General features: G+C 48.8%; 1 protein-coding gene and 1 pseudogene across 1 annotated transcript; one reads left to right on the top strand and one right to left on the bottom strand.

The window, feature by feature from the left end:
- Window positions 1-4,838: 4,838 nt before the first annotated feature.
- LOC147971270 (uncharacterized) lies at window positions 4,839-5,477 on the top strand. The gene has a single exon (XM_087523897.1). It carries the CDS (start codon window positions 4,839-4,841, stop codon window positions 5,475-5,477), a length of 639 nt encoding a protein of 212 aa, XP_087380023.1.
- A 508-nt stretch (window positions 5,478-5,985) lies between these two features.
- LOC147971269 (uncharacterized) lies at window positions 5,986-46,865 on the bottom strand (annotated as a pseudogene).
- Window positions 46,866-60,033: the final 13,168 nt, after the last annotated feature.

The following is a 60,033-nucleotide window of genomic DNA, read 5'->3' as shown; positions in this document are numbered from 1 at the left end:
TGCACGCCGGCGGATCTTACCCAGCTTCGAGGCTCTCCGTGGAGATAACACCCCTACTGCTGCTCTGCGGGGTCTCCGCATGGTCACTAGATCGACAAGTAGCTACAAGAGGCTCCTTGAGCTGTTCGGTGAGAGGGAGAAGAAGGGCAAGGCTAGCTTACTTCTCCTCTCGATGTGGTGTCTAAAACTCCTCGAAAAAGATCTCCCCTTGCATGGGTGCCCTGGGGGGTTTATATAGGCCTACCCCTAGGGGTACAATGGTAATCCAGCCGGGCGTGGGCCCTAGCTGTCTGCGTCTACGCCCGCCGGCTTCTTCGCCGGCCGATGGGGCCCGCCGACTGGTGGACCCCGCCGGCTGCCAGCCTTCTGGTCGACAGGCCGGTCCCACTGCTTGGGGGTCTTATCGGGGGCTGGTTACTGTTGCCTCGCCTCTGGTGACGAGGGCTCTGTCGTGGTAAGCATGGCTAAGGTGCCGCCGCCGGGCGGCTTATCGCTGTAGCCTTACCTCGTCTTGTCTTCTTAATGAGGCGCCTCCCTCGAGGGAGGGAACTAGCCGACTATTGGGAGTCGGCCACACCCCAGGCCGACTGTGGGAGGCCTGGCCGCCTTTGGGTGTCTCCTAGACGGATGGTGCCCGCCACCCACGGGTCGTACTGACAGCTCACCGTGGGTGACGTCATGGTCAATATGGCAACAGTGCCGTGTCGGACGGGTGATGGCCGCCCCGTACGACGCACTGTGGCCATGCGCGTCCCGGGATTCGGGGGTGGCAGGCTTCACTGTAGCCACGCCCTGTCTCATCGCCGTTATGTGGGTGCAGACTCTGAGGGCACGATCTTGGCCGCCTGCTGGGGGCGGCTTCTTGGAGTCGGCCTTCTCGTGGCCGGCTTCTTGGAGCCGACCCTCTCGTGGTTTTCTTCACAAGGATTTTAGGGCCGGGCCGCCTTCGTGTAGCCGGTTTGAGAGGTAGCCAGCTGGGGGAAGGTGGCCCCACGCCTTGGGTGCTTGGAGGCTTGCTCGGCCTATAATTTTTCAGGAGAGCCAAGGGGAGCTGGCTAGGCTACCCGTGGTCATTTACTCCGACAGTAGTCCCCGAAACTGGTTGGGCTCCGAGGCTGAAAAAAGACGAGAAGCTCAATCAGCTTCCTATCTTGAGGGGCCGGCAGTTGGGAGCCGGCTTTGATTTGGTGCGCTGTCTTCTGGAGGTTTTGAAGCTTGAAGGCGGGAATCAGGGGGCGCGCAAGTCAGGCTGCGAGCTGACCGCTCGCCGCCTACGCGCCACATGGCACCCTACAGCTGGAAGAGCCTGCCAGCCCACGCGCGCGACGGGACGTCGCCGTAGTCCGGGGCCCGCCACTACCGGGCCTTGGCCAACGCACGGATCTTCTGTGGCCCGGGTGGACCGCGCGCCTCCCAGCGGCGGTTTCCGCACGCTGTTAAGGCGCAATAAACGCGGGACGTGGGGGAATGGGCGCAGTTAATCCCACATCCCCCCACGCCTCGCCTCCTCGGCTTCACCGCACGAGGCTATAAGTAGGGGGAGGAGGGGGAGCGGCAAACGCTCGCACGCTCGCCCTCGCCCCGCCCCTTCCTTCTTCTTCTTCCTCTCCGTCGCCATAGCTTCCTGCCGCCGCCCGGCTCTTCCGCCAGTCTTCTTGGCTCGCTGTTGCTCTGTCGTGACAGGGTCGCGCGCCTCTCCGCCACCGCACCTTTCTCATTGCCGCACCGTCCCCATGGCACCGTCGAGCTCCTGGGATGGCTCCAACGTCCATGACGACCACGTCGACTTCCTCCGCCAGACGCGGCGGCTGCCAGGCGCGAACTACGTGCAGGTCCGTCTCGCGCCGGAGAGGAAGATCTCGCCGGCACCGGAGGAGGACGAGCGGGTAATCTTCTGCTCGCACTGCCTGCGCGGCTTCAGCCTGCCGGCGAGCGGGTTCTTCCGCTCCTTCCTCGAGTTTGATCGTCTCCAGCCGCATCACCTCACTCCAAACGCGGTGATGCCGCCGTCGGCCTTCGTCTCCTTGTGCGAGGGCTTTCTTGGCGTCCTCCCCACCCTCGAACTCTGGGGGGAATTCTTCCGGTGCAAGCTTGGCACCGTCGTCGTGGGCGTGCCCGCCCCATGCGGTGCCTTCATCGCCATGCGGCGGACGAGTGACAACAATCCGTTTCCGCCCATCCCGCTGATCCAGTCGGTGAAGCTCTGGTAGAACGTGAAGAACATCGCTCCGCAAGGCGACTTCGTCAATCTGCCGGCTTACGTAGCCGGCCCGCCGGCTGGGAGGCAGCCCTCATGGTCCTACCGGGCCAGGTCGCTGTCTCAAGGTGGGGCCACCTCCGTTGCACGGCTCCGGGTGATGATCTAGTCGGAGGGCCTGACCGGGGTCGACCTGGTGGCCGCCTTCGTGGAGCGCCGGGTGCTCCCGCTCCAGGGCCGACCTCACATGATTTGTCAGATGAGCGGCCGCTTCGACCCATGCCGGCTAAGCACCAAGGAGATGCCCCACGACGAGGTGTCTTATATGGTGAACTATGTATCCAACTACAAGCTCGTCGAGGGGTGGCGGTACGGCAAGGAGCCGTATTCTCGCGCCAATCCTCCGCCTGTGGTAAGTTTCTCTTCTTTTCTTCTTTTCTTGTCGCTGGGTTCATGATGGCCGACTCATGATCAGTCGGCTTGTTTTCAGCAGAACCCCCTTCTTCCGCCGGTAACCGGGGCTGCGGGGGTGGAATGCCAGTTTCTCCCTGACCGCACGATGGACGACGTTGATGACTCGGACTTGGGGGCGGCCGCCATGGAAGACGACGTCGTAGGGGAAGGCGGCGAGGCAGGTGGCCCTGGGCTCGGGGCCGCCTTCCAGGACTGGCCGGATGACGATGAGGCCGAAGTTGTTCCGCACCGTCAGCCGGCGCCCGATCATCAAGGCACAGGCCCATCTGCCACGCCGGCTGCTCGTGGTGGCGCGCAGAAATGCCGGGCCGCATCGACCCACTTTGGCAGTTGGCCAAAGAAGCCCAAGGGTACCACGGCGGCGACCAAGCGGGACGAAGCGGCCGCGAAGGCGGCCCGCTTCCACAAGGTGGTGAAGCAGCCGCAGGCGGTTTCGGCGTAAGGGTCGCTTTTCTCACGCCTTTCTTTTTCCTCTTCGGTTGATATTCTTCTAAGCCCTCTTCTTGTCTTATCAAACAGGACCCCGCTTTCTCTCGAGCAAGCCTCTGCTGCCTCCATAGTCGGAGCCGTGGGAGGGTCTTCAAGCTCTCGCCGTGTGGATCCCTGTGCCGATCTCCTAGAGGCGACGGAGCGGAACGCACGGGAGGCGCGGGAGGAGCGGGAGGCGGAGGAGCGGAGGGCGGTTCCGGAGGTGAGGGAGAAGTCGGCGGAGGCGCGAGCTGACGCGGCTGCCAAGGCCCAGGCGGAGGCCGCGGTTGCGGAGAGGGGGGCGGAGGCCCTGCAGAACCAGCCTCCGCAGCCCGTCATCCCCCTTCGTGCCGCAGCTCCCGACATCCCAGTGCCCCCTACGGAGGAGGCCGGCCGCGGCCGGCCGGTGATGGAGAGGGAGGCGATGCCGTCGCCGCCGACTGGAACGGGCCAAGGAGGCCGGCCTGATGCACCGCTCGTGCAGCCGGCTAGAGGCGAGCCGACTGTGGGGGCGGATCTTGTGGTCTTGTCGCCGTCTCGTCGGCGCACGGGGAAGGTGACTTCGGCGCTGGAGCCGCAAAAAACTGCGGGCGCCAGCTCGTCGGCCCAGGACCTGGAAGCGGCCAGCGATAGCTCGTCCGTGTGGACGTCGGGCGGCGGGACGGCCGTGCTGAACGTGGCGGCGCAGGACGTCTGGAACCGGCTTCAGGCCCAAGCTGCCGCGCTGAAGCAGTACACTCAAGAGTTTCTCACGACGCGAACGGTTATTAGGGTGAGTCCTCCTGCTCTTCGTCGATTGCTCCTGATTTCTTCCGTGGGGGCGCGTCAGCGCACGCACTGGATGTAGTCCCCGAGTTCCGAGTCGGCTGCCGAGCAGGCGGCTTGGAACTTCTTGGTAGACTTCGATTGCCGTCTTGTTCTTACTCGCATCTCTTATCTTATCTGCAGGAGTATCATAACCTCCGCGTAGCTGCTTTCAACTCCCAGGCCCAGGAGTTGAATCAGAAAGCCACTGATCTGGCCGGGAGCCGGAGTAAGTGCTTCATCTTTTATCTCAAGTGGGGGGCGCGTTAGCGCACCCACTGGGTGTAGTCCTCGAGATCCGGGCCAACCGCTGAGCAGTCGGGTCGGATATTTTCCTGACGACTTCTTTCTTATTGCCTTTTTTCTTCTTCTTCATATCTGCAGGGGCCAATGTCGACTTGAGGGAGCAGCTCGGTGGGGCCCAGTCCACCCTTCACGCCAAGGAAACTGAGTGCAACGCCCTGGCTCAGGAGCACGATCGCCTGGCCAAGAAACTGGCCGACCAGGAAGAGAGCCACAAGGCGGCCCTAAAGGCAGCGTAGGACAGCGAGGCCCCCCTCAAAGCCGAATATGAGACCGAGGCGACGAGCTAGGCCGAGGTGAGGCAGGCGCTGAGTCAAGGCTACAGCCAGGTTGAAGATTTAATTGATGGTAAGACGCCTTCTTCTTCGTTTCTTTGCCTGCCTCCTGTCATCTGACTCGTCTTTTGATTTTGAACTACTGCTTTCTTCTTTGTGCAGATTACTTTCCCGGTTACTCCGTTGCCGCTACCCAAGCCATCGAGGCCTACCGCGGTGCGCGACGGCAGGCAGGGGTCGAGATCGCGCCGGGTGCCGGCCGGTCACTTAAGGAGCAGCTTCTGGCGATTCAAGCCCGCCTGCAGCCAGCTCACCGCATGCTCCGCCATCTTCAGCGCGCCGGGGTGCAAGTGCTGGCCGCCCTCTGGCCCGGCGAGGTGGTTCCGCGCACCCCAAGTCAGACTGCCGACTGGCTGGAGGTTGCAGTTGGCCGCTTCGAGGCTTGGAAGGCGTCACCGGCCCGGTCCGGTGCTGGGCGGGCGCTGGAGTTCGTCCGAGCTTGGTATCCTGGGCTGAACTTGGACCGGCTGAGCACCTTGCGGCAGGAGGCCGACAAGGAGCTGGAGGCGGCGCGGCCGACTATCGCCCGGCGTGCCTCGGCGATCGCCGAGTACACCGACACCAGTGCCTTTGCCCCTGAGGTGAATGATGATGGCGTTGCTCAGCCGGAGGAGTGGTTCGGGTTGAACCTAGCAGAAGGTGAGGACTCGGCAGAGGAGATTGCTTCCAGCGACGAGGGTGAAGAGGAACAGGGAGAGGATGGTGAATACGTCGTGCCAGACGGCGAAGCGACCAGCCAGCCTCAGCCTGATCGTGCCTCCAGCAACGAGGCGTGTGCAAACGCGCCGTCTGCAAGAGGTGATGATCATGCCGAGACTCGCCAGCCGGCCACTCCTCCAGCCGGCACTACCGTCTCTACCAACCTGCCCGACTCGCCCGTCGCTCCCTTGGCCTGATCCGCCGTCCTTGCTTTTCCTGCTCGTTACTCTTTTGAACAACTTTTATTAAATTTGCGCAGTTCCACCCACTGGGGGTGTATTCAAATTATGTTGAATACTGGCCTTTCGAAGGTCTTTTGTGTAAATATAATCATGCATGTGTTTGGCTTCCGTTCATGTTTTCTTTTCATCTTTTTGGCTTTTTCCTTTGCCGTCTTCCCCTGGTCGCCGCCTTCCCAGCCGGACAGCTGCTCTGTAGTCTGTGGCTGGAGAAGGACTTGACTGTTTTTTTGGGAAGACAAGTACTCGAGTTTTCTTAGATTGTAGCAAGGTGAACGGGAAGCCAGCCAGCCGGCTGCTCTGGTAGCCGGTTGGCGGGACGGGAGGCCGGCTTGTGTTATATAAGTTCGTTAGTCCTTAGCCGTTTTTCGTGTGGGCATCCTTTCCTGCCTTCGGCTCTTGCCAGCCGGACAGTCGATTCTTCGAGTTGCGACTTTTGACAAGAGGGGGCTTGGGTGCAGGCACACTACTTGTCTGACTGCAGGCAGAACTTAGATATAACTTAAGGCGGCGAGTCCCCGGGCCGACTGGTCGAACCCGGTGCCAGACAAAAAAAAACAAATGTAGTAACATAATCATAGGCATGATACTCATCATTCATAGATAAAAGAGGGTAGTCCCCGAGTGCTCCTCGGGGGACCCTTTGTCTCGTACTTAGTACAAAAGGTAGCGTGGTACATACTGCTTTTTAACTGTAAAATCTTTGGAGGAGATTGGCGTTCCATGGTCGTTCCAACTCCTTGCCGGAATCATCTCTCTTGCGTGCCTTCGACTTCTGCGCGTCGATTAGGTAGTAGGAGTCGTTGCCTAAAGCTCTGCTGATGACGAAGGGACCCTCCCAAGGGGCCGAGAGCTTGTGCTGGTCGGCTGTTCGCTGGATCAGCCGGAGCACAAGATCGCCCTCTTGGAACGATCTTGGCTTGACCTTCCGGCTGTGGTAGCGGCGTAGACCCTGCTGATAGATGGCGGACCGGCTGAGGGCTAACAACCGGCCCTCTTCCAGCAGGTCGACGCTGTCTTCTCGTGCTTCCTTGGCCTCCGCCTCCGTCTACATGGTAACCCGAGGTGAGTCGAACTCGATGTCAGTTGGGATGACAGCCTCGGCACCATATACAAGGAAGAAGGGGGTGAAGCCGGTTGACTTGTTTGGGGTAGTGCGCAAACTCCAGAGGACGGCCGGCAGCTCGTCGAGCCAACAGCCGGCCGAACGCTCTAGTGGCACGACCAGTCGGGGCTTGATGCCGGAGAGGATGAGGCCGTTTGCTCGCTCGACCTGGCCGTTTGACTGTGGGTGGGAAACGGACGCTAGGTCCAGCCGGATGCCTTGTGTTGCGCAAAAGCGTGCCAGTGCTCCCTTTGCAAAATTTGTTCCATTGTCGGTGATGATGCTGTGCGGTGCGCCGTACCGGGTTGTGATATCTGCGATGAACGTCACGGCCGCCGGCCCATTCAACTTCTTGATCGGCTTTGCTTCAATCCACTTGGTAAATTTGTCCACAGCGACGAGCAGATGTGTCATGCCGCCGCGTGCCGACTTGAATGGGCCCACCATGTCCAGCCCCCAGACGGCAAAAGGCCAGGTGAGGGGGATGGTCTTGAGTGCAGAAGCCGGTAGGTGTTGCTTGGAACTGAAAACTTGGCACCCTTTGCAGTGTTTGACTAGCTCCTTGGCGTCATCCAAAGCAGTCGGACAGAAGAATCCATGGCGGAAAGCTTTGGCGACGAGTGATCTTGAGGCCGTGTGGTGGCCGCATTCACCTTGGTGGATGTCCTTGAGGATTGCTATGCCCTTCTCTGGCTCGACACAGTGCTGGAAGACTCCAGTGACGCTGCGCCTAACAAGCTCTCGGTTTACTATTGTGTATGCTCTGGCTCGGCGTTGGACTTGTCTTGCCGAGATCTCGTCAGTTGGCAACTCTCTGTTTACTAAGAAGTTGAGGATGGGCTGGGCCCATGATGGAGCTGTTGAAGGAAATATGCCCTAGAGGCAATAATAAAGTTATTATTTATTTCCTTATATCATGATAAATGTTTATTATTCATGCTAGAATTGTATTAACCGGAAACATAATACATGTGTGAATACATAGACAAACAGAGTGTCACTAGTATGTCTCTACTTGACTAGCTCGTTGATCAAAGATGGTTATGTTTCCTAACCATAGACATGAGTTGTCATTTGATTAACGGGATCACATCATTAGGAGAATGATGTGATTGACTTGACCCATTCTGTTATCTTAGCACTTGATCGTTTAGTTTGTTGCTATTGCTTTCTTCATAACTTATACATGTTCCTATGACTATGAGATTATGCAACTCTGTTTACCGGAGGAACACTTTGTGTGCTACCAAACGTCACAACGTAACTTGGTGATTATAAAGGTGCTCTACAGGTGTCTTCGAAGGTACTTGTTGGGTTGGCGTATTTCAAGATTAGGATTTGTCACTCCGATTGTCGGAGAGGTATCTCTGGGCCCTCTCGGTAATGCACATCACTCAAGCCTTGCAAGCATTGCAACTAATAAGTTAGTTGTGGGATGATGTATTACGGAACGAGTAAAGAGACTTGCCAGTAACGAGATTGAACTAGATATTAAGATACCGACGATCGAATCTCGGGCAAGTAACATACCGACGGCAAAGGCAACAACGTATGTTGTTATGCGGTCTGACCGGTAAAGATCTTCGTAGAATATGTAGGAGCCAATATGAGCATCCAGGTTCCGCTATTGGTTATTGACCGGAGACGTCTCTCGGTCATGTCTACATAGTTCTCAAACCCGTAGGGTCCGCACGCTTAAAGTTCGGTGACGATCGTAATTAGGGTTTCTATGTTTTGATGTACCGAAGGTTTTTCAGAGTCCCGGATGTGATCACGGACATGACGAGGAGTCTCGAAATGGTCGAGACATAAAGATTGATATATTGGAAGCCTATATTTGGATATCGGAAACGTTCCTGGTGAAATCGGGATTTTACCAGAGTACCGGGGGGTTACCGGAACCCCCCGGGGGTTATTGGGCATACATGGGCCATAAGGGAGAAGAGGAGGGCCGGCCAGGGCAGCCGCGCCCCCCCTCCCCCCCTTATCTGAATAGGACAAGGAAGGGGGGGGGCACCCCCCCTTTCCTCTTTCTCCCTTCCCCCTTCCTTTTCCAACAAGGCAAGAGGGGGGAGTCCTACTCCCGGTGGGAGTAGGACTCCTCCAGGCGCACCCATAGGGCCGGCCGCACCTCCCCCTTTCCCTCCTTTATATACGGGGGCAAGGGGGCACCCCATGACACACAGAAGTTGATCTTCGTGATCGTTCCTTAGCCGTCCGCGGTGCCCCCTTCCACCATATTCCACCTCGGTCATATTATAGCGGTGCTTAGGCGAAGCCCTGCATCGGTAGAACATCATCACCGTCATCACGCCGTCATGCTGACGAAACTCTCCCTCAATGTTTTGCTGGCTCGGAGCTCGAGGGACGTCACCGAGTTGAACGTGTGCAGAACTCGGAGGTGTCGTACGTTCAGTACTTGGATCGGTCGGATCGGGAAGACATACGACTACTTCCTCTACGTTGTGTCAACGCTTCCGTTGCCGGTCTATGAGGGTACATAGACAACACTCTCCCCTCTTGTTGCTATGCATCACCATGATCTTGTATGTGCGTAGGAATTTTTTTGAAATTACTACGTTCCCCAACGGTGGCATCAGAGCCAGGTTTTATGCGTTGATGTTATATGCACGAGTAGAACACAAGTGAGTTGTGGGCGATATAAGTCATACTGCTTACCAGCATGTCATACTTTGGTTCGGCGGTATTGTTGGATGAAACGGCCCAGACCGACATTACGCGTACGCTTACGCGAGACTGGTTCTACCGACGTGCTTTGCACACAGGTGGCTGGCGGGTGTCAGTTTCTCCAATTTTAGTTGAACCAAGTGTGGCTACGCCCGGTCCTTGCAAAGGTTAAAACAACACCAACTTGACAAACTATCGTTGTGGTTTTGATGCGTAGGTAAGAACGGTTCTTGCTAAGCCCGTAGCAGCCACGTAAAACTTGCAACAACAAAGTAGAGGACATCTAACTTGTTTTTGCAGGGCATGTTGTGATGTGATATGGTCAAGACATGATGCTAAATTTTATTGTATGAGATGATCATGTTTTGTAACCGAGTTATCGGCAACTGGCAGGAGCCATATGGTTTTCGCTTTATTGTATGCAATGCAATTGCGTTGTAATGCTTTACTTTATCACTAAGCGGTAGCGATAGTCGTGGAAGCATAAGATTGGCGAGACGACAACGATGCTACGATGATGATCAAGGTGTCGTGCCGGTGACGATGGTGATCATGACGGTGCTTCGAAGATGGAGTTCACAAGCACAAGATGATGATGGCCATATCATATCACTTATATTGATTGCATGTGATGTTTATCGTTTATGCATCTTATCTTGCTTTGATTGACGGTAGCATTATAAGATGATCTCTCACTAAATTTCAAGATAAAAGTGTTCTCCCTAAGTATGCACCGTTGCCAAAGTTTGTCGTGCCCAGACACCATGTGATGATCGGGTGTGATAAGCTCTACGTCCATCTACAACGGGTGCAAGTCAGTTTTGCACACGCAGAATACTCAGGTTAAACTTGACGAGCCTAGCATATGCAGATATGGCCTCGGAACACTGAGACCGAAAGCTCGAGCGTGAATCATATAGTAGATATGATCAACATATTGATGTTCACCATTGAAAGCTACTCCATTTCACGTGATGATTGGTTATGGTTTAGTTGATTTGGATCACGTGATCACTTAGAAGATTAGAGGGATGTCTTTCTAAGTGGGAGTTCTTAAGTAATATGATTAATTAAACTTAAATTTATCATGAACTTAGTACCTGATAGTATCTTTCTTGTCTATGTTTGATTGTAGATAGATGGCCCGTGCTGTTGTTCCGTTGAATTTTAATGTGTTCCTTGAGAAAGCAAAGTTGAAAGATGATGGTAGCAATTACACGGACTGGGTCCGTAACTTGAGGATTATCCTCATTGCTGCACAGAAGAATTACGTCCTGGAAGCACCGCTAGGTGCCAGGCCTGTTGCTGGAGCAACACCAGATGTTATGAACGTCTGGCAGAGCAAAGCTGATGACTACTCGATAGTTCAGTGTGCCATGCTTTACGGCTTAGAATCGGGACTTCAACGACGTTTTGAACGTCATGGAGCAGATGAGATGTTCCAGGAGTTGAAGTTAATATTTCAAGCAAATGCCCGGATTGAGAGATACGAAGTCTCCAATAAATTCTATAGCTGCAAGATGGAGGAGAATAGTTCTGTCAGTGAACATATACTCAAAATGTCTGGGTATCATAATCACTTGACTCAACTTGGAGTTAATCTTCCTATTGATATTATCATTGACAGAGTTCTTCAATCACTGCCACCTAGCTACAAGAGCTTCGTGATGAACTATAATATGCAAGGGATGAATAAGACTATTCCCGAGCTCTTCGCAATGCTGAAAGCTGCAGAGGTAGAAATCAAGAAGGAGCATCAAGTGTTGATGGTCAACAAGACCACTAGTTTCAAGAAAAAGGGCAAAGGGAAGAAGAAGGGGAACTTCAAAAAGAACAGCAAGCAAGTTGCTACTCAAGAGAAGAAACCCAAACCTGGACCTAAGCCTGAAACTGAGTGCTTCTACTGCAAGCAGACTGGTCACTGGAAGCGGAACTGCCCCAAGTATTTGGCAGATAAGAAGGATGGCAAGGTGAACAAAGGTATATGTGATATACATGTTATTGATGTGTACCTTACTAATGCTCGCAGTAGCACCTGGGTATTTGATACTGGTTCTGTTGCTAACATTTGCAACTCGAAACAGGGACTATGGATTAAGCAACACTGGCAAAGGACGAGGTCACGATGCGCGTGGGAAATGGTTCCAAAGTCGATGTGATCGCGGTCGGCACGCTATCTCTACATCTACCTTCGGGATTAGTTTTAGACCTAAATAATTGTTATTTGGTGCCAGCATTGAGCATGAACATTATATCTGGATCTTGTTTGATGCGAGACGGTTATTCATTTAAATCAGAGAATAATGGTTGTTCTATTTATATGAGTAATATCTTTTATGGTCATGCACCTTTGAAGAGTGGTCTATTTTTGATGAATCTCGATAGTAGTGATACACATATTCATAATGTTGAAACCAAAAGATGCAGAGTTGATAATGATAGTGCAACTTATTTGTGGCACTGCCGTTTAGGTCATATCGGTGTAAAGCGCATGAAGAAACTCCATACTGATGGACTTTTGGAATCACTTGATTATGAATCAATTGGTACTTGCGAACCGTGCCTCATGGGCAAGATGACCAAAACGCCGTTCTCCGGTACTATGGAGATAGCAACGGATTTGTTGGAAATCATACATACAGATGTATGTGGTCCGATGAATATTGAGGCTCGTGGCAGATATCGTTATTTTCTCAACTTCACAGATGATTTAAGAAGATATGGGTATATCTACTTAATGAAACATAAGTCTGAAACATTTGAAAAGTTCAAAGAATTTTAGAGTGAAGTTGAAAATCATCGTAACAAGAAAATAAAGTTTCTACGATCTGATCGTGGAGGAGAATATTTGAGTTACGAGTTTGATCTACATTTGAAACAATGCGGAATAGTTTCGCAACTCACGCCACCTGGAACACCACAGCGTAATGGTGTGTCCGAACATCGTAATCATACTTTACTAGATATGGTGCGATCTATGATGTCTCTTACAGATTTACCGCTATCGTTTTGGGGTTATGCTTTAGAGACGGCTGCATTCACGTTAAATAGGGCACCATCGAAATCCGTTGAGACGACGCCTTATGAACTGTGGTTTGGCAAGAAACCAAAGTTGTCATTTCTGAAAGTTTGGGGCTGCGATGCTTATGTGAAAAAGCTTCAACCTGATAAGCTCGAACCCAAATCGGAGAAATGTGTCTTCATAGGATACCCAAAGGAAATTGTTGGGTACACCTTCTATCACAGATCCGAAGGCAAGACTTTCGTTGCTAAGAATGGATCCTTTCTAGAGAAGGAGTTTCTCTCGAAAGAAGTTAGTGGGAGGAAAGTGTTGGAGAACGTTGCAGAAAACAAAATTTTCCTACGGTTTCACCAAGATCTATCTATGAGTTCATCTAGCAACGAGTGATTAGATGCATCTACGTACCTTGTAGATCGCGAGCGGAAGCGTTCAAAGAACGGGGATGATGTAGTCGAACACGGCGTGATCCAAATCACCGAAGATCTTAGCACCGAACGGACGATGCCTCCGCGTTCAACACACGTACGGAACGGATGACGTCTCCTCCTTTCTTGATCCAGCAAGGGGGGAGGAGAGGTTGATGAAGATCCAGCAGCACGACGGCGTGGTGGTGGATGCAGGGCGTCACAGTAGCAGGGCTTCGCCTATACTGCGAGAGAGAGACGTAACGGGGAGAGAGGAAGCACCAAAGGCTGAGGTATGAAATCCTCCCTCTCCTCAACTATATATAGGAGGTCCAAGGGGGGGGTGCGCAGCCTAGGAGATCCAATCTCCTAGGTGCGGCGGCCAGGGGAGGGTTTCCCTCCCCCCCAAGGCACCTCGGGGTGCCTTCCACCACTTGGACTTCTCCGTGGTGGAAACCCTAGGCGCATGGGCCTAGTAGGGCTGGTGCCCTTGGCCCATGAAGGCCAAGGCGCACCCCCTACAGCCCATGTGCCCCCCGAGGACAGGTGGCACCACCCGGTGGGCCCCCGGGACCCCTCCGGTGGTCCCGGTACAATACCGATAACCCCGAAACTTGCCCCGATGGCCGAAACAGTACTTCCTATATATAATTCTTTACCTCCGGACTATTTTGGAACTCCTCGTGACGTCCGGGATCTCATCCGGGACTCCGAACAACATTCGGATTACTGCATATACATATCTTCATAACCCTAGCGTCACCGAACCTTAAGTGTGTAGACCCTACGGGTTCGGGAGACAAGCAGACATGACCGAGACGACTCTCCGGTCAATAACCAACAGCGGGATCTGGATACCCATGATGGCTCCCACATGCTCCACGATGATCTCATCGGATGAACCACGATGTCGAGGATTAATCAACCCCGTATACAATTCCCTTTGTCAATCGGTATGTTACTTGCCCGAGACTCGATCGTCGGTATCCCAATACCTTGTTCAGTCTCGTTACCGGCAAGTCACTTTACTCGTACCGTAATGCATGATCCCGTGATCAACCACTTGGTCACCTTGAGCTCATAATGATGATGCATTACCGAGTGGGCCCAGTGATACCTCTCCGTTATCCGGAGTGACAAATCCCAGTCTCGATCCGTGTCAACCCAACAGACACTTTCGGAGATACCTGTAATGCACCTTTATAGTCACCCAGTTACGTTGTGACGTTTGATACACCCAAAGCACTCCTGCGGTATCCGGGAGTTACACGATCTCATGGTCAAAGGAAAAGATACTTGACATTGGAAAAGCTCTAGCAAACGAACTACACGATCTTTGTGCTATGCTTAGGATTGGGTCTTGTCCATCACATCATTCTCCTAATGATGTGATCCCGTTATCAATGACATCCAATGTCCATAGCCAGGAAACCATGACTATCTATTGATCAACGAGCTAGTCAACTAGAGGCTTACTAGGGACATATTATGGTCTATGTATTCACACGTGTATTACGATTTCCGGATAATACAGTTATAGCATGAATAAAGACAATTATCATGAACAAAGAAATATAATAATAATACTTTTATTATTGCCTCTAGGGCATATTTCCAACAGTCTCCCACTTTGCACTAGAGTCAATAATCTAGTTACATTGTGATGAATCGAACACCCATGGAATTCTGGTGTTGATCATGTTTTGCCCTAGGGAGAGGTTTAGTCAACGGATCTGCTACATTCAGGTCCGTATGTACTTTACAAATCTCTATGTCTCCATTTTGAACATTTTCACGAATGGAGTTGAAGCGACGCTTGATGTGCCTTGTCTTCTTGTGAAACCTGGGCTCCTTGGCAAGTGCAATAGCTCCAGTGTTGTCACAAAAGAGTTTGATTGGCCCCGACGCATTGGGTATGACTCCTAGGTCGGTGATGAACTCCTTCATCCATATTGCTTCATGTGCTGCCTCCGAGGCTGCCATGTACTCCGCTTCACATGTAGATCCCGCCACGACACTCTGTTTGCAGCTGCACCAGCTCACTGCTCCACCATTCAACATATACACGTATCCGGTTTGTGACTTAGAGTCATCCAGATCTGTGTCGAAGCTAGCGTCGACGTAACCCTTTACGACGAGCTCTTCGTCACCTCCATAAACGAGAAACATGTCCTTTGTCCTTTTCAGGTACTTCAGGATATTCTTGACCGCTGTCCAGTGTTCCTTGCCGGGATTACTTTGGTACCTTCCTACCAAACTTACGGCAAGGTTTACATCAGGTCTGGTACACAGCATGGCATACATAATAGAACCTATGGCTGAGGCATAGGGGATGATACTCATCTCTTCTATATCTTCTGCCGTGGTCGGACATTGAGCTGAGCTCAATTTCATACCTTGTAGCACAGGCAAGAACCCCTTCTTGGACTGATCCATTTTGAACTTCTTCAAAATCTTATCAAGGTATGTGCTTTGTGAAAGACCTATGAGGCGTCTTGATCTATCTCTATAGATCTTGATGCCTAATATATAAGCAGCTTCTCCAAGGTCCTTCATTGAAAAACTCTTATTCAAGTAGGCCTTGATGCTGTCCAAGAGTTCTATATCATTTCCCATCAAAAGTATGTCATCTACATATAGTATGAGAAATGCTACAGAGCTCCCACTCACTTTCTTGTAAACGCAGGCTTCTCCATAAGTCTGCGTAAACCCAAACGCTTTGATCATCTCATCAAAGCGAATGTTCCAACTCCGAGATGCTTGCACCAGCCCATAAATCGAGCGTTGGAGCTTGCACACCTTGTCAGCATTCTTAGGATCGACAAAACCTTCCGGCTGCATCATATACAACTCTTCCTTAAGGAAACCATTAAGGAATGCCGTTTTGACGTCCATTTGCCATATCTCATAATCGTAGAATGCGGCAATTGCTAACATGATTCGGACGGACTTTAGCTTCGCTACCGGTGAGAAAGTCTCATCGTAGTCAATTCCTTGAACTTGTCGATAACCCTTAGCGACAAGCCGAGCTTTATAGATGGTCACATTACCATCCGCGTCTGTCTTCTTCTTGAAGATCCATTTATTTTCTATGGCTCGCCATTCAACGGGCAAGTCAGTCAAAGTCCATACTTCGTTTTCATACATGGATCTTATCTCGGATTTCATGGCTTCTAGCCATTTGTCGGAATCCGGGCCTGCCATCGCTTCTTCATAGTTCGAAGGTTCACTGTTGTCTAACAACATGATTTCCAAGACAGGGTTGCCGTACCACTCTGGTGCGGAACGTGTCCTTGTGGACCTTCGAATTTCAGTAGGAGCTTGATCAGAAGTATCTTGATCATCATCAATAACTTCCTCTCTAGTCGGTGCAGGCGCCTCAGGAACATTTTCTTGAGTTGCGCCATTTTCCGGTTCAAGAGGTAATACTTCATCAAGTTCTACTTTCCTCCCACTTACTTCTTTCGAGAGAAACTCTTTCTCCAGAAAGGATCCATTCTTGGCAACAAAGATCTTGCCTTCGGATCTGAGGTAGAAGTATACCCAATGGTTTCTTTAGGGTATCCTATGAAGACACATTTTTCCGATTTGGGTTCGAGCTTTTCAGGTTGAAGTTTCCTGACATAAGCATCGCATCCCCAAACTTTTAGAAACGACAGCTTAGGTTTCTTCCCAAACCATAATTCAAACGGCGTCGTCTCAACGGATTTTGACGGTGCCCTATTTAAAGTGAATGCGGCAGTCTCTAAAGCATAGCCCCAAAAGGATAGTGGTAAATCGGTAAGAGACATCATAGATCGCACCATATCTAATAGAGTGCGATTACGACGTTCGGACACACCATTACGCTGAGGTGTTCCAGGCGGCGTGAGTTGTGAAACTATTCCACATTTTCTTAAGTGTGTGCCAAATTCGTGACTCAAGTATTCTCCTCCACGATCTGATCGTAGAAACTTGATTTTCCTGTCACGTTGATTCTCAACTTCACTCTGAAATTCTTTGAACTTTTCAAAGGTTTCAGACTTGTGTTTCATTAAGTAGACATACCCATATCTACTTAAGTCATCAGTGAGGGTGAGAACATAGCGATAGCCACCGCGAGCCTCAACACTCATTGGACCGCACACATCAGTATGTATGATTTCCAATAAGTTGGTTGCTCGCTCCATTGTTCCTGAGAACGGAGTCTTGGTCATTTTACCCATGAGGCATGGTTCGCACATGTCAAATGATTCATAATCAAGAGACTCTAAAAGTCCATCTGCATGGAGCTTCTTCATGCGTTTGACACCTATGTGACCAAGGCGGCAGTGCCACAAGTATGTGGGACTATCGTTATCAACTTTACATCTTTTGGTATTCACACTATGAATATGTGTAATATTACGTTCGAGATTCATTAAGAATAAACCATTGACCATTGGAGCATGACCATAAAACATATCTCTCATATAAATAGAACAACCATTATTCTCAGATTTAAATGAGTAGCCATCTCGTATTAAACGAGATCCCGATACAATGTTCATGCTCAAACTTGGCACAAAATAACAATTATTGAGGTTTATAACTAATCCCGTAGGTAAATGTAGAGGTAGCGTGCCGACGGCGATCACATCGACCTTGGAACCATTCCCGACGCGCATCGTCACCTCGTCCTTTACCAGTCTCTGTTTATTCTGCAGCTCCTGCTGTGAGTTACAAATATGAGCAATGGCACCGGTATCAAATACCCAGGAGTTACTATGAGTACTGGTAAGGTACACATCAATTACATGTATATCACATATACCTTTTGTTTTGCCGGCCTTCTTGTCCGCTAAGTATTTGGGGCAGTTCCGCTTCCAGTGACCCTTCCCTTTGCAATAAAAGCACTCCGTCTCAGGCTTGGGTCCATACTTTGACTTCTTCTTCCCAGCAGCTTGCTTGCCGGGCGCGGCAACTTCCTTGCCGTCCTTCTCAAAGTTCTTTTTACCCTTGCCCTTCTTGAACTTAGTGGTTTTATTGACCATCAACACTTGATGTTCCTTCTTGACTTCTACCTCTACTGATTTCAGCATTGCAAATACTTCAGGAATGGTCTTTTCCATCCCCTGCATATTGAAGTTCATCACAAAGCTCTTGTAGCTTGGTGGAAGCGACTGGAGGATTCTGTCAATGACCGCATCATCCGGGAGATTAACTCCCAGCTGAGTCAAGCGGTTATGTAACCCAGACATAGTGAGTATGTGCTCACTGACAGAACTATTTTCCTCCATCTTACAGCTGAAGAATTTGTCGGAGACTTCATATCTCTCGACCCGGGCATGAGCTTGGAAAACCATTTTCAGCTCTTCGAACATCTCATATGCTCCATGTCTCTCAAAACGCTTTTGGAGCCCCGGCTCTAGGCTGTAAAGCATGCCGCACTGAACGAGGGAGTAGTCATCAGTACGTGTCTGCCAAGCGTTCATAGAGTCTTGGTTCTGTGGGACGGGTGAATCACCTAGCGGTGCTTGTAGGACATAATCTTTCTTGGCAGCTATGAGGATGATCCTCAGGTTCCGGACCCAGTCCGTATAGTTGCTGCCATCGTCTTTCAGCTTGGTTTTCTCTAGGAACGCGTTGAAATTGAATACAACGTTGGCCATTTGATCTACAAGACATATTGTAAAGATTTTAGACTAAGTTCATGATAATTAAGTTCATCTAATCAATTTATTAATGAACTCCCACTTAGATAGACATCCCTCTTCTAGTCATCTAAGTATAACATGATCCGAGTTGGCTAGGCCGTGTCCGATCATCACGTGACACGGACTAGTCAACGTCGGTGAACATCTTCATGTTGATCGTATCTTCTATACGACTCATGCTCGACCTTTCGGTCTTCTGTGTTCCGAGGCCATGTCTATGCACATGCTAGGCTCGTCAAGTCAACCTAAGTGTATTGCGTGTGTAAATCTGTCTTACACCCGTTGTATGTGAACGTAAGGATCTATCACACCCGATCATCACATGGTGCTTCGAAACGACGAACTGTAGCAACGGTGCACAGTTAGGGGGAACACTTTCTTGAAATTATTATGAGGGATCATCTTATTTACTACCGTCGTTCTAAGCAAACAAGATGCAAAACATGATAAACATCACATGCAATCAAATAATAATAGTGACATGATATGGCCAATATCACATAGCTCCTTTGATCTCCATCTTGGGGCTCCATGATCATCCTGTCACCGTCATACTCATCGACATGTAAGTTGTGATTCCTATTACAATAGCATGAACATCTCATACATCGCATATAGATCATTCATCATTCATCACAACTTTGGCCATATCACATCACATAGCATACCCTGCAAAAACAAGTTAGACGTCCTCTAATTGTTGTTTGCATGTTTTACGTGGCTGCTATGGGTTTCTAGCAAGAACGTTTCTTACCTACGCAATGACCACAACGTGATATGCCAATTGCTATTTACCCTTCATAAGGACCCTTTTCATCGAATCCGATCCGACTAAAGTAGGAGAGACAGACACCCGCTAGCCACCTTATGCAACTAGTGCATGTCAGTCGGTGGAACCTGTCTCACGTAAGAGTACGTGTAAGGTCGGTCCGGGCCGCTTCATCCCACGATGCCGCCAAATCAAGATAAGACTAGTAACGGCAAGCATATTGAACAAAATCAACGCCCACAACTACTTTGTGTTCTACTCGTGCAAGAGAACTACGCATAGACCTAGCTCATGATGCCACTGTTGGAGAACGTTGCAGAAAACAAAATTTTCCTACGGTTTCACCAAGATCTATCTATGAGTTCATCTAGCAACGAGTGATTAGATGCATCTACGTACCTTGTAGATCGCGAGCGGAAGCGTTCAAAGAACGGGGATGATGTAGTCGAACACGGCGTGATCCAAATCACCGAAGATCTTAGCACCGAACGGACGATGCCTCCGCGTTCAACACACGTACGGAACGGATGACGTCTCCTACTTTCTTGATCCAGCAAGGGGGGAGGAGAGGTTGATGAAGATCCAGCAGCACGACGGCGTGGTGGTGGATGCAGGGCGTCACAGTAGCAGGGCTTCGCCTATACTGCGAGAGAGAGACGTAACGGGGAGAGAGGAAGCACCAAAGGCTGAGGTATGAAATCCTCCCTCTCCTCAACTATATATAGGAGGTCCAAGGGGGGGGGGTGCGCAGCCTAGGAGATCCAATCTCCTAGGAGCGGCGGCCAGGGGAGGGTTTCCCTCCCCCCCAAGGCACCTCGGGGTGCCTTCCACCACTTGGACTCCTCCGTGGTGGAAACCCTAGGCGCATGGGCCTAGTAGGGCTGGTGCCCTTGGCCCATGAAGGCCAAGGCGCACCCCCTACAGCCCATGTGGCCCCCCGGGACAGGTGGCCCCACCCGGTGGGCCCCCGGGACCCCTCCGGTGGTCCCGGTACAATACCGATAACCCCGAAACTTGCCCCGATGGCCGAAACAGCACTTCCTATATATAATTCTTTACCTCCGGACTATTCCGGAACTCCTCGTGACGTCTGGGATCTCATCCGGGACTCCGAACAACATTCGGATTACTGCATATACATATCTTCATAACCCTAGCGTCACCGAACCTTAAGTGTGTAGACCCTACGGGTTCGGGAGACAAGCAGACATGACCGAGACGACTCTCCGGTCAATAACCAACAGCGGGATCTGGATACCCATGATGGCTCCCACATGCTCCACGATGATCTCATCGGATGAACCACGATGTCGAGGATTAATCAACCCCGTATACAATTCCCTTTGTCAATCGGTATGTTACTTGCCCGAGACTCGATCGTCGGTATCCCAATACCTTGTTCAGTCTCGTTACCGGCAAGTCACTTTACTCGTACCGTAATGCATGATCCCGTGATCAACCACTTGGTCACCTTGAGCTCATAATGATGATGCATTACCGAGTGGGCCCAGTGATACCTCTCCGTTATCCGGAGTGACAAATCCCAGTCTCGATCCGTGTCAACCCAACAGACACTTTCGGAGATACCTGTAATGCACCTTTATAGTCACCCAGTTACGTTGTGACGTTTGATACACCCAAAGCACTCCTGCGGTATCCGGGAGTTACACGATCTCATGGTTAAAGGAAAAGATACTTGACATTGGAAAAGCTCTAGCAAACGAACTACACGATCTTTGTGCTATGCTTAGGATTGGGTCTTGTCCATCACATCATTCTCCTAATGATGTGATCCCGTTATCAATGACATCCAATGTCCATAGCCAGGAAACCATGACTATCTATTGATCAACAAGCTAGTCAACTAGAGGCTTACTAGGGACATATTATGGTCTATGTATTCACACGTGTATTATGATTTCCGGATAATACAGTTATAGCATGAATAAAGACAATTATCATGAACAAAGAAATATAATAATAATACTTTTATTATTGCCTCTAGGGCATATTTCCAACAGAAAGTAGAACTTGATGAGGTAACTGTACCTGCTCCCTTATTGGAAAGTAGTACATCACAGAAACCGGTTTCTGTGACACCTACACCAATTAGTGAGGAAGCTAATGATGATGATCATGAAACTTCAGATTAAGTTACTACCGAACCTCGTAGATCAACCAGAATAAGATCCGCACCAGAGTGGTACGGTAATCCTGTTCTGGAAGTCATGCTACTAGATCATGATGAACCTACGAACTATGAAGAAGCGATGGTGAGCCCAGATTCCGCAAAATGGCTAGAAGCCATAAAATCTGAGATGGGGTCCATGTATGAGAACAAAGTGTGGACTTTGGTTGACTTGCCCATTGATCGGCAAGCAATTGGGAATAAATGGATCTTCAAGAAGAATACTGACGCTGACGGTAATGTTAATGTCTACAAAGCTCGACTTGTTGCGAAAGGTTTTCAACAAGTTCAAGGGATTGACTACGATGAGACCTTCTCACCCGTAGCAATGCTTAAGTCTGTCCGAATCATGTTAGCAATTGCCGCATTTTATGATTATGAAATTTGGCAAATGGATGTCAAAACTGCATTCCTGAATGGATTTCTGGAAGAAGAGTTGTATATGATGCAACCAGAAGGTTTTGTCGATCCAAAGGGAGCTAACAAAGTGTGCAAGCTCCAGTGATCCATTTATGGACTGGTGCAAGCCTCTCGGAGTTGGAATAAATGCTTTGATAGTGTGATCAAAGAATTTGGTTTTGTACAGACTTTTGGAGAAGGCTGTATTTACAAGAAAGTGAGTGGGAGCTCTGTAGCATTTCTGATATTATATGTGGATGACATATTATTGATTGGAAATGATATAGAATTTCTGGATAGCATAAAGGGATAATTGAATAAGAGTTTTTCAATGAAAGACCTCGGTGAAGCTGCTTACATATTGGGCATTAAGATCTATAGAGATAGATCAAGACGCTTAATTGGACTTTCACAAAGCACATACCTTGACAAAGTTTTGAAGAAGTTCAAAATGGATCAAGCAAAGAAAGGGTTCTTGCTTGTGTTACAAGGTGTGAAGTTGAGTAAGACTCAATGTCCGACCACTGCAGAAGATAGAGAGAAAATGAAAAATGTTCCCTATGCTTCAGCCATAGGCTCTATCATGTATGCAATGCTGTGTACCAGACCTGATGTGTGCCTTGCTATAAGTCTAGCAGGGGGGTACCAAAGTAATCCAGGAGTGGATCACTGGACAGCGGTCAAGAACATCCTGAAATACCTGAAAAGGACTAAGGATATGTTTCTCGTATATGGAGGTGACAATGAGCTCATCGTAAATGGTTACATTGATGCAAGCTTTGACACTGATCCGGACGATTCTAAATCGCAAACCGGATACGTGTTTATACTTAACGGTGGAGCTGTCAGTTGGTGCAGTTCTAAACAAAATGTCGTGGCGGGATCTACATGTGAAGCGGAGTACATAGCTACTTCAGAAGCAGCAAATGAAGGAGTTCATATCTGATCTAGGTGTCATACCTAGTGCATTGGGTCCAATGAAAATCTTTTGTGACAATACTGGTGCAATTGCATTGGCGAAGGAATCCAGATTTCACAAGAGAACCAAGCACATCAAGAGACGCTTCAATTCCATTCGGGATTTAGTCCAAGTGGGAGACATTGAAATTTGCAAGATACATACGGATCTGAATGTTGCAGACCTGCTGACTCAGCCTCTTCCACGAGCAAAACATGATCAGCACCAAGGCTCCATGGGTGTTAGAATCATTACTGTGTAATCTAGATTATTGACTCTAGTGCAAGTGGGAGACTGAAGGAAATATGCCCTAGAGGCAATAATAAAGTTATTATTTATTTCCTTATATCATGATAAATGTTTATTATTCATGCTAGAATTGTATTAACCGGAAACATAATACATGTGTGAATACATATACAAACAGAGTGTCACTAGTATGCCTCTACTTGACTAGCTCATTGATCAAAGATGGTTATATTTCCTAACCATAGACATGAGTTGTCATTTGATTAACGGGATCACATCATTAGGAGAATGATGTGATTGACTTGACCCATTCCGTTAGCTAAGCACTTGATCGTTTAGTTTGTTGCTATTGCTTTCTTCATAACTTATACATGTTCCTATGACTATGAGATTATGCAACTCCCGTTTACCGGAGGAACACTTTGTGTGCTACCAAACGTCACAACCTAACTGGGTGATTATAAAGGTGCTCTAAAGGTGTCTCCGAAGGTACTTGTTGGGTTGGCGTATTTCGAGATTAGGATTTGTCACTACGATTGTCGGAGAGGTATCTCTGGGCCCTCTCGGTAATGCACATCACTCAAGCCATGCAAGCATTGCAACTAATAAGTTAGTTGCGGGATGATGTATTACGGAACGAGTAAAGAGACTTGCCAGTAACAAGATTGAACTAGGTATTAAGATACCGACGATCGAATCTCGGGCAAGTAACATACCGATGACAAAGGCAACAACGTATGTTGTTATGCGGTCTGACCGATAAAGATCTTCGTAGAATATGTAGGAGCCAATATGGGCATCCAGGTTCCGCTATTGGTTATTGACTTGAGACGTGTCTCGGTCATGTCTACATAGTTCTCGAACCCGTAGGGTCCGCACGCTTAAAGTTCGGTGACGATCGTGTAACGCCCCGAGACCGATGCGCGAGGTGTCTTCGAGTTATTCGCTGCCGTTGCCATGTCATTCGCTTGCGTGTTGCATTTTATCATGTCATCATGTGCATTGCATCATCATGTTTTCAAAACTTGCATCCGTCCCGGTTTCCCCAGTTCCGTCCGTTGTCCGTTCTGAGCCCAGACACACTTGCACGCGCCCGCGGCACCTCCGAAATATTATTTTATAAGTGGCCGGTAAATGTTCTCGGAATGGGATGAAAGTTGGCATGTGGTGTTGTTATGTTGTTAGTAGGTCGCTTGCCAACTTCATCGCATTCGGAGCTCGTTTGATAGCCCAACCGTTAAACTATAGCGGCAATATAGCCGGTCTAACGTCGGACGTTTTCGGTCTTCGGAAATAGTCGCCGGGCCTCACTCTCTTCTCCTCTCTCAGCTCGAGACCGTCTACACAGCTCACTACCAACCGCCAGGCCCCGAAACCCTCCCTGCACAGTGCATCGAACTCCCCCTCGCGCGCGTCCGAAAACTGTCCCGGACCCGACCCGGGCAGTCGTCACCGTTGGGTCGGGAACATCCCCAAACATCTTCAATACGTCTCCGTTTTGTTAATTGGACTTCTAAGTCTATTTTTCTCGACCGCCCGATTACGATCGGACGGACCGAATACCCCCCTAACCTAGTCCAATAACGTATATAAGTGGGCAATCCTAAGTTTTAGGCTAGTTGTCCCATTTTTCCCTCACCCGCCGCCGCCACACTCCTGCATCCACCTCGGGATCCTCCCAGATCGGATCGATCCAATCGACCAGCGCCACATCGCCTCCTCCTCCATCCTCTGCTGCTCCCTCGCTCAACCCCCTGCATCCAGTGCCTTCCCACGCCGGCAACCGAGTCCCCCACGCAGAGCCACCTACTGTCGCCGTTCACCTCGACTGCGCCCGAGCCTTCCCCTACCCGAGCCATGCCTCGTCCTTGGCCCCCTCCTCGCCTCGCCGTACGACGACGAACGCCGCCGCTGAAGCTCCTCCGCCATGGACGCCGGTCCCCAAGGCCGTGCCTCTCCTCCTCCTCACCTTCCCCTCCTTCTGTTTTCCCCTGCCATGGACTCTCTCCTCACGTTACTCTCTTTGGAGTAGCAGTACGCCGCCGCCGCCTGGAGTGTCCCCTCCGCCGACTCCCTCCGTCTCTGGTTCTGAGTGGCCTCGCTGCCTCGCCAACAGGAGCAGCAGCAGAGCCGTGGACAGGCCAGCCCCTCGCGCCCCTCTCCTTCCTCCTTCTCCCTGTCATCATCTCCTCCCTTTCTCTCTCCGACTCCCGTCGTGGCCGTCCTCGCAGGTAACCGAGCTCCGAACTGCGCCGCCCGACCATGGATGCTGCCATGGACGCTGAGCTCCTCAAGCCCGGTGGCGTCCAGGCCCGTTTCCAGCTAGATCCGAACGCCCTGTACCTCGCCACCCCTTCGCACGCTCGCCGGAGCTCTGCTCCCAGTCGTTCTCGCCGCCAAGTCTGTCGCTCTGAACCTGTCGCTGCCGTCTTTCTTCAGAGACGAGCAGAGGAGCTCGCCCAGTCGAGTCGCGTTCATTGACCGAGTCCAACTGCTCGATCTGCCAGCGCTTAGCCTCGATTTGGAAAGGCCCAGTGGCCTGCCAGCGCCCGAGGCCCAGCTGTGCGCCTAGCAGCCAGATCCAGCCTGCCCTGCTTCCTCCACAACTGGGCCCGGCCCATGGGTGAGGCACACCCCCAGCGCCCACCTTTTTTTTCCTGATGTTGGGCCAGTTCTTGTTTCGGCCCATAATGGATTTTTTTTCAGATCTAGCGATTTTGTCTTTTTTCAGAGAGTGCAGTTTTTCAGAAAACCCCTTAGCCTTCATGCATTTAATATCTCACAAACTAAGCATCACATGTAAAAACTTTGTATACGAAACTTGCTTATATTTTCATCTAGTTTAATAATTTTCAACTTTCATGAATGTTTGACTTGTTTAAAATGTTGTCTGGTTAAATTTGCTCCTATGCCATGTTAAAATGCTTTATTTCATAACTAAATAACCGTAACTCGGAATTTAACAAACTTTATATGTAAATGGGGTAGAAAAATGCCTAGTTTAACATGATGCACTCATCTAGCATGTTTAACAACTCTAAAATTATGTTTAGGGCAGAACAGTACCAAACCTAATATATGCATATGTGGAGTTTCCGGACTTGCTGTTTTGTTGTTCCGGCCTCATTTAAACTTGCCTAGATTAGATAGTTTCATCATGCTTCACCTCTTGCCATGCTAACAACATTTAACCTTGTTGGGTACATAAACGAGAGAGAACTAAATAAGTCATGTGGTGTTTTCTTCAATATGCAACTCCGTTGCATATTGAGCTCCACTTAATTTGTAGGATTGTTTGTGCATCTTGCCATGCCATGCTTCATTAAACCGGACATGCATCATACTTGATTGTGCATCATGCCATGTTTATGGGGTGGTTGTTTACTATGTTGTTTGCTTTCTTTCCGGTGTATTTCTTCTCGCTAATGCGATAACGTCGCGTTTGTGAGGACCCGTTCGACTACGTCCGTTTGTCTTCTTCATGGACTCGTTCTTCTTCCTTGCGGGATCTCAGGCAAGATGATCATACCCTCGAAATCACTTCTATCTTTGCTTGCTAGTTGCTCGCTCTTTTGCTATGCCTATGCTGTGATACCTACCACTTGCTTTTCATGCCTCCTATATTGTTGAACCAAGCCTCTAACTCACCTTGTCCTAGCAAACCGTTGTTTGGCTATGTTACCGCTTTGCTCAGCCCCTCTTATAGCGTTGTTAGTTGCAGGTGAAGATTGAAGTTTGTTCCTTGTTGGAACATGGAGATGTTGTTCCTGGTTGGAACATGTTTACTTGTTTGGATATCACAATATCTTTTATTTAATTAATGCATCTATATACTTGGTAAAGGGTGGAAGGCTCGGCCTTATGCCTGGTGTTTTGTTCCACTCTTGCCGCCCTAGTTTCCGTCATATCGGTGTTATGTTCCTGGATTTTGCGTTCCTTACGCGGTTGGGTAATAATGGGAACCCCTTGACAGTTAGCCTTGAATAAAACTCCTCCAGCAATGCCCAACCTTGGTTTTACCATTTGCACTAACAACCTACCACCTTCCCTTGGGTTCTGCAGACTCAAGGGTCATCTTTATTCTAACCCCCTCCCCCCCCCCCCCTGGGACAGTGCTCCTCTGAGTGTTGGTCTGAACTGAGCTGCCTGCGGGGCCACCTCGGGGAAACTTGAGGGTTGGTTTTACTCGTAGCTAGTCTCATCTGAGTGTGCCCTGAGAAAGAGATATGTGCAGCTCCTATCGGGATTTGTCGGCACATTCGGGCGGTGTTGCTGGATTTGTTTTAACTTGTCTAAGTGTCTTGTAGAACCGGGATACCGAGTCTGATCGGAATGTCTCGGGAGGAGGTCTATTCCTTCGTTGACCGTGAGAGCTTGTCATGGGCTAAGTTGGGACTCCCCTGCAGGGATTTGAACTTTTGAAAGCCGTGCCCGCGGTTATGGGCAGATGGTAATTTGTTAATGTCCGGTTGTAGAAAACCTGAAGTTGACCTTAATTAAAATACATCAACCGCGTGTGTTACCGTGATGGTCTCTTTCCGGCGGAGTCCGGGAAGTGAACACGGTGTTGGAGTAATGTTTGACGTAGGTTGTTCTAGGATCACTTCTTGATCATAGTTTCACGATTGTGCTTTGCCTTCTCTTCTCGCTCTCATTTGCGTATGTTTAGCCACCATATATGCTAGTCGCTTGCTGCAGCTCCACCTCATACCTTTTACCCTACCTATAAGCTTAAATAGTCTTGATCGCGAGGGTGTGAGATTGCTGAGTCCCTGTGACTCACAGATACTTCCAAAACTAGTTTGCAGGTGCCGATGATACCGTGCAGATGACGCAACCAAGCTCAAGAGGAGCTCGATGAAGATCTTGTCCTTTATGTTGTTTCGTTCTAGTCGATCAGTAGTGGAGCCCAGTTGGGGTCGATCGGGGATCTGTGTAGCATTTGGGGTAGTCTTCTTTTATTTTGGCTCCGTAGTCGGGCCTTGATTGTATCTGGATGATGTAATGCTTTATTCTTGTATTTGTGTGAAGTGGCGATTGTAAGCCAACTATGTATCTCTTTCCCTTATGTATTACATGGGTTGTGTGAAGATTACCTCACTTGCGACATTGCTTTCAATGCGGTTATGCCTCTAAGTCGTGCTTCGACACGTGGGAGATATAGCCGCATCGAGGGCGTTACAAGATGGTAATCAGAGCCTTCCCCGACCTTAGGAGCCCCCACTGCTTGATCGAATTAGCTGTCGTTGTTGAGTCTAGAAAAATGTTTTGAGTCATTTAGGAATTATATATCGGAGAGTTTAGGAATTCTTTTTACTCCCCAATCCCTTCATCGCTCTGGTAAGGCATTCTGACAGAGTTTTGTCTCTTCTCTTCTCAAATTTCACTAATTTTTTTTAGGATCACGTGGGTATCTTGGAATCGTTCCGATGGTTTTGTGACGAGAACATTGTCTTGGTGCCTCCTGTCAGGGGTTTTGTGGAAGTGTCCCGGGGAGTTGAGCTTTGAGGTGTTGTTGTCATAATTTTATCGTTGCAGTTCTGGAATACCTGAGTTTAGTTTCGCCGACATCGAAAATCTCTTTTATGCAGTTCGTTGGTGAGATAACCTCGACGCCACCCAGTACTGGGGCGGGAGTTCGGGAGTATTGCCATAACTCGTATAACGGATGCTTTTCGAAGGTTGAGGTAGACGATTTCCGAAGGTTTCTTGGTTATGTGTTGAAGGATGGATACAGCTGGATGTAGGATTTGCTAGTTTGGGTGAGATATTATGCTTCCCCTGTATCCCCAACACCTGATTGCATAACCGGAAAATTTCGGGAGTTTCATAGGTGGGAATTCAAGTAGCTCTTAGGATATATCTTTCCGACGGATATATGATATGAAATTGGGGTTCGACGTCTAGTGGTCCGCCTATCCACGGTCGGTTTTATAGTGGTCTCGTTGTGTCTTTCATATGTTTGTTCCGGCTTATTTTGCAAGCCAAGCCATTGTTTTGTTTTGAGTTGTGGTATTCGAGTTGCTTCAGAGACAAATGTGGATTCCATCCCTTTTCTAAGCGGTGTTCTCATATTTCTATGTGAATACTAATCCTTCATGAAAATCGAGATTGTCATGTTGATCCTTTTCAACCGGTGTGCTTCTCTTTAAGTGGACCCGATCATTTCAACATCCGCAAGATCAAGTATCAGTTCTTCTCAACGGTGTTTGTTTCATCCGTATCCAAGTTGCCTTTGTTTTTCCCGCCCACCCACCCTTTGTTTCTTCAAGGACTCAGATTTCTTCATTAGGTATCCATTTTATTCTTGTGAAGTCTCTCCATTCTTTTCCTTCAATGTTCTTATCCAGTGATTCTCATGAAGATTCTAACGGAATCTCAAGTTCATCATTATTCATTCTCTTTCTTCTCCGGTGGAACTAATTCAAGCTTTGTTGATCATATCCTTCCCTCGTTTCAAATGCCTTCTCATACCGGTGCACCTCATAATATTTCATTTCTCGATATTCAATTCTTCCGGAGTGCTCAAGATATCTCGAAGATTCATGTGTTCACTCTGCTTTCGTTCAAGCTTTTTTTTCGAGGATGTAATCTCATTCAAGCCTTTTAATTCAACCGGTGCTTTCTCTCTTTTAAATCGTTCTACGGTGTTTTCTTTTGAGTGGGCCCTAACCCACAGGTATTTTCCCAGGATCTTACCTGACTCTTCTTATTTTCCCGGAGGTAACCTCAATTTCATTTCGAAGTTTGACGTAAGAATGATATATCATCAGTCAAATGTCTTCTCCAAGATCTGTCAAAATCTTTTCATCGTGGGCTCAACTTTTCCATTCTTCATTCCGGAGTGCCTCAATAATTATTGGTGATGTTTCTCATCGTAATTCTCAGATTTCGATGACCAAAGAAGAGTTTTCCTCAAAATCTTAACCATTCTCTCAGAGATGCGTAGTTCAAGCTTGTCGCCATCCTCTCATAATTGTTTTCGATTGTGAGATTTCTTTTCACTCATCCGGTGCAAATTCAGGAGTCTTTTCAGTCTGATTCTCTGGAGGCCATCATCTCATTATTATTCATTTCAGCTGGCAGCTCACATTCTCCAAATCTTACCGGGGCATCGTTCGAATATCCTCTAATCAGTTCATGATCTCTTCGTTCCCATGGATCCAAACCCTCTCATGTATCTTCGTTCATTTCCTAATTTTCCCAGTGTTTCTTTATCTTTACTTCGTTCATTTTCAATCCCACCGGTGTTTCGTTGAAGACCTTATCAAGTTATCGATATCCCTCTTAATCCTTTTCAACGAGAATAAGTAGTATGCCAAATCCGTTGCTTGCCATCAATCTAAATTGGTGAAGGATAAGCATAATGTAATTCTTATTCTTCTTTCAGCCAAGAGATTAATTCCCTATTCCGAGGGCTCATCAAATTCTTGGTTTCAATTGTTTCATCTTTTCTTTCCCGGAGTCCCAAGCTCTCGCAATTACATCTCCACGGAGATCCATCTAAAGCATTACAAGGTTTCACCTTGTGTTTCCAACTTCTCTTTCTTTTCGTTATCCTTTTGTTTACCGGAGTTCTTCATGAAGATTCTACATGATGGTTCATCAAGGATTTAATTCCTTCTCGAAGTGTTCATCGAGATTCTTTTCAGAGGAGTTCAAGCATTCTTCATCTCGCAATCCGGAGTGCAATTTCTTTCTACCGTATCATTTAAGGTGGTGCTATGTCATTCGTCATAACTTGAGTTCATGTTTCATGATTCACATGTTGTTAAGGATGAGGTATCTTAAATCTATCAATCTCTTCATTAGAGTTATCTTCAATAGATTTCACGTAAAGCCTTCCATTGGGAATGTTGCCATTACGGTGCTTATCTATGATCCAATTTACACTTCTCATCTCGATGAAGGAGTTTTCATCTCCTTGTTCTTCTCAATCCAACTGATTGATTTCGTTAGTGGCTGGTCTTCACCTCATAATTTGGGGACGTTTTCCTTACGACCATTGGAAATCATATCTTTTGTTGTGGGTTTTCCAACAACTCCATTCGACCCTTCTCCTAAAGATGTTTCTTCAAGCTCATTTGTGGCAGAAATTGCCATTTTCTTTTCCGTCCCTTTATACCAACAATCTAGCTTCTATTCTTTTGTTCCAGAAGCTTTGTGATGTTGCTCTCTTCACTCATCGTCTCGGATTGTGAAGATCATGTTCTTTCCTTGCTTATCCCATTTAACCGGAGTGCCATGCCCTCTTTTCAAGTTCTTCCCATTCTGTCAAGTTTTGGCTCCCCTCTCAACCAAAGTGTCGTCTGAAATCGTTCTTACCCTTTGTGCCATTCTTTCAATAATTCCAGAGGTAGTGTGTTGTTGATTTCATCAAGTATCCTCTCATCTTGTCAAGTTCTTGTTAATTCCTTCCATTTTCAGTCGGAGTGCTGTCCAAATTATATCAGTCTTATTCCTTCTCTATCTTGTTTATCCAGAGTGTTGTGCCCTCTGCTCAAGTTCTTGTCATGTTATCAAGTTTCATATCACTTTTCAACCGGAGTGCTGCTCGAATTGGTTCTTCCTTGTTCCTCTTTTCTAACGAAGGTTTTTCAACTTTGTTAATCTTCGTTATATTCTTTCTTTCAATTTGTTCAACCTCGCAAGGTTCTTTGGTTTCACTCGTTTGTCAGAGAAGCAACTTAGTTTTACCTCTTCCCTTTCTCTTCCATTTTCCTTCCGGTGCTATTCTAGATCTCGGGACGAGATCCTCTCGTAGTGGTGGAGTGTTGTAACGCCCCGAGACCGATGCGCGAGGTGTCTTCGAGTTATTCGCTGCCGTTGCCATGTCATTCGCTTGCGTGTTGCATTTTATCATGTCATCATGTGCATTGCATCATCATGTTTTCAAAACTTGCATCCGTCCCGGTTTCCCCAGTTCCGTCCGTTGTCCGTTCTGAGCCCATACACACTTGCACGCGCCCGCGGCACCTCCAAAATATTATTTTATAAGTGGCCGGTAAATGTTCTCGGAATGGGATGAAAGTTGGCATGTGGTGTTGTTATGTTGTTAGTAGGTCGCTTGCCAACTTCATCGCATTCGGAGCTCGTTTGATAGCCCAACCGTTAAACTATAGCGGCAATATAGCCGGTCTAACGTCGGACGTTTTCGGTCTCCGGAAATAGTCGCCGGGCCTCTCTCTCTTCTCCTCTCTCAGCTCGAGACCGTCTACACAGCTCACTACCAACCGCCAGGCCCCGAAACCCTCCCTGCACAGTGCATCGAACTCCCCCTCGCGCGCGTCCGAAAACTGTCCCGGACCCGACCCGGGTAGTCGTCACCGTTGGGTCGGGAACATCCCCAAACATCTTCAATACGTCTCCGTTTTGTTAATTGGACTTCTAAGTCTATTTTTCTCGACCGCCCGATTATGATCGGACGGACCGAATACCCCCCTAACCTAGTCCAATAACGTATATAAGTGGGCAATCCTAAGTTTTAGGCTAGTTGTCCCATTTTTCCCTCACCTGCCGCCGCCACACTCCTGCATCCACCTCGGGATCCTCCCAGATTGGATCGATCCAATCGACCAGCGCCACATCGCCTCCTCCTCCATCCTCTGCTGCTCCCTCGCTCAACCCCCTGCATCCAGTGCCTTCCCACGCCGGCAACCGAGTCCCCCACGCAGAGCCACCTCCTGCCGCCGTTCACCTCGACTGCGCCCGAGCCTTCCCCTACCCGAGCCATGCCTCGTCCTTGGCCCCCTCCTCGCCTCGCCGTACGACGACGAACGCCACCGCTGAAGCTCCTCCGCCATGGACGCCGGTCCCCAAGGCCGTGCCTCTCCTCCTCCTCACCTTCCCCTCCTTCTGTTTTCCCCTGCCATGGACTCTCTCCTCACGTTACTCTCTTTGGAGTAGCAGTACGCCGCCGCCGCCTGGAGTGTCCCCTCCGCCGACTCCCTCCGTCTCTGGTTCTGAGTGGCCTCTCTGCCTCACCAACAGGAGCAGTAGCAGAGCCGTGGACAGGCCAGCCCCTCGCGCCCCTCTCCTTCCTCCTTCTCCCTGTCATCATCTCCTCCCTTTCTCTCTCCGACTCCCATCGTGGTCGTCCTCGCAGGTAACCGAGCTCCGAACTGCGCCGCCCGGCCATGGATGCTGCCATGGACGCTGAGCTCCTCAAGCCCGGTGGCGTCCAGGCCCGTTTCCAGCTAGATCCGAACGCCCTGTACCTCGCCGCCCCTTCGCACGCTCGCCAGAGCTCTGCTCCCAGTCGTTCTCGCCGCCAAGTCTGTCGCTCTGAACCTGTCGCTGCCGTCTTTCTTCACAGACGAGCAGAGGAGCTCACCCGGTCGAGTCGCGTTCGTTGACCGAGTCCAACTGCTCGATCTGCCAGCGCTTAGCCTCGATTTGGAAAGGCCCAGTGGCCTGCCAGCGCCCGAGGCCCAGCTGTGCGCCTAGCAGCCAGATCCGGCCTGCCCTGCTTCCTCCACAACTGGGCCCGGCCCATGGGTGAGGCACACCCCCAGCGCCCACCTTTTTTTTCCTGATGTTGGGCCAGTTCTTGTTTCGGCCCATAATGGATTTTTTTTCAGATCTAGCGATTTTGTCTTTTTTCAGAGAGTGCAGTTTTTCAGAAAACCCCTTAGCCTTCATGCATTTAATATCTCACAAACTAAGCATCACATGTAAAAACTTTGTATACGAAACTTGCTTATATTTTCATCTAGTTTAATAATTTTCAACTTTCATGAATGTTTGACTTGTTTAAAATGTTGTCTGGTTAAATTTGCTCCTATGCCATGTTAAAATGCTTTATTTCATAACTAAATAACCGTAACTCGGAATTTAACAAACTTTATATGTAAATGGGGTAGAAAAATGCCTAGTTTAACATGATGCACTCATCTAGCATGTTTAACAACTCTAAAATTATGTTTAGGGCAGAACAGTACCAAACCTAATATATGCATATGTGGAGTTTCCGGACTTGCTGTTTTGTTGTTCCGGCCTCATTTAAACTTGCCTAGATTAGATAGTTTCATCATGCTTCACCTCTTGCCATGCTAACAACATTTAACCTTGTTGGGTACATAAACGAGAGAGAACTAAATAAGTCATGTGGTGTTTTCTTCAATATGCAACTCCGTTGCATATTGAGCTCCACTTAATTTGTAGGATCGTTTGTGCATCTTGCCATGCCATGCTTCATTAAATCGGACATGCATCATACTTGATTGTGCATCATGCCATGTTTATGGGGTGGTTGTTTACTATGTTGTTTGCTTTCTTTCCGGTGTATTTCTTCTCGCTAATGCGATAACGTCGCGTTTGTGAGGACCCGTTCGACTACGTCCGTTTGTCTTCTTCATGGACTCGTTCTTCTTCCTTGCGGGATCTCAGGCAAGATGATCATACCCTCGAAATCACTTCTATCTTTGCTTGCTAGTTGCTCGCTCTTTTGCTATGCCTATGCTGCGATACCTACCACTTGCTTTTCATGCCTCCTATATTGTTGAACCAAGCCTCTAACTCACCTTGTCCTAGCAAACCGTTGTTTGGCTATGTTACCGCTTTGCTCAGCCCCTCTTATAGCGTTGTTAGTTGCAGGTGAAGATTGAAGTTTGTTCCTTGTTGGAACATGGAGATGTTGTTCCTGGTTGGAACATGTTTACTTGTTTGGATATCACAATATCTTTTATTTAATTAATGCATCTATATACTTGGTAAAGGGTGGAAGGCTCGGCCTTATGCCTGGTGTTTTGTTCCACTCTTGCCGCCCTAGTTTCCGTCATATCGGTGTTATGTTCCTGGATTTTGCGTTCCTTACGCGGTTGGGTAATAATGGGAACCCCTTGACAGTTAGCCTTGAATAAAACTCCTCCAGCAATGCCCAACCTTGGTTTTACCATTTGCACTAACAACCTACCACCTTCCCTTGGGTTCTGCAGACTCAAGGGTCATCTTTATTCTAACCCCCTCCCCCCCCCCGGGCCAGTGCTCCTCTGAGTGTTGGTCCGAACTGAGCTGCCTGCGGGGCCACCTCGGGGAAACTTGAGGGTTGGTTTTACTCGTAGCTAGTCTCATCTGAGTGTGCCCTGAGAAAGAGATATGTGCAGCTCCTATCGGGATTTGTCGGCACATTCGGGCGGTGTTGCTGGATTTGTTTTAACTTGTCTAAGTGTCTTGTAGAACCGGGATACCGAGTCTGATCGGAATGTCTCGGGAGGAGGTCTATTCCTTCGTTGACCGTGAGAGCTTGTCATGGGCTAAGTTGGGACTCCCCTGCAGGGATTTGAACTTTTGAAAGCCGTGCCCGCGGTTATGGGCAGATGGTAATTTGTTAATGTCCGGTTGTAGAAAACCTGAAGTTGACCTTAATTAAAATACATCAACCGCGTGTGTTACCGTGATGGTCTCTTTCCGGCGGAGTCCGGGAACTGAACACGGTGTTGGAGTAATGTTTGACGTAGGTTGTTCTAGGATCACTTCTTGATCATAGTTTCACGATCGTGCTTTGCCTTCTCTTCTCGCTCTCATTTGTGTATGTTTAGCCACCATATATGCTAGTCGCTTGCTGCAGCTCCACCTCATACATTTTACCCTACCTATAAGCTTAAATAGTCTTGATCGCGAGGGTGTGAGATTGCTGAGTCCCCGTGACTCACAGATACTTCCAAAACCAGTTTGCAGGTGCCGATGATACCGTGCAGATGACGCAACCAAGCTCAAGAGGAGCTCGATGAAGATCTTGTCCTTTATGTTGTTTCGTTCTAGTCGATCAGTAGTGGAGCCCAGTTGGGGTCGATCGGGGATCTGTGTAGCATTTGGGGTAGTCTTCTTTTATTTTGGCTCCGTAGTCGGGCCTTGATTGTATCTGGATGATGTAATGCTTTATTCTTGTATTTGTGTGAAGTGGCGATTGTAAGCCAACTATGTATCTCTTTCCCTTATGTATTACATGGGTTGTGTGAATATTACCTCACTTGCGACATTGCTTTCAATGCGGTTATGCCTCTAAGTCGTGCTTCGACACGTGGGAGATATAGCCGCATCGAGGGCGTTACAGATCGTAATTAGGGTTTTTGTGTTTTGATGTACCGAAGGTTGTTCGGAGTCCCGGATGTTATCACGGACATGACGAGGAGTCTCGAAATAGTCGAGACATAAAGATTGATATATTGGTAGCCTATATTTGGATATCGGAAACGTTTCGGGTGAAATCGGGATTTTAGCGGAGTACCGGGGGGTTACCGGAACCCCCCCCCCGGGGGTTATTGGGCCTACATGGGCCATAAGGGAGAAGAGGAGGGCCGGCCAGGGCAGGCCGTGCGCCCCCTCCCCCCTAGTCTGAATAAGACAAGGAAGGGGGGCGGCGCCCCCCTTTCCTCTTTCTCCCTTCCCCCTTCCTTTTCCAACAAGGCAAGAGGGGGAGTCCTACTCCCGGTGGGAGTAGGACTCCTCCAGGCGCACCCATAGGGCCGGACGCACCTCCCCCTCTCCCTCCTTTATATACGGGGGCAAGGGGGCACCCCATGTGAAGGAAATATGCCCTAGAGGCAATAATAATGTTATTATTTTATTTCCTTATATCATGATAAATGTTTATTATTCATGCTAGAATTGTATTATCTAGAAACATAATACTTGTGTGAATACATAGACAAACTAAACGTCACTAGTATGCCTCTACTTGACTAGCTCGTTAATCAAAGATGGTTATGTTTCCTAACCATAGACATGTGTTGTCATTTGATTAACGGGATCACATTATTAGGAGAATGATGTGATTGACACGACCCATTCCATTAGCTTAGCACCCGATCGTTTAGTATGTTGCTATTGCTTTCTTCATGACTTATACATGTTCCTATGACTATGAGATTATGCAACTCCCGTTTGCCGGAGGAACACTTTGTGTGCTACCAAACGTCACAACGTAACTGGGTGATTATAAAGGAGCTCTACAGGTGTCTCCAAAGGTAAATGTTGGGTTGGCGTATTTCGAGATTAGGATTTGTCACTCCGATTGTCGGAGAGGTATCTCTGGGCCCTCTCGGTAATACACATCACACAAACCTTGCAAGCATTGCAACTAATGAGTTAGTTGCGAGATGATGTATTACATAACGAGTAAAGAGACTTGCCAGTAATGAGATTGAACTAGGTATTGAGATACCGATGATCGAATCTCGGGCAAGTAACATACCGATGACAAAGGGAACAACGTATGTTGTTATGCGGTCTGACCGATAAAGATCTTCGTAGAATATGTGGGAGCCAATATGAACATCCAGGTTCCGCTATTGGTTATTGATCGGAGACATGTCTCGGTCATGTCTACATTGTTCTCGAACCCATAGGGTCCGCACGCTTAAGGTTTCGATGACAGTTGTATGAGTTTATGAGTTTTTGATGTACCGAAGTTAGTTCGGAGTCCCGGATGTGATCACAGACATAACGAGGAGTCTCAAAATGGTCAAGACATAAAGATTGATATATTGGACGGCTATATTCGGACACCGAAAGTGTTCAGGGTGATTTCGGAGAAAACCGGAGTACCGGAGGGTTATCGGAACCCCCCGGGAGAAGTAATGGGCCATATGGGCCTTAGTGGAGAGAGAGAAGGGCAGCTAGGGTGGGCCGCGCGCCTCCTCCCCCCTTGGTCCGAATTGGACTAGGAGAGGAGGGACGGCGCCCCCCTTTCCTTCTCCCTCCCCACTTCCTTTCCCCCTCCTAGTAGGAGTCCTACTCCTACTAGGAGGAGGACTCCTCCTTGGCGCGCCAATAGGGCCGGCCGGCCTCCTCCCCTTGCTCCTTTATATACGGGGGCAGGGGGCACCCCTAGACACACAAGTTGATCCACGTGATCGTTTTCTTAGCCGTGTGCAGTGCCCCCTTCCACCATAATCCTCGATAACATTGTAGCGGTGCTTAGGCGAAGCCCAGCGACAGTAGAACATCAAGATCGTCACCACGCCGTCATGCTGACGGAACTCTTCCCCGACACTTTGCTGGATCGGAGTCCGGGGATCGTCATCGAGCTGAACATGTGCTAAAACTCGGAGGTGCCGTAGTTTCGGTACTTGATCGGTCGGGTCGTGAAGACGTACGACTACATCAACCGCGTTGTGCTAACGCTTCCGCTGTCGGTCTACAAGGGTACGTAGATCACACTCTCCCCTCTCGTTGTTATGCATCACCATGATCTTGCGTGTGTGTAGGAATTTTTTTGAAATTACTACGTTCCCCAACAGTGGTATCAGAGCCTAGGTTTTATGTGTTGATTTTATATGCACGAGTAGAACACAAGTGAGTTGTGGGCGATATAAGTCATACTGCTTACCAGCATGTCATACTTTGGTTCGGCGGTATTGTTGGACGAAGCGGCCCGGACCGACATTACACGTACGCTTACGCGAGACCAGTTCTCCCGACGTGCTTTGCACAAAGGTGGCTAGCGGGTGTCAGTTTCTCCAACTTTAGTTGAACCGAGTGTGGCTACGCCCGGTCCTTGCGAAGGTTAAAACAGCACCAACTTGACAAACTATCGTTGTGGTTTTGATGCGTAGGTAATATTGGTTCTTACTTAAGCCCGTAGCAGCCACGTAAAACTTGTGACAACAAAGTAGAGGACGTCTAACTTGTTTTTGCAGGGCATGTTGTGATGTGATATGGTCAAGACATGATGCTAAATTTTATTGTATGAGATGATCATGTTTTGTAACCAAGTTATCGGCAACTGGCAGGAGCCATATGGTTGTCGCTTTATTGTATGCAATGCAATTGCGCTATAATGCTTTACTTTATCACTAAGCGGTAGCGATAGTCGTGGAAGCATAAGATTGGCGAGACGACAACGATGCTATGATGGTGATCAAGGTGTCGCACCGGTGACGATGGTGATCATGACGATGCTTCGAAGATGGAGATCACAAGCACAAGATGATGATGACCATATCATATCACTTATATTGATTGCATGTGATGTTTATCTTTTATGCATCTTATCTTGCTTTGTTTGACGGTAGCATTTTGAGATGATCTCTCACTAATTATCAAGAAGTGTTCTCCCTGAGTATGCACCGTTGCGAAAGTTCTTCGTGCTGAGACACCACGTGATGATCGGGTGTGATAGGCTCTACGTTCAAATACAACGGGTGCAAAACAGTTGCACACGCAGAATACTCAGGTTATACTTGACGAGCCAAGCATATACAGATATGGCCTCGGAACACGGAGACCGAAAGGTCGAGCGTGAATCATATAGTAGATATGATCAACATAGTGATGTTCACCAATGAAACTACTCCATCTCACGTGATGATCGGACATGGTTTAGTTGATTTGGATCACGTAATCACTTAGAGGTAGGGATGGCAATGGGCCGGGTTTGGGGCGGGTGGAGCTGGTCCAAATCCAACCCATGACCCATCTTCCTACCCTCTGCCCATCCACCAAATTATCCATGGGCAAAACTTGTGCCCATGTCCGAACCCACTGGATACCCACATACCCATGGAGCTCCATGGGCATAGAAAAGTCAGCATGAAGCCTTCCCAAATAGCAAATTAACTCATCATCATTCACTCACAAATGACAACATAAGCTACATGCATAAGTAGGCAACAAGTAATACGATGAGTCCTTAAGTGTGACATACTAGAGGTTGATTCTCCAGCATATAGCTCGTGGAACAAGTTGCATATTTCCCGCCATTTCCCATTGATTCGCTCTTTCTACTATCACTAGCATATGGCCCCACATGTCGTACGCGTATCCATTGGATATCCATGGAGCACAAACTATAACCATGCCCAACATGGCTGTTCGTGGGTATCCATATCCATGGACCCATGGGCAAAAATGTGCTCCATACCCTTGCCCAACCGGGTCGGATATCCATGGGTATCCATATCCGTGGATAAAATTGCCATCCCTACTTAGAGGATTAGAGGGATGTCTATCTAAGTGGGAGTTCTTTAGTAATATGATTAATTGAACCTAAATTTATCATGAACTTAGTACCTAATAGTATCTTGCTTGTTTATGTTTGATTGTAGATAGATGGCCCGTGCTGTTGTTCCGTTGAATTTTAATGCGTTCCTTGAGAAAGCAAAGTTGAAAGATGATGGTAGCAATTACACGGACTGGGTCCGTAACTTGAGGATTATCCTCATTGCTGCACAGAAGAATTACGTCCTGGAAGCACCGCTGGGTGCCAGGCCTGCTGCTGGAGCAACACCAGATGTTATGAACGTCTGGCAGAGCAAAGTTGATGACTACTCGATAGTTCAGTGTGCCATGCTTTACGTCTTAGAATCGGGACTTCAACGACATTTTGAACGTCATGGAGCATATGAGATGTTCCAGGAGTTGAAGTTAATATTTCAAGCAAATGCCCGGATTGAGAGATATGAAGTCTACAATAAGTTCTATAGCTGCAAGATGGAGGAGAACAGTTCTGTCAGTGAGCATATACTCAAAATGTCTGGGTATAATAATCACTTGATTCAATTGGGAGTTAATCTTCCAGATGATTGCGTCATTGACAGAATTCTCCAATCACTGCCACCTAGCTACAAGAGCTTCGTGATGAACTATAATATGCAAGGGATGAATAAGACTATTCCCGAGCTCTTCGCAATGCTGAAAGCTGCAGAGGTAGAAATCAAGAAGGAGCATCAAGTGTTGATGGTCAACAAGACCACTAGTTTCAAGAAAAAGGGCAAAGGGAAGAAGAAGGGGAACTTCAAAAAGAATAGCAAGCAAGTTGCTACTCAAGAGAAGAAACCCAAACCTGGACCTAAGCCTGAAACTGAGTGCTTCTACTGCAAGCAGACTGGTCACTGGAAGCGGAACTGCCCCAAGTATTTGGCAGATAAGAAGGATGGCAAGGTGAACAAAGGTATATGTGATATACATGTTATTGATGTGTACCTTACTAATGCTCGCAGTAGCACCTGGGTATTTGATACTGGTTCTGTTGCTAACATTTGCAACTCGAAACAGGGACTATGGATTAAGCGAAGATTGGCTAAGGACGAGGTGATGATGCGCGTGGGAAATAGTTCCAAAGTCGATGTGATCGCGGTCGGCACGCTACCTCTACATCTACCTTCGGGAATAGTATTAGACCTAAATAATTGTTATTTGGTGCCAGCGTTAAGCATGAACATTATATCTGGATCTTGTTTGATGCGAGACGGTTATTCATTTAAATCAGAGAATAATGGTTGTTCTATTTATATGAGTAATATCTTTTATGGTAATGCACCCTTAAAGAGTGGTCTATTCTTATTAAATCTCGATAGTAGTGACACACATATTCATAATGTTGAAGCCAAAAGATGCAGAGTTGATAATGATAGTGCAACTTATTTGTGGCACTGCCGTTTGGGTCATATCGGTGTAAAGTGCATGAAGAAACTCCATACTGATGGACTTTTGGAACCACTTGATTATGAATCGCTTGGTACTTGCGAACCGTGCCTTATGGGTAAGATGACAAAAACACCATTCTCCGGTACTATGGAGAGAGCAACAGATTTGTTGGAAATCATACATACAGATGTATGTGGTCCGATGAATGTTGAGGCTCGTGGCGGATATCGTTATTTTCTCACCTTCACAGATGACTTAAGCAGATATGGGTATATCTACTTAATGAAACATAAGTCTGAAATGTTTGAAAAGTTCAAAGAATTTAAGAGTGAAGTTGAAAATCATCGTAACAAGAAAATAAAATTCCTACGATCTGATCGTGGAGGAGAATATTTGAGTTACGAGTTTGGTGTACATTTGAAACAATGCGGAATAGTTTCGCAACTCACGCCACCCGGAACACCACAGCGTAATGGTGTGTCCGAACGTCGTAATCGTACTTTACTTGATATGGTGCGATCTATGATGTCTCTTACTGATTTACCGCTATCGTTTTGGGGTTATGCTCTAGAGACGGCCGCATTCACGTTAAATAGGACACCATCAAAATCCGTTGAAACGATGCCTTATGAACTGTGGTTTGGCAAGAAACCAAAGTTGTCATTTCTGAAAGTTTGGGGTTGCGATGCTTATGTGAAAAAGCTTCAACCTGATAAGCTCGAACCCAAATCGGAGAAATGTGTCTTCATAGGATATCCAAAGGAAACTATTGCATACACCTTCTATCACAGATCCGAAGGCAAGACTTTTTTTGCTAAATTCGGAAACTTTCTAGAGAAGGAGTTTCTCTCGAAAGAAGTGAGTGGGAGGAAAGTAGAACTTGATGAGGTAACTGTACCTGCTCCCTTATTGGAAAGTACTACATCACAGAAACCAGTTTCTGTGACACCTACACCAATTAGTGAGGAAGCTAATGATGATGATCATGAAACTTCAGAACAAGATACTACTGAACCTCGTAGATCAACCAGAGTAAGATCCGCACCAGAGTGGTACAGTAATCCTGTTCTGGAAGTCATGCTACTAGATCACGATGAACCTACGAACTATGGAGAAGCGATGGTGAGCCCAGATTCCGCAAAATGGCTTGAAGCCATGAAATCTGAGATGGGATCCATGTATGAGAACAAAGTATGGACTTTGGTTGACTTGCCCAATGATCAGCAAGCAATTGAGAATAAATGGATCTTCAAGAAGAAGACTGACGCTGATGGTAATGTTACTGTCTACAAAGCTCGACTTGTCGCAAAAGGTTTTCGACAAGTTCAAGGGATTGACTACGATGAGACCTTCTCACCCGTAGCGATGCTTAAGTCTGTCCGAATCATGTTAGCAATTGCCGCATTTTATGATTATGAAATTTGGCAGATGGATGTCAAAACTGCATTCCTGAATGGATTTCTGGAAGAAGAGTTGTATACGATGCAGCCGGAAGATTTTGTCAATCCAAAGGGAGCTAACAAAGTGTGCAAGCTCTAGTGATCCATTTATGGACTGGTGCAAGCCTCTCGGAGTTGGAATAATCGCTTTGATAGTGTGATCAAAGCATTTGGTTTTGTATAGACTTTTGGAGAAGCCTGTATTTACAAGAAAGTGAATGGGAGCTCTGTAGCATTTCTGATATTATATGTAGATGACATATTACTAATCGAAAATGATATAGAATTTCTGGATAGCATAAAGGGATACTTGAATAAGAGTTTTTCAATGAAAGACCTCGGTGAAGCTGCTTACATATTGGGCATTAAGATCTATAGAGACAGATCAAGACGCTTAATTGGACTTTCACAAAGCACATACCTTGACAAAGTTTTGAAAAAGTTCAAAATGGATCAAGCAAAGAAAGGATTCTTGCCTGTGTTACAAGGTGTGAAATTGAGTAAGACTCAATGCCCGACCAATGCAGAAGATAGAGAGAAAATGAAAGATGTTCCCTATGCTTCAGCCATAGGCTCTATCATGTATGCAATGTTGTGTACCAGACCTGATGTGTGTCTTGCTATAAGTCTAGCAGGGAGGTACCAAAGTAATCCAGGAGTGGATCACTGGACAACGGTCAAGAACATCCTGAAATACCTGAAAAGGACTAAGGATATGTTTCTCATATATGGAGGTGACAAAGAGCTCATCGTAAATGGTTACGTTGATGCAAGCTTTGGCACTGATCCGGACGATTCTAAATCGCAAACCGGATACATGTTTACATTAAACGGTGGAGCTGTCAGTTGGTGCAGTTCTAAACAAAGCGTTGTGGCGGGATCTACATGTGAAGCGGAGTACATAGCTGCTTCGGAAGCAGCAAACGAAGGAGTCTGGATGAAGGAGTTCATATCCGATCTAGGTGTCATACCTAGTGCATCGGGTCCAATGAAAATCTTTTGTGACAATACTGGTGCAATTGCCTTGGCAAAGGAATCCAGATTTCACAAGAGAACCAAGCACATCAAGAGACGCTTCAATTCCATCCGGGATCTAGTCCAGGTGGGAGACATAGAGATTTGCAAGATACATACGGATCTGAATGTTGCAGACCCGTTGACTAAGCCTCTTCCACGAGCAAAACATGATCAGCACCAAAGCTCCATGGGTGTTAGAATCATTACCGTGTAATCTAGATTATTGACTCTAGTGCAAGTGGGAGACTGAAGGAAATATGCCCTAGAGGCAATAATAATGTTATTATTTTATTTCCTTATATCATGATAAATGTTTATTATTCATGCTAGAATTGTATTATCTGGAAACATAATACTTGTGTGAATACATAGACAAACTAAATATCACTAGTATGCCTCTACTTGACTAGCTCGTTAATCAAAGATGGTTATGTTTCCTAACCATAGACATGTGTTGTCATTTGATTAACGGGATCACATTATTAGGAGAATGATGTGATTGACATGACCCATTCCATTAGCTTAGCACCCGATCGTTTAGTATGTTGCTATTGCTTTCTTCATGACTTATACATGTTCCTATGACTATGAGATTATGCAACTCCCGTTTGCCGGAGGAACACTTTGTGTGCTACCAAACGTCACAACGTAACTGGTTGATTATAAAGGAGCTCTACAGATGTCTCCAAAGGTAAATGTTGCGTTGGCGTATTTCGAGATTAGGATTTGTCACTCTGATTGTCAGAGAGGTATCTCTGGGCCCTCTCGGTAATACACATCACACAAGCCTTGCAAGCATTGCAACTAATGAGTTAGTTGTGAGATGATGTATTACATAACGAGTAAAGAGACTTTCCGGTAACGAGATTCAACTAGGTATTGAGATACCGACGATCAAATCTCGGGCAAGTAACATACCGATGACAGAGGGAACAACGTATGTTGTTATGCGGTCTGACCGATAAAGATCTTCGTAGAATATGTGGGAGCCAATATGAACATCCAGGTTCCGCTATTGGTTATTGACCGGAGACATGTCTCGGTCATGTCTACATTGTTCTTGAACCCGTAGGGTCCGCACGCTTAAGGTTTCGGTAACAGTTATATGAGTTTATGAGTTTTTGATGTACCGAAGTTAGTTCGGAGTCCCGGATGTGATCACGGACGTAACGAGGAGTCTCGAAATGGTCGAGACATAAAGATTGATATATTGGACGGCTATATTCCGACACCGGAAGTGTTCAGGGTGATTTCGGAGAAAACCGGAGTACCGGAGGGTTACCGGAACCCCCCGGGAGAAGTAATGGGCCATATGGGCCTTAGTGGAGAGAGAGAAGGGCAGATAGGGTGGGCCGCACGCCTCCTCCCCCCTTGGTCCGAATTGGACTAGGAGAGGAGGGGCGGCGCCCCCCTTTCCTTCTCCCTCCCCACTTCCTTTCCCCCTCCTAGTAGGAGTCCTACTCCTACTAGGAGGAGGACTCCTCCTTGGGGCGCCAATAGGGCCGGACGGCCTCCTCCCCTTGCTCCTTTATATATGGGGGCAGGGGGCACCCCTAGACACACAAGTTGATCCACGTGATCGTTTTCTTAGCCGTGTGCGGTGCCCCCTTCTACCATAATCCTCGATAACATTGTAGCGATGCTTAGGCGAAGCCCTGCGACGGTAGAACATCAAGATCGTCACCACGCCGTCGTGCTGACGGAACTCTTCCCCGACACTTTGCTGGATCGGAGTCCGGGGATCGTCATTGAGCTGAACGTGTGAAAACTCGGAGGTGCCGTAGTTTCGGTGCTTGATCGGTCGGGCCGTGAAGACGTACGACTACATCAACCGCGTTGTGCTAACGCTTCCGCTATCGGTCTACAAGGGTACGTAGATCACACTCTCCCCTCTTGTTGCTATGCATCACCATGATCTTGCGTGTGCGTAGGAATTTTTTTGAAATTACTACGTTCCCCAACACCATGACACACAGAAGTTGATCTTCGTGATCGTTCCTTAGCCGTGTGCGGTGCCCCCTTCTACCATATTCCACCTCAGTCATATTGTAGCGGTGCTTAGGCGAAGCCCTACGTCGGTAGAACATCATCACCGTCATCACGCCGTCGTGCTGACGAAACTCTCCCTCAACGTTTTGCTGGATCGGAGCTCGAGGGACTTCACCGAGTTGAACGTGTGCAGAACTCGGAGGTGCCGTATGTTCGATACTTGGATCGGTCGGATCGGGAATACGTACGACTACTTCCTCTACGTTGGGTCAACGCTTCCGTTGCCGATCTACGAGGGTACGTAGACAACACTCTCCCCTCTCGTTGCTATGCATCACCATGATCTTGTGTGTGTAGGAATGTTTTTGAAATTACTACGTTCCCCAACAACTGTGACTTCTTCTATTGTCAAAACTGCTACTGTGACCAGGGTGGTTGGGCTGGGTGGTGAAGAGTTGGAGTCGGCCACCACCTGTTGTGTCGATGCAGTCCCCGGGCCGGCTGCAGTAGCCCCCAGGCCGAGTTCCGAAGTTCCCGGGCCGGGTGCGACTATGGCAGTCCCTGGGACGCCTGTCGAAGTCCCCGAGCCGCCTGCTTGGTTCCCCAAGTCGGACCTGACCGCATCGGGGCCAGGCGACACGAAGATGGAATCAGATTCTGGAGACGGCTTGATAGACGGCTTCAGGAGGCGGTGGAGAGAAACGTCGGCTGGTATAGCTTGCCGGGTGGAGCCTATTCGTGCCAGGGCGTCTGCTTGCCCGTTGTCGGCCCGTGGCACGTGGAGGAACTCGCATCCTTCAAAATATCCACTGATTTGCTGTACGAGGAAGCGGTAGCTCGCCATGTTTGCGTCCTTGGCGTCCCAGTCGCCAGATGACTGCTAGACCACCAAATCCGAGTCGCCATAGCACAGGATCCGGCGGATGCCCAGCTCTTTGGCTAGTCGGAGCCCGTGTATGAGCGCCTCGTACTCGGCCACATTGTTGGAGGCGGCAAAATGAATTTGCAATGTGTACTTGAGCTTGTCGCCCTTGGGAGAGGTGAGGATGATGCCGGCTCCCAAGCCGGTGCACATCTTGGACCCATCGAAGTGCATCCGCCAGTGAGTGGAGTCGGGGGGCGGTGGCAGGTACTGGGTTTCGGCCCAGTCGACGAGGAAGTCGGCTAGTGCTTGGGACTTAACGGCGGTGCGAGGCTGGTAGAAGATCGTGTAGGGAGCTAGCTCAATGGCCCATTTTGCCACCCGGCCGGATGCATCCCGGCTGCCTACGATCTCGGCGAGCGGGGCAGTACATACGACCGTGATGGGGTGCTCTTGAAAGTAGGGCTTGAGCTTCTTAGTGGCGAAGTACACACCGTAGCACATCTTCTGGTAGTGTGGGTAGTTCTGCTTCGAGGCGGATAATACTTCACTTAAATAATACACCGGCCTCTGGACTAGCTGAGCTCGGCCTTCTTCTGGGTGCTGGACCCCGATAACTGTGCTGACCACCCGGCTAGTGGCGGCAATGTAAAGGAGCATGGTCTCTTTCTCAGTCGGTGCCGCCAAGACAGGCGGCGTGGTCACCATCTTCTTTAGCTCGTGGAAAGCTTGGTCTGCTTGGTCGTTCCACTCGAAGTGAGTGGACTTCTTCATGAGTCGGTAGAGGGGGAGAGCTTTCTCTCCAAGCCGGCTGATGAAGCGGTTCAGGGAAGCCAAGCATCCGGTGAACTTCTGGACGTCTTGTAGCTTGGTGGGAATCTCCATTCTCTCTATGGCCTTGATCTTCACTGGGTTGCATTCGATACCGCGTCGGTACTCCGAACACGCATTTCTCGGGGTTGAGCTTGATCTGAAACCAGCGCAAGTTTTCAAATGTCTCCCTGAGGTCTTCCAGCAAGGTGCCACGCTTCTCGGTCTTCGCCACAATATCGCCTACATAGACATGGGCATTTCTGCAGAGCTGCTTGAGGAGGCATTTCTGCATGCAACGCTGAAAAGTGGCACCGGCATTTCTCAAGCCGAATGTCATAGTCAGGTAGCAGAATGCTCCGAATGGTGTGATGAAGGCGGTCTTCAGGCGGTTAGCTGGATCCAACTTTATCTGGTGGTAGCCTGAGTAAGCATCCAAGAAGCTCAACAGCTCGCATCCGGCTGTGGAATCTATTACTTGATCAATCCTTGGCAGGGCGAAAGGATCTTTGGGGCAGGCCTTGTTGAGGCTAGTGTAGTCTATACACATGCGCCACTTATTATTTTTCTTCAGCACGAGGACCGGGTTGGTGAGCCACTTTGGAAAGAAAACCTCCATAATGAAGCCGGCTGCCAGGAGCCTGGCTATCTCTTCTCCTACAATCCTTCTCTTCTCTTCCGATAGTCGGCGGATGGGCTGTTTGACTGGTTTTGCACCTTCTCGGACGTGTAGCTTGTGCTCGGCGAATTCCTTCGGAACACCCGGCATGTCCTTGGGGGACCATGCGAAGATGTCCCGATTCTCACGGAGGAAATCGACGAGCTCGCCTTCCTATTTGCTGTCTAGGTTTGCCCCGATGGTGGCAAACCTTTCTAGGTGCTCCGGGTCCAGAGGTATCTTCTTTGTTTCTTTGGCTGGTTGGAAAGAACCTTGGGCATCACACTTCTTGGGGTCCGAGGACAGGGCCGGCTTCTTGCCGGCCATGGCCACGACTCGATCCAACATCTTCTTCTCTTCAGCAATTACGAGGGACTCGGCCAGCCGGCTACTAGCTGTCGCACACTCGGAGGATTTCTTGTAGTCTCCAGTTATGGTGATGATGCCCTTGGAACTCAGTATCTTCATCTTGAGGTAGGCGTAGTGGGGTACGGCCATGAACTTGGCCAGAGCAGGTCGGCCAAGCAACGCGTGGTAAGGGCTCTCCAGATCCACTACCTCAAAACATACTGCCTATCGGCGGAAATGATCCTTGTCCCCAAAGAGGACATCTATCTTGATCTTGCCGATTGGGGAGCAGGATAGGCCGGGTACGATGCCATGGAACACAGTCCGAGTGGGCATGAGCTGCTTCGTCTTGATGCCCAACTTCTCCATGGTGTCACGGTACAGTATGTTGATGCTGCTCCCGCCATCTATCAGCACGCGGGAGAAACGGGCAGCTCGCCTTTCTGTTGCGAGGGTGGCATCCAAGACCAATGCGTAAGAGCCGGGAGACGGCATCACCTCTGGGTGATCAGCCCGGCTCCAGCTGATAGGCCTTTCTAACCAGTGCATGAACTCGGGGTTGTTGGAGGCAACTGCGTTGACTTCTTGGTGCTATCGGCGCCGGCTACGCCGATCTTCTGGTTGGCTCGTAAAGACGACGTAGGCGGCATGTTCATCGGGGAACTCGTCTTGAATAGCCCCGACTGCTGGTCGAGCGGCCGGCTGCTGAGGGGCCGGAGGCGGCTGACCAGCAGGCGGAGGCGGTACTATCCCCTCACCTTTGGAGATTCGCGTGAGCTAGTGGCATTTCCGGGTCATGTGGTTTGAAGGCTTCGCGCCGCTGTGGAACTTGCAGGGGCATCAAGTGCTTGCTCGTAGGAGAAAGCCGGCTGCCAAGCCGGCCTGCTGCCTTTCTGCTTCTTGGGTGTGGGCCGCCCTTCGGGTTGTTCGCCTTTGACTGTGGCCACCTGCCGACTGGCGGAAGGCGGCATGGGAGCCTTGCGCTTGTGGTCGTTCTGGTACGGGCGTCGGCTGGAGTCTCCTGCCGGCGTCTTGGGACTCGGAGCGAGCACCTTCCCGGAGGCGTCTACTCGGAGCTCGGTCTTCATTGAGGAATCGGCCGTGGTGTATTTATCAGCTATGACTAGCAGCTCGTCGAGGGTAGTCGGCTCGTCGGAATGGAGTCGGTGCTTGAGGAGGGTGCCTTCTCGGCACCCGGCGGTGAAGTACTCTATAGCTTGAACCTCGTGCACCCCTTCGCAGGAATTGCGGAGCTCGGCCCAACGCGTGAGGTAGTCGCAAGTTGATTTGTTGGGCCCTTGGACACACAAGGAGAGCCGTCAGGGCTTGGGAGCCCGCTTGTAGGTGCTGGTGAAGTTGCGGATGAAGGCTTCTGTGAAGTCTAGCCAGCTGTTGACGCTGTAAGGCTTGAGGCTATTGATCCAGGTGCGCGCCGTGCCTTGGAGCATGAGGGGGACATACTTCACGGCAACACGCCTGTTACCGTTCGCTATGCGAACCGCTGTGGAGTAGTCAATCAACCAATCTTCTGGCTTCATGGAGCCGTTGTACTTGGGCGTGTCTCTTGGGAGCGAGAACCCTTTGGGGAGGGCTCGTCGCGGATGCGGGGGCCGAAGCAAGGCGGGCCGACATCATCTTCTTCTTCTAGAGCTAGGGATCGCGCTAGGCGGTCGATCCGGTGGCGGGCGTCATTCTCGCCTACTCCTTCACGGCGGCCCAGTCGGCCGCTGAGAGTCGGATGCGTGACAGGCGGCGGAGTAGGATATCTCTCCCCTCGAGGCGGAGGAGGAGGCGGGTCGCCCCGCCACTCCACAGCTCGAGGGCGGCCTTCTGCGTCACGCTCGATGGAGATTCGAGTCCGGCTGCGGCTGGCAGCCGTCTCCTTTTCTTTCCTTGCGCGGGTGTTGCCTGCAGTCGGCGTTCGGGACGTCGCACCGTGCTTTCGGCATGGGGGGGGGGGGCTTTCGGCGCGGACACCGGCTTCATGCCGCTCTGTGGCCGCGTCGATAAGCTGCTGGATGCGTCTGGTCATGTAGGGGAGCTCGTCGGGCCCCAGTCCATCCAGCTCATCTGCGGCCACCTGGGCGGCGCATAGGTTCTCGAGAGGCGTGGCATAGGCTGGGCGGTCTGCTCCCAGCATGTCGGCGATAGCCGCGCCGCTTTCTTGATGACGCCGACGCGGCTCGGCCCGTCGGGAAGCGGTGTGCCGAAAGCGGCGCGGTCGACTTCGCGCTGGTGAGCCTTGGCGAGGCGTCTCATGGAGGCTAGCTTCTGGCCCTCCGCAATGAGGGCGAGGCGGCGCGCCTCCAGTGTCTTGGCGTCGGCGTCGGCCGGGATGGGGGCGGACAAGTCGTGCAGCGCCGTCTGTAGGGCGTCGTGGGCGTTTTTGCCAGAGGCGGCACCGTGCCTGATGACCAGTACCTCGGTGATGGCGCTGCCGCTGCTGTCGGCTCGAGGAAGAGGGTCGTTGATGATTACTACGTTGGTGGGGAAGGCGTCAAGCGACGTCGTGTCAGAGTCGACAAGCATCGGGTCGGTGGAGCCAACCGACTACAAGTCCGCGGCAAGCTCGCCGGAGACGTGTAGTTGGTCGAGAAGGCTGACGAGGTGGCTCTCGGGGCAGCCTGTGCCCGCGTCGGACGCGGGCTCGGCAGAGATGCGAGCCTCGCCAAGAAGATCGGCGAGGCAGCTCGCCGCGCAGGCGTCGGCGATGCCTTGCAGCGCGTCGGGGCAAGCGCCATTGGGCGAGCCGAGCTGGCTACGCTCGCTGGGAAGGAAGAGGGTTCCCGTCCAGAACAGGTCTCCGGACGACGATGCACCCGGCCCCACGGTGGGCGCCAAATGTCGGGTGGTTGATGCGACATATGCCAATGGGTGGCTTATCATTGTGGGAGCCAATAAAACGTCGCCGGTGCCTGGAAACGGGATAAGGCGAAGACATGCACGCCGGCGGATCTTACCCAGTTTCGGGGTTCTCCGTGGAGATAACACCCCTACTGCTGCTCTGCGGGGTCTCCGCATGGTCACTAGATCGACAAGTAGCTACAAGAGGCTCCTTGAGCTGTTCGGTGAGAGGGAGAAGAAGGGCAAGGCTAGCTTACTTCTCCTCTCGATGTGGTGTCTAAAACTCCTCGAAAAAGATCTCCCCTTGCATGGGCACCCTGAGGGGTTTATATAGGCCTACCCCCCAGGGGTACAATGGTAATCCAGGTGGGCATGGGCCCTAGCTGTCTGCGTCTACGCCCGCCGGCTTCTCCGCCGGCCGATGGGGCCCGCCGACTGGTGGACCCGCCGGCTGCCGGCCTTCTGGTCGACAGGCCGATCCCACCGCTTGGGGGTCTTGTCGGGGGCTGGTTACTGTTGCCTCGCCTCTGGTGACGAGGGCTCTGTCGTGGTAAGCATGGCTACGGTGCCGCTGCCGGGCGGCTTATCACTGTAGTCTTACCTCGTCTTGTCTTCTTAATGAGGCGCCTCCCTCGAGGGAGGAAACTAGCCGGCTATTGGGAGTCGGCCACACCCCAGGCTGACGAGGTGGCTCTCGGGGCAGCCTAGACGGATGGGGCCCGCCACCCACGGGTCGTACTGACAGCTCGCCGTGGGTGGCGTCATGGTCAATATGGCAACAGTGCCGTGTCGGACGGGTGATGGCCGCCCCGTACGACGCACTGTGGCCATGCGCGTCCCGGGATTTGGGAGTGGCAGGCTTCACTGTAGCCACGCCCCGTCTCATCGCCGTTATGTGGGTGCAGACTCTGAGGGCACGATCTTAACCGCCTGCTGGGGGGGCCGGCTTCTTGGAGTCGGCCTTCTCGTGGCCGGCTTCTTGGAGCCGGTCCTCTTGTGGTTTTCTTCACGAGGATTTTAGGGTCGGGCCACCTTCGTGCAGCCGGCTTGAGAGGTAGCCAGCTGGGGGAAGGCGGCCCCACGCCTTGGGTGTTTGGAGGCTTGCTCGGTCTATAATTTTTCAGGAGAGCCAAGGGGAGCTGGCTAGGCTATCCGTGGTCATTTACTCCGACACTACAATGATGTTGTGTGAGTGTGCTAATTTTTTTTTATATTTTAAAAGCATAATATGAGTTCGGTGCACCGGTAGCACCACAAGCTCCGGTGCACCAGATATTTTGTGAAGCTGGTGATAACGTGAGTGACGTCATCGTTGAATCATCAGCGACCAGGCAAAACTCGTTGGCCGCTCTCCTCTGGTGTCCTCTGTGATCTTAAAATTTCGGTCATGTTAACTGGCTGACATTCGCTGGGGTGAGATCCAAGCGAACGCTCCAGAGCCACAGGATCCAGATCCAAAAGATGGCACTTATTGACGAAAATTGCACTAAAATTAAAAGACTGCCACGCTTTTTCTGAAAACCGCATGCTCACAGATGCCATTGCGTGGTAGCGAACGTTTGCTGAGGATTAACGTTCTAAAATTTAGGTGCTGCTTTTGACCAAAATAACCTTCTTGATCTGTGATGGTGGATGCAATTTTATTTTTGGTGGGTCGAAGAGGTATGACTGTGCCAGATTCCTTTGTGGCTGAAAGCTTTGGCCTGTAGAGATGGAGCCACTCTTTGCGGAGATACTCAGGCATCAAATCGTGTTTGGATGGAGACTGACTTTTGGATCGCTGATCCAATCCAAAAATTCGAGGCCAATGGGTCATGTAGAGAGCTCCTATTGTACGCCCGCAGGCGTCCAATAATAGAGCTTCCGCTGAAGGTGGCACAAAGTTTTCTTTTTAGGAACACAAAGGTGGGTGGGGGGACAAGCCGGCCCATTCGCAGGCGGCGACGTAAATCTTAACAGAAAAAAAGGAGGCGCGTGGAGTCAAGCTCAGAACGTCAGTTTACACAGAATGGTTGATAGCCACTCGAGCTAAACGCAGCGCTAAAGCTTAAGCACTAGTTACAGTGGCAGATCTGTTTTTCTTTTCAAAAGAAAATTCAACCTTTCTTCGAAAAATAGTGAACAATTTTTCTTAAAAAATGCGAAGAATGTTTGAAAATGTCAAAAAATTCAAAATGCAAATAGAACCTTTAAAGCGGGAACAAATTTTTAAAAAGTGAACAGAAATTGAGAAACATGAAAACAAATATATACGCAGAACAATTTTTAACACAAATTGAGTATTTTTGTAATATGCGCTAAACAATTTTAATACACATTGAGCATTTTTTTATATACACCGAAAAAAGTTAAATAGAGGTTGAATATTTTTGTGATACCGGCTGAACAATTTCCAAAACACATTGAACATTTTTTAAGATACGCTGAACATTCTATTAATATACAGTTAACATTTTTTTAATATATGATGAACATTTCTTTAATACACAAAAAGAGAAAAAAAAAGTAAACAGCAAAAAAAATGGAAGAAATAATCATAGGAAAAATCAGAGAAAAGAAAAAAAGCCGGCCCATTCGCAGGCGGCGATGTAAATCTTAACGGAAAAAAAGAAGGCGCGTGGAGTCGAGCTCAGAACGTCAGTTTACAGAGAATGGTTGATAGAGCTGGCTACTCCCACTAAACGCAGCGCTAAAGCTTAAGTACTAGCTACCCCCCCCCCCCCCCCCCCACAGTTTTAGGGGGGTGGGCCCCAGCCTCCTCTAACAACCAATCCTAACCTTTCACGATGGTTATTACGTAAACGTATGTAGCTTTCTTACGTAAGTCTAGCATTACTCACTAGCTACAGTGGCAGATCTGTTTTTCTTTTCAAAATTTTCAACCTTTCTTGGAAAAACAGTGAACAAATTTTCTTAAAAAATGCAAATAATGTTTGAAAATGTGAAAAAAAAAATCAAAATGCAAATAGAACCTTTAAAGCGGGAACACATTTTTAAAAAGCAAACAAAAATTGGAAAACATGAAACAAATATATACGCTAAACAATTTTTAACATGAATTGAGTATTTTTGTAATATGTGCTAAACAATTTTAATACACACTGAGCATTCTTTTATATACACGAAAAAATTAAATACAAGTTGAAGATTTTTGTGATATTGGCTGAACAATTTCCAAAACACATTGAACATTTTTTAAGATACGCTGAACATTCTATTAATATACAGTTAACACTTTCTTAATATATGATGAACATTTCTTTAATGCACAAAAAAGAGAAAAAAAGTAAACAGCAAAAAAACCAGAAGACAGAATCATAGGAAAAATCAGAGAAAAGAAAAAAAAGCAAAAAAGTGTGACTAAAAAACAAAAAGTAAAGAAAAAGAAAAAAAAGAAAAAAGAAAACCAAAAAACATTAAATCTTTCTCTAATAATAAAGCACGGATTGACTTTGTCGGGTTCACCGTCACAATACGCTTCTTTTCGTGAATTTACGTTTTCAGTTCGAATTTAAAACATATACGTAAGATGGTACTAAATTTTGTCCGTCCAGAACTACGTCACGTTACATAATATATGTGCACACGTACGACCAAAGAAACATAAAAAAGTATATATACGTCAAAAGGATATGAGCGTGAGGCTATAGGAGGGTTTTTTTTTAAACGAGACTAGAGGAGTTTGATTGTAGCACGTACATATAGATTAAAATATGGAAAGAAATAAACTTCTATACAGTTCTACAAGGAAGCGCATAGATAGACATGGCAGGAAATAAACTTTAATCTGATTCTACAAGGAAGCCACAAATAAAGCATCGGACAAGCTGCACATATGCATCAGATTGGGAAAGAACCTGATCAGCATGCAGACAAGATGCATCACCATGTTCTTTCAATCTCCCTCGTTTTGGTAATTGATGACAATCACTTTCAAGAGAGTTTATATAAGGAATTATGCATCATCATGCAATGCAACAACCAATGATGCATGCGTATGAGATGCAAATGCTTAGGAACAAAACCAAAACAAGGAGAAAACTCTAAAGACTTCTCCACAAAACTCTCTGAAACCTCCACAAAACTCTCTGAAACTTCTCCCCCATTGGCATCGATTGCCAAAATGGGTGAAAAGCTTAGAACATGGTGACGGTTAGCGTACATCACGGACGGGCGATCTCGGGGGTGATCCCGATCTCGCTAGGGTTCTGGCCTGGACAGCACCACCGGTCGCCGTCTTCTGTCGTTTCTCATTCCTCAAGGACGGTGCCCTGCAAATCATCTCATCCATACTCCGTCCTCAACCACCATAAACCTTCCGCGTACTAGGGATCGCGGTCGTACACCTTCTGCTCGTCCCTAGGGTTTCCTGATCTGGTGTGTGGGGGTGAGAAGCAAAGATGGAGGATGTCGAAGGGTTGATGAGAGGTTTGAAACTTTCGGTAGCGGAGAGAAGGGGAATGAAGGTCGGACAGACAGAGAAGGGGAAGGCGTATAACTGGACACCTGATGATCCCCAGGCGGTGGGGAAGCTGTTCTCGGAGAAGCTAGCACATGCAGGAGTGGTAGGGCAAACACTGGGTAGAATCTGGTGCCCCATCAAAGGCCTGCAGTGCAAAGAACTGGAGTCCAACATCTTCTTGTTTACCTTTCGGCGGGCGTCGGGGTGGAGGCGTGATCTTGAGGAGGGACCCTGGTGGTTTGACAAGGAACTGCTCGTCATGGAAGAATTTGATCCGGAAAAGACAGTGGGTGAGTATGAATTTAAGCTTATCACCTTGTGGATCCGTGTCTTTGGGCTGCCTCTTGGTTATATGAATAGACTCACAGGAGAACGAATTGGTGCTGACTTTCATGAATGTGTGGATGTGGATGTGGGGCATGATGGAAAGGCAGTGGGGAAATACCTCCGGGTGAAGGTCAAGCTGAATATCAATGAGCCACTCATGAGGGGTTTCGTCCTGGATAGGGAGAAGAAGCAGGCGGAGGGGGAAGGCGATGATGGGGTGGAGATGGGGGAGGATAAGAGGAAGAAGAAGAAAGACCTGCTCTGGTGTAGGTTTGAGTACGAGTATATGCCTGATTTCTGTTATACTTGTGGTGTGATCGGTCATGGGGAGGAGTGCAGCAAGAAACCCAGTAGGGGAGAGGCTCCACAATTCGGACCATGGATGAGGGCGGAGGAGAGTAGTAGAAAAGGGGAAGACGGGAGCAAGGGTAAATGGCAGGACATCATAGGCTTTAATGATAGTAGAAGTATGGGTGGAGGAAAAGGGAAGCTGGGGTTTCATGGCAAAGGTGAGAGGAGACAATATAGCTGGGGGAAGAGCTCTGGTGGATCGGGAAGCAACGCAGCATCGTGGAAAAAAGACGCCACGAATTCGAGGGACAATGGAAGGGGCACATGTGATGAGGAGAAGGAGGTCACGAGCCCACTGAAATTGACTGGGAATGTAGAGAAAACAGCAGCTAGTAAGGCAACAAAAAACCTCCAGTTTGTGCCTTCTGCAGGTAGACACCGAGGCGGGGAACAGAGCAACATGGCAGTGGACCTGCCTCTTAATGAGAAGGCCAAGAAAGTAGAGCAGAAACATGCAGAAGAGGAAGGTAATACGGGTAGGGACAACAAGGAGAAATATGGTGAGGAGAATGCGCAGGAGAAGGGGATGACTAGGAATGACGGGAAAGACAAATCTGGAAGAAAGTTTAAGAGGAAGCCACGCTTGGAGGAGATGATCTCACAAGACAGTCTGCTAGTTAAGTTGGGAAAAAGAGATGGGGAAGACATGGAAACTGACGATGTCAACCTCTCAAAGAAGGGTAGGAAGTGTGGAGGCGCTGTACACATAGTGGAGCAATCAGTGATAGTTGAGGAAGTAGGCAATGCAGTGAACAACAAACCCACAAGCATATCGGCCGGGCTGTCCGAACAGCCCTGCCGGGAGCAATTAAAATCATCAGTTGGAACTGCCGGGGGCTTGGGAATGGCCCGGCAGTTTGCTCTCTTCTCGAATTGGGAAGAGTGGAGGAGCCCGACATTCTGTTCCTATGTGAAACAAGACTGAACGAGAAGGAATTGGGGAAGTTTAGGTGGTCGTTGGGGCTCGCCAACATGGTATCGTGGAAGGGTGATGGAAGTGGGAGAGGGGTAGCACTGTTCTGGCGGAGAGGTGTGGATGTGACCTTGAGATCCTTTGGAAGGAGGCATGTGGATGTGGATGTTAGCCAGGAGGATGGTTTGATATGGCGATTAACAGGGGTGTACGGAGAATCGGTGATGGAGAGGAAGAAGGAGACATGGAGACTGCTAAAGATTCTGAAGAACCAACACCAGAGTGGGAGACCGTGGATGTGTATCGGAGACTTTAACGAAATCCTCATGAGCTTTGAGAAAGTTGGAGGGGCTGATCGACCACAACACTATTTGGATGGTTTTTGAGAGGCTCTCCACTACTGTGGGCTCTGGGACATTGGATTTGAGGGTGACATGTATACGTGGAGAAACCACAGCAAGGAATTAAAAACATACATATGTGAGAGGCTTGACCGGCAGCAGCAAATAATGAATGGTGTGAGAGCTTCCCAAATTATGTGGTGGTAAATGGTGAACCTAGACACTCAGACCACCGGCCCATTGTGGTGCATATGGAGGGTGTCGATAGGGGATGGAAGAGAGGAGTCCGGTTGTTTCGATTTGAAGCCCGATGGTTACAGGAGGAGGGATGTGAGGATGTGGTGAAAGAAGCCTGGGAGAGTGGTTGCTTGGCGGACTGGGGAGGAGTGACGCAAGCACTAAAAGGAGTGGCATCGAAAATGAGTACCTGGATTAAAGAGGTTCTGGGAGTGTTAGATGAAAAGATAAAAAAGGTGCGTACGGACCTAGAAAGATGCATGAAGGAGGCGGTGTCTGAATCAAAAATTAGGGAGGAAGGAAGGCTTAGATGCTTACTTGAAGAGCTGAAGGAGAAGAAGTATACAGAACTCAAACAAAGAGCACATATGTGGTGGCTGAAAGGTGGAAATAAGAACATTAAATACTTACAATCGGTGGCGTCCGGGAGGAAGAGAACTAATAGGCTGAAGGAGATCAGGAGGGAGGATGGTACGGTGGTGGAGGACGGAGAGGTTTTATGTAACGCCCTCGATGCGGCTATATCTCCCACGTGTCGAAGCACGACTTAGAGGCATAACCGCATTGAAAGCAATGTCGCAAGTGAGGTAATCTTCACACAACCCATGTAATACATAAGGGAAAGAGATACATAGTTGGCTTACAATCGCCACTTCACGCAATTACATGAATAAAAACATTACATCAACCAGATACAATCAAGGTCCGACTACGGAACCAAAATAAAAGAAGACTACCCCAAATGCTACACAGATCCCCGATCGACCCCAACTGGGATCCACTACTGATCAACTAGAACGAGACAACACAAAGGACAAGATCTTCATCGAGCTCCTCCTTGAGCTTGGTTGCGTCACCTGCTCAGTAACATCGGCACCTGCAAACTGGTTTTGGAAGTATTTGTGAGTCACGGGGACTCAGCAATCTCACACCCTCGCGATCAAGACTATTTAAGCTTATGGGTAAGGTAAAGGTATGATGTGGAGCTGCAGCAAGCAACTAGCATATATGGTGGCTAACATACGCAAATGAGAGCAAGAAGAGAAGGCAAAAGCACGGTCGAGAATCTATGATCAAGAAGTGATCCTAGAGCAACCTACGTCAAGCATAACTCCAACACCATGTTCACTTCCCGGACTCCGCCGAGAAGAGACCATCACGGTTACACACGCGGTTGATGTATTTTAATTAAGGTCAACTTCGGGTTTTCTACAACCGGACATTAACAAATTCCCATCTGCCCATAACCGCGGGCACGGCTTTCGAAAGTTCAAATCCCTGCAGGGGTGTCCCAACTTAGCCCATCACAAGCTCTCACGGTCAACGAAGGATATTCCTTCTAGCGGGAAGACCCGATCAGACTCGGAATCTCGGTTACAAGACATCCTCGACAATGGTAAAACAAGTTCAGCAAGACCACCCGCTGTGCCGAAAAATCCCGATAGGAGCTGCACATATCTCGTTCTCAGGGCACACCGGATAAGCTAAGCGTACGGGAGCCAACGTAACCCAAGTTGCCAAGGGACGGCCCCGCACGGTGCTCTGGGTTGGACCAACACTTAGACAAGCACTGGCCCGGGGGTTTAAAATAAAGATGACCCTTGGGCTGGCAGACCCAAGGGAAAGAAAAAGGCTAGGTGGCGAATGGTAAAACCAAGGTTGGGCCTTACTGGAGGAGTTTTATTCAAAGTGAACTGTCAAGGGGTTCCCATTATAACCCAACCGCGTAAGGAACGCAAAATCCGGGAACATAACACCGATATGACGGAAACTAGGGCGATAAGAGTGGAACAAAACACCAGGCATAAGGCCGAGCCTTCCACCCTTTACCAAGTATATAGATGCATTAATTAAATAAGAGATATTGTGATACCCAACAAATAACCATGTTCCAAACATGGAACAAGCTCCAATCTTCACCTGCAACTAACAACGCTATAAGAGGGGCTGAGCAAAGCGGTAACATAGCCAAACAACGGTTTGCTAGGATAAGGTGGGTTAGAGGCTTGGCTCAATAATATGGGGGGCATGATAGGCAAGTGGTAGGTATCGCAGCATAGGCATAGCAAAAGAGCGAGCATCTAGCAAAA

This window comes from Triticum urartu, chromosome 5A, assembly GCF_056163025.1.
Source record: "Triticum urartu cultivar PI428250 chromosome 5A, HENAU_Tu73, whole genome shotgun sequence".
Taxonomy (NCBI): Eukaryota; Viridiplantae; Streptophyta; class Magnoliopsida; order Poales; family Poaceae; genus Triticum; species Triticum urartu.
The sequence above is the reverse complement of the archived record's forward strand: the minus strand, read 5'-3'. Positions and strand labels throughout refer to the sequence as shown.

Excerpts from the sequence above, each read along its gene's own strand:
- LOC147971270 (XM_087523897.1), top strand. The coding sequence starts at position 4,839 with ATGCTCCGCCATCTTCAGCGCGCCGGGGTGCAAGTGCTGGCCGCCCTC.